Raw genomic sequence first — 72,089 nt, 5'->3', positions numbered from 1 at the left:
GGGACGCTGGGAAGAGGCTCCAGCACCCCCTTCCCCAGCCGCTCACCTGACACCGCCCGCCGCAGCCTCGAGGGGGCCTGTAGTCTAGGCGCAAGGGGCGTGGAGCTGGTTGCTCCCGCTGTCTCTCTGGCCAAAGTCCCTCTGGGAGAAACTGTGGGGTTCTACCCCCAAACTCTTCGACTTTTATTAGCCTGCCAATCCTGCGAGCGTGGCTGAGTGTGCGTTAGGATGCAAAAAGCAGAGGAGTCTAGGTAAAATACCTTCGCAGGCGACACGGAGCTCCGCCCTTCGTCTGGGTATCTTTGCCTGAGATCGACTGCGGGCACAGGTCTCTAAAAGTCATCCGAAAAGAGCCAGTTCGCGACCTTTCCTAAGATGCAAGAGCATGGGACGCTTTCTTAGACTTAAAAAAAAAAAAATTATCAATTTTGGTAAGCTGTGGAGGGAATTTAATACAGTCAGCCTCCATTTTATTAGACAGAAGTGAAAGAAAATTTACGAATGGTAAATTTGAGCTCCCTCCCCAACTCTTCAGTTTACTTGTGGATAGCAAATAGTTGCCTTCATGGAATTCAATCCTAAGGGCTGATTTGAACCCTTAGAGACCTAAGGAAGGGTTTGAGACATAAAAAGCCAAATGCTGAATTTGGGGGAGTGGGCTTAGTTTTGGATGATAAAATAGCGAGTAATGTTTAAGTGACCAACTATAAGGCTAAATTTGAATCTGTGCATTTAGTCCCGACAGGACTAATTCATATCATTAAAGGTGATGTGTGTGTGTGTGTGTGTTACTCTCTCAGTCGTGTCTGACCCTTTGCAACCCCATAGACTGTAGCCAGGCTCCTCCGTCCATGGAATTCTCCAGGCAAGAGTACTGGAATGGTTAGCCACTCCCTTATCCAGGAGATCTTCCTGACTCAGGGATCAAACCTGGGTCTCCCGCATTGCAGACATATTCTTCTCCCATCTGAGCCACCAGGGAAGCCCTGGTGATACGAAGGTTATAAAGCAAAGCCTTGGAAAATTATGACAATAACTTGAAGACAGTGGCCAGAGGCTGGGTGTCCAAGTGGTTATCTACAGATTTGGGCATGTATCCCAGCTCTTTTAATTCTGGGCTGTTGAGTTCAGCCAGAAACTCACATTCATAAAGGCTTTAGTTGCAACTACAGAAATGAAAACAGGTCTTTTTCTGGAGTAGCTCCCATTTATTAGCTAAAGCTGCCAGGTAAACCGGACAGCCCCTTGACACTGATATTTACATGAGCCCCAAAGTGCCCCTGTGTCTCTGTGTTGTAAATTGGAACACAACCCCAGCAATGACTATAAATGAGATTTTAGATAATCTTTGTAAAAGATAAGCAGAGAGAAGAGTAATACCTATAGGGGGATTTTTAAAAACAGTTTAAACTAGCCCCATTAGATACATTATGTTCAAAACCATTTAGTAGTGAATTCTTACTTTCCTTGATGCTGTGAAAGCCATTGATTATTATCACAGGAGCTCTCAGCAAAAAGAATCAGGAAGCAGCACCCCCCACCCCCCCTTTTTTAATGCACAAGAGTTTCTTCATGAATCCCATTTGCTGGATCTCATCTGCCAGCTGAAGATCCTGTCGTGATCTGGGTAGGGACCAGCCCTGACATGCAGCCGTCTGCTTCTGGGCGGAACTTGGATATAAAACTATGTTCTCAAGCCAAGAGGACAAAATGATTTTGCCTAGAATCAGGTTGTATTTTCAAGTTACCTTTCCTGTCTAATCATGAGGTGCTTAAAATACTGATAAACTCAGTGAAGTCACCTCACCACCAAACCAGTTTCAGATTGGGGGTTTTTCTTGAGTCCTCAAAAAGGATCCCAGATCTTCAAAAGGGGCAGGCCAGACATTGCTGGGGCTACTGGATGTCTAATTCAAACCTTCGTGGGCATTTTACTAGCAAGAAAGGAAATCTCTGAGGTGGTACATGGTGAAAAAGAAAAGGAGTGTAATTTATGAAGTTTGCTGTTTGAGATATAAAAAGGTTTTGCAAACTGATAAATCTTATTTAAACCCTAAGTTTCTTTTTTCCTCTTTTACTTAGATAAGCAATTACTTTCTTTCACATGAATTGTTCTGCACCTCAAAGCTGTACACCTTGTCGCGGCCCACCCCTTTTCCAGAGAACTCAATCTTGAGGTCTCATTAGAAGCAAACTCTGGCTAATAATTTCAGAGAAAGAGGCAAAATGGTATTTAATAACCAGAGCAGTTTAATTATTAAGCAATTGTTTAATAATAATAATAATTTAAAAAAAGAGTTCTAGCTCCACCATGCCATTAGTACTATAGCCTGGACCGTTCCCCTTCTACAAATACCCATTTCTAAACGGGTAGCGGTCCACGAAGATTGCACTGGTTCTCGGAAACCAAGCCCCAAACTGCGCGGGTGCGCAAGGGCCGAGATACCGTTGTGCGCCGAGTGCGCGCTCCTGGCCAGCGACCCGCGGGTGCAGGCTGGGAACGAGGCTCCATGTTACCTACTTCCCCTCCTATCGGCGCTCTCTGAAAGAATTTTTTAAACTGCATTTCGGATTGGTAAAATATGCTCCTTGTTTAATAGGCTGCACACCGGCTCGTTTTGATGATGGGAAATATTTTTTTTGCCTACAACTAACAATTTTTAAAGAACAGCTTCGTTTGTTTCATTTTCCAACACAAGTATGGTGGGCACAGCGTTTTATAATCCTTATTCTGGAAGAAGATGTGGCAGGTCAATGGTCTCTAAAACATGCCAAATGTCCCAATAAGTTAATGTTCAGCAATTTTTTTTAAAGGCCACAGGATGAGTCTATATAACTCTACAGCAATAATCATCCCCTAACCAAATATACAATGCATTGTTCACCAAACCATCCCAATGGTTTCGCTGAACTGGGAGAAGGAGGATGGTTACCGTGACATCATTTCTATTATTTAAATTAAACAGCGAGGGGAGACTATAATTGTTAATAAAAGCCATCTCCACGCCCCTCATGGTTTCCCCTCCCCCTCTAGCATTTTATGACGTGTCATCCACGATAAATGTAAGCAGAATTATGTCGATCCGAGTAGCCGACTCTATAACTCTAATGTTGCATCTACAGGTCAGCAAGGAAGTGCAGAGGAAAATTGCCATATTAAGGGATAGTTGTTTGAGAAAATATACGTATTTATGAGTTTAGGGTGCTGGTGTTGTTTTTCTCTTTATAAATGTGTGTGTGTGTGTGTGTGTGTACAAAGTTCTGCAAACGCTTGTGCGCACCCTCTGTAGTATACCCATGTTTGCACATTGAAAGCGGCCGGGTAATCGGTCCGTGGGGCTGGCTTAATGCAGTTAACAGAGAACTAACGTGTCATCTATGTCGGAAAGCATGCTCCTGTTTTTTAAATCCCGTCACGTAATGAACTGGTTTTGTACCAGTCTGAAGCTTCCACCTTTATCCATCATGGATGCTCTTGTAAAACACACACACACACACACACACACACACACACACACACAAAACATTTCAACCACTTGGTTCCTGACCATTGCTAAAACGACCCCCTTCTTTCTCTGCAACTATTCTTTATTTTTTTAAAGCCTATTTTCGTATTTAATAGTACTGATTATAAACAATCCCTGTTGTATGGAAACTCAGTTGAAATGATCCAGTGAGCTCCTGCCTTGGTCCTTCACGCAGACTGTCATCTCAAGTACTGGATGTGACCGGACTAGGTCGCCGGGCTCTAAGCTGCAGGAGACCGAAGCTACTTTTTCGTGCCCGGATGTCACCTTCTTTCTAGCCTGGAGCTTGCGCGCTGCGCACACACACGCGCGCGCACGCACACACACACACACAGACATACACCTCCTTCATAACTAGCTGAGGGGGTACCCCAAATGTGAGCAGAGCCGCGGGGCTGACTGAGGCTGAGCGAGCCTGGGCGGTGCGGCAGCCGCCGGGGTGAGCGCGCCCGGCCCAGGGGCTCTGGTTAAGGTGGGCGCCGGAGGCTAAGGACGCACGGGGGTCTCCGCGAGCTTTTAGTTCTGGTCTGAGACGCGGGCGAGGGTGGCCAGGAACCCAGGAAGGAAATCTAAGTTGCGTGGAGCGTTGGAGCCCTTAGACAGCCACCCTGGTCCGGGCGGAGGGCCGCTGGAGCGTGGAGCGGCCTCCGGCGCTCGCTCGGGCGGGGTGGAAGCCCGAGAAGGGGGTCCCGCGGCGCTTTTGTACTGCCCCGCCTAAAGCCGGCCGCGATCTGACGTACCGGCTCCCCCGGGACGCTGGGGGCGTCGCACTGCAGCTGGGTGGGGAGCAATTTATTCCTCGCCGTCCCATCCCAGCCCATCTTCGGTTACTCCACCCTACCCGTCCCCTCCCTCCTCCCCCTCTACCTACGCCTTCCCTACCTCCGATTCCCCACCCCCTCTCCATTCTCCATCCATCCCCCTTCGACTTCAGTCTCCCCCTCTCTCCCCTCCCTCCCTCCTCCCTTCCCTCTCCCCTCCCTCTCCTCTCTGAATAAGCAAGCTTTTGCCTCTAAAAGTCACAAGTAATCCTTGTGTGTGACAGAGGAGAGAGAGGAGAGAGGGAGAGGCGAGCTTTCGGAGAGGAGCAGCAGGCAGGAGGAGGATCTGGCATAGCGGCTGGGAGAGGAAACTTGACGCTTCGGGGCCAGCATTTGCCAGGGCCTTACTCGAGGTGAGTACTCGGGGGACGGCGGAGTTCGATTCCTGACGGGGTCCAGCCTCCGCCCATCGCCCAGGCCCGGGAGACGGGCTCCGTGACCTGGGGCTACTCGAAGGGGGATACAAATAGGGGTGGGGGCGAGCAGGCGAGCGGGGTGAGGTGCGGCGGGCAGGGATCCGAGCAGAAGGCCGGGGTCAAAAGGGTGCTGTGTGCCTGGGAAGGCTGGACTCCGGGCTCCAGCCCCTAGGCCCCCTGTGCGTCCGGCCAGGGTTCCAAGCGAGGGTGGCGGGGGATGTGGGGAGAGGTTGGGGGGGGGCGGTGTTCCCGCTACCCGAGTCCCCTCCCTATCTGAGCGTCCCCGCGGCTCCCCTCTCTCCCACACCCGCGTGCAAAGCAGCCCCCACTCAGTCATGAAGTGAACATTTGCGCCTCGCTCAAACCTGGAAAGGGAAAGTTTGGCGAGGCGGAGGCTGCGCAGCTCTGTGGTTGCCTGGAACCCAAGCTGGGACCCCAAGACTTAGGAAATCGAGAGATTTCCTTTTTTCTTTAAAAAAAAAATTACCTTTAAAGAAAAATTGTATGCATTCAAAAAGATTATTGGATTACTATGTCTGATCAGCTGCTGATGACCTACCAATAAGCGTTTTAAATACACACAGACATTTGCGCGCGCGCGCGAACACACACACACACACACACACACACACACACACACACACCACACCAGGGGCTATGTGCTGTAGGAAAGGCCGTCGTAAGTAACCAAGAATTCAGAGGAAGTCGCAGGGGCTTTAAAATGTATAAAGGCTGTGTTCATGTCCTCCACGGGTACAGAGAACAGAGGGAGGGGGCGGAGGGAGCGCACGTTGGCTCGGCGTTTTCTCTGTGCCTGTGTGTTTCGTGTGTTGTCAGCTGGCTCTGGTTTCTAAGCGCTGAACGCTGCCAGGGGCGGGGGCCGGCATCCACCATCCACCTCGGCACCCTAGTGGCGAAACAGGACTCATTTGTTTGGTGCAGAGCGGTGACGACCTAGAAGAGACTGAAGTGTGGTTAGGTCGGCCCCCTGCCATCCATTACACCTGCGGCAGATGGCTCAAGTGGTAGAATGGTTTGTTTTCGGGGATGGAGAACAGAGGAGGGGGAGGCTAGAGCCTCGCCCCACTCTAAGGAAGCACCATAAAGAACCAAAGACACGAAAGAAGCCATATTGTACCATCGAAAGAAATACTGTTCCGCAGTCTATGAGTGAACCTGGACGTGTTAGTGACCTGGGTGCCTGACTCCAATTGATGATATGGTAGAATTTTAGGATCAGTATTTTTTTCCAATGAATTTTTTTATGACGTCCCTACTCCTCCCTCCTACACACACACACACACAGACACACACACACTCCTGTCTCCAACCAGATGCACACAGGTGTCCTTGGAGATCTACTCCCTGAAGCCAAACGTCATTGAGCCCCTGCAGGTTTCACCGAAGCTGAAAGGGAGGCCATTCCGAGAGCTGGGAGCCTCTCCCCTCTCCCCAAGTGATTTATGCCACCAGCCTGCCTGCTACCACACACAAGTCCCCCACCCCAGATAACCATGTAGCAGGATTTCAAATATTTCCATCTCATTTTACATGTAATGATGTGCCTTTCTGATCAATAATCCCATCCTGGCATCCCTTCCTTCCTTCTTGCTTCTCAACAAGCAGGAAAAGAAGTACACACACACACACACACTCTCTCCAAAGTGAGCCCAGAGGGAGGGCATGTGTGACAAAGGAACACAGACACAGTCTAAAGACAATTTGGCCTGTCTTCATTCCTTAATTTACTTGCTAATTTAAGGAGAGATATATTAAGGAAGACCTGAACAGAATGAGAAGCCTTGTCTCCACCTTTACTTCACACACACACACTGTAACAATCCACTGTAATATTCATGGATATCCATGGCTTCTATATTTTTATATATACTCATCATATATGTAATACTATGGTAATGCCACATGTAATATCATAATATGCATACATCCATATTTCTTGTGAATAAGAAACAATTTCACTGGCCTAATTTTCTATTCAAAATAAACAGTCCTTTAAATAGGGTTTAACAAGCTTATGCTTCAGAGGTGATAAGGTGTATAGCGAATTCTACTACTTTGACACTTAAATTCTATTTTTCTATTTTCTTAAATCAACACTATTTAGAGCTAATGAAACCAAAGAATATCAGACAACAATAAGAAGCCATTCTAGATCCCATTTTCAAGTCATAAATAAAGCTACATTCTAGAAACAATGTTTCTTAGGAAAATTTTTCACCTTCTCCATTTTTCAAGGTGCTTTCAGTATCCAAAGATACCTCTGAAATGGGTTTGATTCACAGTTTCTTGTTGTGTGCCTAGTGTAATTTAATTTTTCTGTAATCATCTTCTGTTCTATGAAGATTTCCATTGTACCAGGAAAAAGTTGACTTTGATATGCAGTGGGGTAGAGGATTCATTGACAGAGATGCCATTAGAATATAGCTCTGTTTTGTTCATTATTAGTAATATGGGCTTGTTTGGACATCATACATACTGCTAAGGGCCTGCTGTGGGATGTGAATTCATACCTTATCAGAACACGTTCAGATACACTTCAAGAAAAATTTTTAAAAAAGAAAAATATTTGCAAAACTAAGTTGAAGAACAGCTCCCATGAACATTTTAGAGATTTTTTTTTTTTTAAGCAGAAATCTTGATCTAAAACTCTTGACCTTTAGGGGCCCTAAGGGATTCAAATTGTATTTAAACAAAAGAGAATGATCAAAACTTTTATAACTGTAGAGAATGCAGACAAAAATTTAGCCCTAAGACCCTCCTTCCCTTTTTCTCAAAACACTTCACACCCTATTTTCAACCAGCATCTAAAGCTAAGGAAAAGAACTTCCGAGATGAACTCAAACTTTAGATGAAAAGTCGTTTAAAAAAAAATTCTGGAATTTTAAATGACTAGTATGTTAAATGGAAAAAATCTCAAGGATTCAAATCAGTTCAAAAAGCCCAGTCTTTCTAGGAGAAAGAATATATTTTATTGTTTAAGGAAGTTAACACCTGAATCACACTCACGTTTCTCAGGCCCAGGTGAGCCGTAGAGCTCAAAGGGGAAACGGAGGTATCTGGGGAACAACAAGAGCCTGAGATAGCCCCCTCCTCCACACACTGTGGGACCACCTACATCTTTACAGAGGAAATAGCTATTACCTTGAGCAGAAAAAGACTAAGGAGAAAAAGGCAATCTGCAATACCCGGTCTGGTTTCTTTTCACCCCCGTCCTTGGCTAGGTTTTCCTCGGGCCTCGCCTTTCCTTGGCACCCTCTCCCACCTTTCCCTACCGAAGCTAACATTCGCTTGGAAGCATTCCCATTCCCATTTAGCAGGATGTACCTAACATCTGCCCGGAGGTCTTGAAAATATCCCTGCCACCCCCCAATTTGCCTTTACTTCCGGTGTAATTAAGATGATCATTCGTAAAGAAAAGCTACCAAATCTCCATCGCCGGCGGCTGTGAGGATGCGCCGGAGGGGGGCCCCCGAAGCTGGCGAGCAGGCAGGCGGGCTCGGCCCGGGCCGCCTGCCTGAAGCCCGCCGCTGCGTGTGTTCGTTTCCTTGACGCGTACGTTTCCCTTCTTAAAGGAGGCTAATGAACGCTCTCTGGTTCCTAATTGCAAAGATAACCATCTTGAGTCAGCACTGAAACGGGGGCGGTGGAGAAGAGGCCCCAGGTCATGAACCCCAGGAGAGGTCAGGGCTCCCAGCCTCGCCTGGATGTCTCCTGAAACCGGGAGACGGTGGCCAAATGTGTCTGCGGGTTCCCCCGGGTTCCCTAGAAGAAAGACCCTCCGCCTGAAGGGCTCATTTGCCCTCGCGAGGGTGCAGGCGCATCCTTCGCCCCCCACCCCTTAGGGTTCTCTAGAAGCGGAGGCTTTGCCTTCCCCGGGGGACAGGCGAGGCCTCGAGGGCGGGGCCGAGCCTGGGGCGCGGATGCCTTCGGCCTCCGGAGTCCAAGCCATCCGGTACCCGCCGCCCAGGGCCGCCCCGACGGCCCCGACGCGGTGCCCGTGCGGCCAGTAGGTGTCGCTGTCCCCCTGCTGGCCGGAGCCGGGAGCCCCGCGCTGGACCCCCGAGCCACTCCGCCTTCCGAGCCGGGCGGGTTCACAGACCCACCAGAGCTCCCGGGAGAGGGCCGCTGCGTCCCGCTCCCGGGGACCTTCCGCTCGCTCACCTGGCCATGACCGCAGAGACACCGGCCGGCCTCAGGGAGCGCCTTCGGGGGAGAGAAAGAAGAGAGGGCTCCGAAGGAGGCGAAACGCGAGGCCCCGACGGAAGCGGCTCGAAGCCACCAGCTCTCCCTCCTTTCTCTTCTTTCCACGTGCAATGGGACCGCGCTGGTGAAAATCCCAGGCCAGGCTTTCAGCTGGGGCTCCCCACTGGCTTTAAAATAAACAAGAGGCTTGAAATCCCAGCTTCGTGGGAGCTAGCCACAGAAAGAGTGGATTGGTTTCCATTTATCGCCTTAAAAAGAAAAAAGAAATAAACCTGGGCCTGGCCACATGCGTGAGCTCCCTACCTATACCCATATTTAACGCATGTCTGTACGCAGAAATGCGGGGTAATTGCGACAGCCCTCCCTCCCCGGCCCCAGGAAGGAGTCAGTATTTGGAGGTGCTCGTCTTCTCCGAAAGCACTGCTTGCCAAGTATTATTTCCCTTCGGAAACCTAGCGGTTAGCAGGTCTTTGGAATCTGTATTGAAATTCTAAGTGTTGAGAATTCTGCGCCCTTCCTCGGCATTCTGCGGCTCCTTGCCTTCGGCCTCCGTGTGCCGCGTGAGAGTTTATTAATCAGAAGCGTTTGTGTGTGTGTGTGTGTGTGTGTTAAAAGAAGGTGTGTGTGTGGGGGGTTGAATTCCGAATACCGAGAGGGACATTTACAATGGGTACATCCTCTAGGTGACTGGAGATTTTATTATGATTACGATTATTTTGTACTGGGAAATCACTGCTCTGATTTGAAGATAGGGAGGGGGGAAACCGTATTGAAAACGCTCTGTTCGGAATGTCAAGTTATTGAAAGAATTAGTAAGCAAAATAGAACTGGCTATGTCTTTAAACCAATGTTTAAAATCATATCCTCAGTTAAGATGTGGGGATATATTGCGGTAAAAAATTTAAAAGACCCACACTTTATCTACATTTTAAAATTTATTTTGGTAAACGCAATCGATTCGTGTAGAAGAAAAAACGTAACAATGAAATGCCAAAGAGAAAGAAAGAAAAATTCTCAAAGTCCAAAACATTTCGGAAAACATCTTGTTCCTGCCTCTGGGCCTCGTTCTCACCACCTCAGAAGACAAGGTTGGGCAAGTGTCTGAGTCTTCAAAGCAAGCCTTAAAATTTTAATGTGAGGTGGCCAACATCATCTTTAAATGGCATGCCTTGTGCTGTGTTTCACCAAATTGGCTCCTTTCGTTAAATCCTATATCTGTTATACAATTCTAAATAATTATTTCTGATTGAGATGGTAAATTAATCATTCGGTGACGTGGGAGGGGGAGACACGTGTCTAATTGGAGGTTGCGAAGTTCAGTGAGGTGGTATTTTTAGCTCGGAAAGTCCAAATTCGGATATTTGGGCCTCTCTCTCCCTCCCATCGTTTTCCCACTCCCTCCCCATTTTACTCCCTCTTTCACTCAACCCTTTGAGCTCTCCCCCCCTTTTCTCAGCTCCTGTCTCTCGCCCCTTCCCCCTAACGCCTCTCTTCTTTCCTCTCCCTTCTCCACTTCCCTTCCACAACCCCCCCCCCCCCCATTTTTCCGCGTGTATCTCTGTCTCCCCCCTCCCTTATTTATTGTCTGATCCTATCAGCCAAGTTAACAGGAAAGTAGCAAGTGGGAGGCCCAAGACCCTCCCTCCCGCGCGCCCGGGGCACTTTGCGGAGGTGTCAGCCGCTGACAGGTTACCGGCCGGAGTGTTGGCCCTCGGTGCTGGGCACGCTGCCCGCGGCAGAGTAGGGGTCTGTGCAGGTTGCGGGGCTTATTCAAATACCGCCCGCTGCTGCTGTGATTCGCAGGACTCTGCCTCCATATGGTAATACGGGGCGGGCGGGGGGGGGGGCGGGGAGGAGAGGAGGCGCAGAGGGGAGGGGAGGATGGGGGGTGAGGGCGGGGTGGGAGGGGGCTCCGGCACCGCGCGCTCCGCTGCCGGGCTGGGACAGAGCACCCGGACCCGCGGTGGCAGCGGCAGCGGCGTGACCCACCCTCCACCACGACATCCACCGAACCAGCGAGCCACCGAGCCGCCGGCCCCTGGGGTAAGCCACAGAGCGCTCACGGCAGTGACGGTGACGGTTCAGAGGCTTCAGGTTCCTACCATGCGCCAATAAGGGAGATTAGAAGCAGAAAAGGAGATTACGGAGAGATCAGAGATAAGAGGTGTACCTCTCTGTGTCCCTTGTCACACAGCGCGCGCGCGCGCGCGCGCGTGCACACACACACGCGCGCGTCTGTACACAGATGCATGCACAGACATCCCTACACGCACACATTCCTTGCTACCACCATCTAAATATATGCACCGCCACTGTATGCCCTGCGACGTGGCTGATACGTTTGTCCTGATCCCTGCATAAAGGCGGGCAGGTATGTGCCAGAGTCCAGGTAGGACCAAACCGCCGCGCACGATTGAATTGCAGCCAAACTCGAAGAGACACTTAACCTGCGGAATTGTTTCACTCAGCCTGGTGCCCCCCACCCCTCCCCCAAGAAACTGGCAATTCTGCAACCAGTTGTGGAATACCTGCAATTATTCATAAAATGTGTTGAAAATGTACTTTAGGAAACGGTAATCTTGCTAAAAATGGCAAAGCAAGGAGAAACCTAAAGGATTAATGCATCTCCGTTTTTAAATGTTTTACGTGTAGCCATCTGACCACTTTTTATTGGTTGACATATCATATGAGCACTTTGGTATAGGCTTGGAAAAACTACAGCCAGGGGTAAGGCTGGAAATACCTTAAGAATTAAGGGTGCTAAAATGGACGCTGGATAGTCTAACATGAAAGATGGCATAGAACTGTAGGTTTAAAATGGGTGGAAACACATATGAATATTTATACATGAAAGCCATTGGAGAGGGTAAGTCTTACCCTGAGTATCTGTGCAGGTAAGTCTTTCATAAGAAAACTAAATTACCTGTGCATGTACTCGGACTTGTTTAATTGAATAAGCTGCATGTGTGCCTTTTGCTATTCTTTGTGGCTATGCAATTATGGATTCAGTCTTCTTAAAATGATAGCTTTGGGGAAATTTTTTAAGTGGACTTTATACAGATATTATTTTTCAGAAGCCATTGTGCTGAATAGACATATTGCCAGAATGAAAAATCCAACCCTATAAATAAGATTTCCACTGCTTGAAATCTAACTCAAGGCCTGTATATTTTAGGAAAAATCAACTGGCTTAATATAGTAAACTGTTTTATTTGTTTTCATTCCAAAGTCAGGAACTAAGGATGCTTTTCGATCAAGGTAATATGCCTTGTTTCCAGTCATATTAAGATAAAAATGAAACAGTAAATTCTGAATGAAGCAGAAAAGGTACAACATACAACATGGTTGAAAATGTCTTCCTTGCAGAAGGCTGTCGGTTGCTGTTTCTACACATTTTAAGAGGTTTTTTTTTGGCAATAAATGCTAGAAAGCAATAGGGCGGTGAATGCTATACCTCTCAGTTAATCAGCACAAGAATTCTTTAGACATCTTTGGAGTTACTTTCTTTTATAGATACATTGTGTCAAATGCATTGGCCCAAACTGTTTTGCTAATATGAAGTTAATTAGACAATCCAACTTTGAGCCTTGAGCGATGGGCAGTACAGCCGATCAAGGGGATATGTCAGGGGTGGGAAAAAAGGTGTCTTTTCTTTTATGGCCAAACCAGGAGGTTATGCAGCTGGCATTACATACATGACAGGTGTGCATATACGGAGCCTTAAATAAACAGAAGCAGGAAGGCAACTGTACATATCATCTAGCAAGAGAATGCCGCAGACACTTGCCAAAAAATACAGACAGAAAGGGACAAGAGAGACAGAGAGACAGAAGATAACCAAAAAAGAAAAAAAAAAGAAAAGTGGGGGAGAGAATCAATAAAACGATAAACCTGAACTTTTCACGAATTTAAAAAATGCAAATATATCTTTACATATGCATCAGTATTAAAAATAATACACGCTGGAACCAACAGGAGTGGGAGGAGGAGGAGAGGTGGAGGAGAGGAGGAGGAGGAGGAGGAGGAGGAGGAGGAAAGAATGGAGGCGCCGCGGAGCCCTGATTATGCATGGGCTGGAGCTGCCTCCTCTAACCTGTTCTTCTCCGAGCCGGGCAGCCGGCGGTCCTCAGCCGCCCACAGAACAGGAGCCGAAACAACCGTTCCCGAAGGCTACAGCGTTTATTTTTCTCTTTTGGGGGTTTTGGCGGTTGTTTCAGGGGCTCGCCAACTGGCCCCTTTAATTAAAAGCTTCAATAAAAGGCGATCGCGCCAGGAATGCACGGGCTCCTCTTCGCGCAGGATTTGCATATTTTTTTAATGCCCTAATTTCCTTGATGTATGTAAATGTAGCCGGACGTAGAGGGAGACAGGGAGCTGACGTCAATGGACGTGACCTCGCAGCTAAACCTTGAACGTGAAGCCGGGATGGGGGAAAACACGGAGCGGCGGCCGGCGGAGCCCGCTAGCACGGGGCGGCGGCCACGGCGGTGGCAGATCCAAGACCCGAGGGGGCCCGGGGAGCCCGCGTGTCGATCCCGGGGGAGGACGAACGGCCGCCTTCTTTCTCCACAGCTCGGTTTCCAGCCTCGCCAGCCTTCAGGCCGCACCGCAGGCTCTGGTCCTACACCTCCAGCCCCACCAAACACACGTTCTCTTGCTTCCCCCAGAAAAACAGCACACCCCCAAAACAACAAACCCAAACCAACAGATAACAGACCAAATCAAATTCCCCAAGGCTTTTAAACCAATGTTCGGGTAGCTTATCACAAAGAAGATTCTGACAATGGAACATGATTTTTTTTTTTTTTTGGCTTCTTTCCACAAGAAGAGGAGGGGGAGACCTCAGACAAGAGCAAATCACTCCTAAAACACGATAAGCTACACGTGTTTCCACTAGGGAGAGGTAAATCGCCCAGCCGACTGGTGGGGGCTTCTCGTTTCGGTACCTGTTTACCTGTGCACTCATTAAGCGTGTTGGCTTCATTAACAGCCTTGCCTGGAGCTTGCGTTTTATAATGTGATGGGAGTGTCGTGTGTGTGTGTGTGTGTGTGTGTGTGTGTGTGTGTTTTGGGGAGGTGCTTGGGCTGGTGAGCACCGAGGCAGGCGCTGTGAGCCAGAAGAGCGAGAGACCAGCGTCTCTCCACGGCCGCCTCCAGGACTTATCTTCGGAGCCATCTAGGCCAGCGCTCCGGGGCTGGAGTTCGAGTGACGCCCATCTTAAGGGGGCGGGGTGTTGGTGCTGTGGATCAGAGAAGGCTGTCTCGGTACGGCCAGGCCCTTACATTGCCTGGGGAGGGGGAGCTTGAGGTGCGAGCGAGTCGGTGGCCGCAGGCCGGGGCGTAGTCTTGCGGGATTTAGCCTGGTGGACTTTTCACTTGGAGCTCGGCGGCCTCCGCGAGGAGGGAGCGGCTAGCGGCAACGCGGCAGGGAGGCCTTCAGACTCCAGACTACGGCCTCGCGCGCCCGCGGGTGCGTGCCCGCGCTCCCAGCGGGGGGCCGCCGGCACCTCCCGGCGCACATCCGCCCCCGCCTCCGCCCGCCGCCCTCTCCTAGGCCGCTAAGAAATGGTCCTCGGCCTCTGCGGGGGCTGGGGCCGTACGGAGCCGGGGACGGAGGGCCTGGGTTCCGGGCTGGCGAGGCCGGAGCGGCACCGGAGGCCGCGGCACCGGAGGCCGCGGAACCGGCTTCCTAGTCCGGCCCTGGGCCGCCGAGGCTGCCGTTTCTTCGTTCCACCTCTCGCAGCCCTAGCTTTGTTTTCTTGACATGCTCGTGGCCACCGGGCCCCACGCCGGCTCTGGGAGCGTGTGCGTGTGCGCGGGGGCGGGCACGCGCGGCGGGCGGGGGCCCTCCTGCCAAGGACACGCATGGCTGTCTGTCCTCCGGCTGCACTTGGCGGGAAAGCTGGGGGCCGCCGGCTGGGCTACGCGCCCGCGGTTCTCATTACCTCCTCCCCGCTCCCCCTTGGGCCACATTTACATACGGGCCACTCGTCTGAATTTTTACAGCCCCCCTCCCGCCCCCTTGTCGCACGCGCGCAGGCTCGGAACAGGCGCCCGCGCGCGCAGATCCCCGCGCTCAGGCTGCGGGCGGCCGGGGCGCGCGAACAGGCCCAGGGGTGCAAGCAGCCCTCCGTGAGACGGCTTCTTGCACCTCCCTCTCGCGCCTACACCCATGACAGCATCCCGGCTCGCGTCTCAGGAAGCCCACCTTCCCTTCCAGGCTCCCACCCTTCTCTCCCTGCACACTCCCACCCACACCCTCCCACATCTCTCAGCCTCTTTCCCTGGAACACACACACACACACACACACACACACACACACACACTTTCTTCCCCCTCAAATAGCTAACCCCTATGGAGCTTCCCTGGTACCTTTTGAATAGCTTTGAAGTTTAAAGAATAAACATCCTTATAATGTATTGCTGTCTGTAGCCAAACACATTTAAGGTCCACAACAAAAAGAGGGGGAGGAGGAAAGAAGGGGGACTTGAACCAAAAGACCTTTCTTTAAAAAAAAAAAGTCTGCAAGTCAAAAGGTCATTCTCCAAGTTTGTAAATAAAATTGCAAAGGAGTCCTTAGAAGAAGAGGAAAGAAAGAAGGAAGATAGAAAAGATCCACAAGTTACGTAAATGGTGCATTGGAAAAACAAAACAGGGTTATCCATTTTAGAAGCATCTAAAGAAATCAAGAGGGGGGAAAAACTGGAGGAAAAAAAAAAAAGAGAAGGAAATAAAAGGTAGGAAAGGCAAAAGAAGTTTCCAAAGAAATGTGTGCTTTGCTTCCTACAATAGGAAAATGTAGCCATTGCCTCCTTCAGACGAGACATTTCTAATTTGTTCCGTCTGTCAGGAGGGGACTATGAGAGGTTTGGGTGCAAATTCATTATCTCTGGCAACGCAGAACGTAGTGTGGGGACTGAAAAAGACCGTGGCAATGGATGAACAATAGGGCTTCAGTTCATCAGTAACAAAAGCAGTGGGGAAATTGGTTGAGTTTCAGAGCACGTCCTCCTCGGCAGAGGGGGCTGGACTAGACCTTGGACAGCCCCCCCAAAAACTTGCCGAGCCTCGCACACACCACTTCACTCTCCACTCCGAGGCTCAGGGAGCAAGTGCCTGGTGTGGGGGGGAAAAGTTGGCTTTTTTTTCCTTCTTCGTCTTTTGCGCCTTTCTCTCTCTCCCCCCCACGAGGGAAGATCCGTTTAAACTATTTTAGACGCAATCAAGCAAGAATGACCGTGTGGAATTGAGCGGCAGTTTTAAATGTGCTAAGGAGAGGGATGGTCTGAAAAAAAAATTTTTCTTTTTTCTTTTTTTTGGAGACGCCGAAAGGAGCCTGTTTGCGTACTGCGGCTGCCCTGTGACTCTGGATCTTGTCTCCTGGCCGGCGCCTCGATTCCTACCCAGCTGGATTGGGGGGCAACACTGCCTGGCGCAGCCAAGAGAGAGTGAGTATCGCGGCGGCCCGCAGGCGGCAACTCGGCCGGCGGCGCGGGGCCAGAGTGTCTGCCGCGGCCCGGCGCCCGCGCTCCTTGCCTCGCCCGCGAGTCGGGGCCCGCAGAACCCCGCTGCGGGCCGCTCCGAGGGCCAGTCCGGGGCTTTGCTTTAGCTAATTGATTGTGTGTCTCGGATGCGAAACCTGTTGATCTCGTGAGTTGTCTGAGCCGGGGCTGTTAATTATCCAGTGGCTTGACCACCCCCGCGCCCCCCTCCCAGCCCAATGAAGAATGCCAGGAAATTTTTCGCCGTGGAAAGGGGAATGTTGTATGTAGTTTTGTGTTGTCGATAGTGGGACTTTTCCCTCTTACGCCTAGAGCCAAGTGCAATTTTTTTTTTCGTTCCTGGGCTCAGGATTCACGTTTTGAATAATTCTTTTAACCACCTCAAAGTTGCAATTACCTGGCAATGAAGTGAGGGTCTGATTGGATTCTGGCGGAAACTTAGGCACAGTGGCTAACTAGAACCGGTGGATTTCCACTTCCCATTTCTCTCGGGCCTTTTGGATTTAGGGAAGCGAGAGGCCGCTTTGCAGGGTTATCCCAAGTTCAGAGTCATCAAAATGCAACCATCCCGGTTACTTTGGAACGTTTCAGCTTCTGACTTTTCTGGTGTCTGAGCGAAAGCTGGGTCTCTGCGGTTTGCTCCGAGCCCAGACCTCGCTGAGGAAGGCGAGACCTTCCTTCCTGGGCTTGGAATTGTCTGCGGGAACCCGGGGCGGTGGGAACCCAGGCAGTGTATTTGCATTAGCGTCTGAGACGTTTTCTCTTGCAAATGTACCCGCGGTATTTGAATGGGGAGCTTGTCTTGAGGGGTCAGGGCAGCAGTGGAATTGATCAGAAGTTAGTCCGGAGGCCCTGTCAAGTCACGGCCACGGCCGGGGTCACTTTGGACGCTGTGGCTGCCTTGGGCCTAGAACCGTGGCGTCGGATCCCCTTTCCTCCTATCAGTGGTGCCTACCTCTGCCAGCCACACTCCTTCCCCACCTTGGCACCAGTAATTAGGGCGCTGTCTAGAGAGATGAGCTCCCGTAGTCAGCATAATTGAACCAGCGCTGTACTTTCATTTTGCAAAACCAGTAGCCCCACCCCACCTCTCCAAAATAACAATAAGCATTTTAGAAAAATCATAAAAGAAAAGCACCTATATTGGGGAGTGTAAGACTTCTTGAATATTGAGTTGTGGGGGATGGGGGAAGGGAATTAAAAAATCCACCACTTTACAGCAATCAGGTTTTACATTATTCATTGATTTATTGGAAGAAATAGCCAATCAGGAGCCATAGATATGAATGCACATCTCACCGTGCTGTGGCCTTACAGTAAACTATTTGCATCTTTCTAATGGATTAGATATTTATCCAGGGATTCCCATTGTTTGAAAGGCCTGGAAATTCAATGCCTTAAACATTTAAAAAATATGACTTTGTTCCAATCTTTAAATTCTTACATGGAAGAACTCTCCCTCCTCCTTTGTATGGCGGGTTACAGTGTTCAAATCCCAAATGTTTCTTAAGAGTCCCTCTTTCTTCTAAGCTAAAAATAAAAGAAAGAAAAAAATTAATTTCCCAAACCCCTCCAGATTCTGCATATTTTGCATTGCCATTATCATGCATGTCTCCATTTAAATGCAAATTAGCATATTTAACCCTGTGGGTGCTGAAGCACAGGATATATTATACTGGGGTTTTCTGGAATCTCTAGGCATTTTAAGGAATTGTGGTAATTGCAATACTTTAAATGAAACTGTATCTAGGCATGATTATATATATATATGTGTATGTATATATAAAACTGTGATCATTTGTTTTCTTGACTGTTTTTCAGATGAGACTACAAAGAAGCATAAAATGAATAGACAATCCAACCAACCAAAGGTAATTTAAAATTTTACATTTGATAAAATTAAAGTGATGTACAAAATAGAAATAGGATATTATTTACTGGGTGGCAGACCTGTAGTGTATTGCATATCTCCCAATTCTTGTGATAGAAACAATTCCAGAAATATATGTTTCCATATGTGCAGTTTTCTCCTGATAGGTATTCCTGTCTATATTATATATTAAGGATAATGCAAATATAACCTTAACTGCTAATAAAAAAGAAACTCAGTGTACAGAAGAAATAATAGGACACTTTTATTAGAAAGTAAGCCAGTCAAGTACCTGGCCTGGACTGTACAGATCACTATAAATTAAATGGCTTGTATGTGGAAAATGGTAGTCTTGACTATATTAGTGGACTGTGGTTTACATTCATGAGAATCATACAAACTCAATATTAAAAAAGGATTTCAGTGATAGGCCAATTTCTTTATATACTCTGCAGAGGTCTGAATAGGATTCAGAGAGGTGTTCTACGTATTAGTGGCAAACCTGATGTATTTGCATTTATGGAATAACATAATTCTGATCTAAATATGTGGAAAATCATAACTTTCCACTTTTAACTTAAGCAGAGATTGTTTATTCCCAAGAAAACCAGGATGTTTCAATTCATGTTTCAGCCATCTGGAGACCTATAAAAAGATTAGAAAACAAGCATGACAATCACGTCCCAATCTACTGGTCATTAATGGGAATTTATTAGAGAATGAGTAGGCAAGCCATATGAATTCAGTATATCCTTCAATATGTAGATTTCAAAAAGGTATTCTGTAACTCAGCTAAATAGTTTTTGGAAAAGCATGTAGGTATTAATAGTTGCACATAACAATGTGTGGCAGAAATTGCTGGGAATCTTTAGAATAGCACAATTGTTTCAACTTCTCTCACATCCTAGATAGTAATACAGTTTTTGAAATGAATATGATAAACCTTGGCAATATTCAGAATAACCAGGTGCTCAGTGTTAAGTCTTGCTATGTATTTTTTATTTCTTCATACCTTGAAAGATGATGGAGAGGTAAAATATTTAATTAGCTAGTGAACAGACTGTCCATAATCATTATGTTGGATAAATTCACTTTGGGGTGCCCTCAAATGATCTACAATATATGTGACAGGCAAGGGGCCAGAATTGGAGTTAGTTGATATGACTATGTGGCATTGCCACAGAAGATGCTGTTTTAAGACAGTATATTCTGTAGCTTCTAATTGTAGAAGCATCTCAGATGTTCAGTGTCTTGGCTTTAATGCTAGTTACTTGGGTTCTAAAAATGCATTTAATTGTTAAATGTGGCAGCATAGTTATATTCATTTGCAAATCCACACAAATGTGGTGATACACACACAGACATACATGCATTTCATCTCTCTACTTTCACCAACCCCCACCCAGACATATAGAAAGCAAAGAGATATTCTAAAAATAACTGACATTTGGTGGGGTTTTGACTTAAGGAATTGAAGTAATCTGATAATATGCTTCCTTTATGTAGTCCATGCCAAATCACTAATGATTCTGCTTCTAGGTCTTGGAAATCAAGGCCAAAATACTCTCCATCCTCCAAGGAAGTAAAGTTCATTGGGGTTTTACATAATGTCAAAAATGTCATGTGCCTCAGTGATGTATTCAGTTTTTATCCAGTTTATGTTGTGCCTCATAGTTTAAGAAGGAATAGTAACTGTATGGGTATGTGTTTCTGATTTAGTTTGCAGGCATGTCTTGTATATAACCCAGTGCAGCCATTTCTGATTGTACTTCCTGTTCCAAAATTTGATAAAGAAAATAGATGAGCAATTTCCATAGCTTAGTCTTTTCTAAATAATCAGGACAAGAACGCTTACCAAAAAAAGGAACTTACTAAAAAATCTAGGGGAAAGTTGGCATCTGTGTTACTAACTTACGTATTTAATTGGTGTAATATTGTTGTCTGAACTCTTAATTGGCGGCTTTTCTTAGCAATTCTGGTTTTCTTGTCAGTCTTTTCTATAGGCTTTGCATATGTGCACTCTGTGTGTAACTTGATAGCCATATTCACACTCATGTCTTAAATGAATAAATTACTGAATTAATGAGAGTATATATTAATTATGAAGTGTTTTAGTGATGGGGAAAATAGTAAACCTATAAAAATGAGAGTATTGTGATAAACTAGTGATGTGTGAAATGAATATGAAGATTTATGACGTTTACATGTAGCATATATTTAAAGAATAGTAACACCACCAAGCATAACTCATAACAGTCCATAAAGTTCACCCATGGTGAATATGTATCTTATGTGGACAAATGTCTGGTGAGGGACATCTGACTATTAGAATTGTACATATCATAAATGCATTAGACATAGACCTCTCATTATGGAGAAGACAGAAGAAGAGGTCTTTAAGTGGCCATATTCACACTTGGAAAAGGCCTAAGGAAAAGAATGAGGCTAATTAATTAATTAAACAAAATTCCTCTGTAGATAGAAGGGTGGGGGTGGGGAAGGGGAAGGAGGTAGAGTTATGCTTTTAAGGTCCAGGTGTCTTATCTGTCTTTTTAATGAGGTTCCAATCCTTTTAAAAATAATTTCATAAGGAAGACTAGTATATTTTGCCCTTCTGTCTGAAAATTAATGTTTGAAACCACAGACAAAGCCTCAGCATTTTTATTACAGCAGAGTTGTGTACAACATTAGAAACTATTGCTACAGTCTTTACCTGTGCTACATTCTAAAGCACACCCTGTATACAGAGTTATTAAAAAAAAAAAAATCCAGGATGAAGTCGGCTTGCTTAGAGCATTCACTTTGAACTTACAGAACAAAATATGATGCCCTATCGCCACAGTACATAGATACAAAACATGTCTGAGCTGTGAAGCCATTAAAAACACAGCACCAGAGCAAATTGTCAATGTAATCACACATGGACTCACTGCGTAATACAGATCTGATTCCCAGCCCCAGAAAGCAAGGCCCTGCTTTAAGCAATCGCCAAGTGCCTTCCATCTGCCTGCCCATGCAATCTGCCAGAAGAGAAACGCAGGTAAAGACGTTCCCCAGATCTGAAATGCTTTTATCTGTCCTTAGAGAGAGATTTCTTCCACTCTTTGGATATTAGAGCGATCTACACTAGCACCGAGGAGGTAAAAGGCCGCGGGTTGCTTTTCCAGGAGCAGGCGGCAGTGCTAGCGGAAGAGCTGGTGATTGAGAAAACAGGGCTGTGGCAATGCCGCCGCCGCCGCCGCCGCCGCCGCTTTTGCTGCCGCTACCTCTGCTCGGGCAGCAGACGTGGGGCAGTTGGATGATCACTGATGCATATCAATAACCGTGTACTTGAGATTTCTCATGACATCATCATTACCTTGGTCTCCCGCGGTCTCGAACCTTTGACCTTGCCGGGCTGGTCCACATTTTGGCAGTGAAAGCCCCTCCAATGATGGCCCTTTTCTCCTTCTTTCAGACCCGGGGCAGCAGCACGCCAGCAAGACGGCATCTTCTCCCCAGCCTAGAAGCCCTGTGAAATCGAGGATCTTCCCCCTAAAACACACACGCACAAGATATGTGCAATCAAGCTGCCACCGCTTGGTAAAAAAGCTCATGGTGCCTACCCCAAAGGATCCGGAGCAGATCCTTGAATCAGCTGTCACTTCTTCTATAGAATGGGATTTTTTTTTTTCTTCCTTCTTAACCTGCGCTGGAAATTGCCGTTGGCTTTATACGTCTCTATAGAGGGAGGCTAAAGAGTCTTGCGTGAGAATGAAGCAATTTACAATGCAAATAGAGGCCTGTGAAGGGACTGATGCTGCTGCTCACTCGTAACCGCTTTCTGCACCGTAATAGCTGGTTTTATTTTCTGATATTGATAGATGAATTGTTGGCTAACGCTGCCGGAGATTACCTGCTGAAAGGAGAAAAAAAAAGTTTGGAATAAACTTTGAAAGCCACAGCTCTCGTTTGGATGTTTTAGCTGCACACACAGACAGAAACCAGGTCATATTTACATACAAGGAGGCATCTTTTGCGCGGCAAAGTGTCCTGGAGGACTACTCTTCTGTGCTGCCGGAAAGATCCGGACCTGGAGTATGGGCCGAAGAAGACAGAGGCTGTGAGGGAAGCGAGTTGTTATCTTTGGTTATCTAGCTGTATGAGTGTATTGGTCTTCATAAAGCTAGATAACCGAAAGTAAAAACTCCTTCAAGGTCGCCGGGGAGCGTGTGAGAATGAACGACAACCAAGAGACAGTAAAAACCGGAAAGGTCAGGAATACTTATTGAATCTAACTTTGTTTTTGTGTTCGTTTTTGCCTTATGATGAAAGGTGGGATGAGAGGAAATTAAGGGACACACGTATGCCAAAACATAAAGGTGGAGATATTTTGCTAGAGGTTGTTGGAGCTGCAGAGGAGACTTGTATAATGCTAATGAGTAAAGGGGCACATGTAGTGCGTCCTACTTTAAGGCAAAAGTTTACATGTGGAGGGTTTTTTTTTCTTTTTCTTGGAAAGCTGTTGTAGAGATGTCTGGTACCTAGTCTGCAAATGATTCCCTATATATGTAGACTTAGGCTGTTCCCTTCTGAGACCCCTCCCCTGAAAAATTTAAAGATTATGCTTGGAAACAGCATATATTGGGGTTGTATGTCAAATTATATGAAATTAGAGCTGGAAGGTTAATAATTTGTATCTACTGAGGATACTGAGTACAGAGAGCTAGGAGGAAAAATGCAAAAAAAAAAAAAAAAAAAGCAAAGGCTGATTTTTATTCTTCTATTCAAAATACAAGGACAGATGCTTCTCTGTTCCAAGAGGGTTTCCTTGAGGAAGCTACTGAAGCAGAAAGACATGATGGAGACGAGATCGCCTCCCCTCTTGTCAAAGTGTTAAAAAAATGTTCTGTCTTACTCTGTGCCTAGCATTGGAAATGAAAGTGACATTTACGCCACAACCCACGTGTGCGCCTCCTCTCTTTTTGTTTAAGGATGATCAGGTCTATCCAGGAAACAGCTCTGGCATCCCAAACTGAAATAATTAGGACGTATATAGACCTGACAAAAATGGGAAGGGGGTGGGGAATCTGAAGGTCTGTCTTGCCTAATTGATTCCACTAAACGGAATGCGGGAGATGTGAACGGCAGGACGCTACGATTCCCACGCTCGGGGGCAAGTGGTAAAGCGGGGCCCGGCAGCCTATGACAGACAGCCCTGTTGGGGGGTGGGGGTATGAAAAAAACATCAAGTGCACACACCATACTCATCTCCATCGCTTAAGAAAGTAGAGGCATTTCCCACCCACAGCCATCTGCAGCCTCCCAAATGCCAGCGCCAACTGGTCTGTAGCTGCTGCGTACTGTCTGTTTCTGTTAATTTTATCATCGCTGTTTAATCGGGCCATTATTAAGTCTGGCTGTTTTCTTCGGTTGAGATTTTTTAAATGTAAGGAAAGCTAGTAGAAAACAGTTCCCCCCCCAAAGTGCCATTACTTCTTGCCCCTCAAGTCAAATTCTCAGTCCCTCGTTTTGGCCTGGTGGACCACATTTTCTGGCTTTTGTTGGGTGGGTTATATTTAAAAATATGTATCTCTGTATAACAGACGTTATGATCACTTCATCAGGCTGTTTACCTCTGAACATTTATTTAGGAACTTGGCCTAATTATGGTAGTAGGCATGCACTGGAAGTGAAACTATAAAATCCTCAACCTCAAGAGTGTTAGTTAAAACACAATAAAAGTTTGTTCTGATATAGAACCAGTTAAATGTGTTCTAAACAGCCGTTTTCATTTAATCTAAAAAAGTGACTTTGCTCAGGAGAAACTTTGGCATTTTAGAGGTCCCCCCCTGTAATCTTTTAGAGAAATCCTTACATTTTTCCACGTGTCACCAAGCAAACATTTCTATAGGTATTTAAATATAAATACAAACCTTGCATTACAAAATGTTTGGAATGACCTGTTACCCTCCATGTGGCCTAGATTACCAGCAATCCCAAACATACAGTTTTTCTTCAAAAGCATTACATTTTCCTTTGTAGTTTCAAATCCTTATAAGACTGCAGACTGGTGAAGCCTGTAAAAGCACTATTAGTTTCAGTTAGAAACTCTGAGAGACTTTATTAATGTAAATTCTCAATTTGACTGCTGAACACGTGCCAAAGTTTTACTACTGTAGTGACCGTTGAGAAGACCCTTGTTTATTTACATTTGAAGCACTGTTTGTGCAAACAACCTTTCATTGTTAAGTGCCTGTATTCCTTTCATTTACTTCATGTCCAGGGGTGCTATTTACCTAGAACCATTGTCTACTACAATTAACATTTACATTACAAAGTGTGTGGTTTTCTTTCTCAAGGAGGTTCAATTAAGGCAATAAGATGTTTGCTGGGGAAACCTATTGTTTACTGAAAGCACTCAATGGAGTCAAATTACTGAAGCTTTTGCCTACATCTTGGTCTTTTATGTAAATGTGTTAAATATAACATCTAAGGAAAATAAACAATATTATAATTATGTGTTTACCATTGTCATATCAAACTTGCTTTGTATCATACTAATGTTACATGACTTATCGATCAATAAAAATACATTTCAATGTTATTATTTTCATTTTATTTTTTGCTGTTCCACTGCTCTTGCTGCAACATGTCCCAATTTTTCTTTTTTCTATTACACATCAAACTTCTGACATTTTGTTTTATTTGTGTGTGTTGAAGAGAGGTACTGTATCTGAGCATGGGTCTGAAGGGTGTCCGAGGTGATCTCTACAATGACCTTATAATAAGGTGATATTTCTTTGAAATCTGAAATATTCCAAAGGCATGTACATTTAAGTCAAAAGAAGTGTAAATATCAGTTAAGTAGTTCTTTGAAAGCTAGTTTTAACATTGGCAGAAACCGGATCAAGTTTATTTAGCATACCACTGCATTGTAAAACAGTTGGAGTGAAGTTGCAGGTTGCGTGAGCATGCATGTTAACTAGTGGGAACCAAGCGCAGTCTTTGTGAAAGGGGAGCAGCAGATTGCTGTGCAAGGCCAATGTTAAAAAGGCAGCTGAATTTAACACCATCTGGAAGAAAAGATCCCTTCACGACTTTCTCACACCGTCAGACAAAACTAGTGTCTCTTGTTCCGAGCCCTTGTCTATGCAACCATACAATACTGAGTCATTATACTTTTGCTGAGAGAAAATTTGAGAACACAATATGGGTAACCAGTGAATGACCAAGTTTCATTGTGCCCGCTTAAGTCGATTGAAATCTACGTCTAGAGCTATGAATGGTAGTATTGTTTTCCTCACCAGGGCTGTACTAAATGTCAGCACAGTGTAAAGAAAAACTTGAAGTCTGCAAATAACTTACCAGATCTCAATTATAATATTTTCCCACACTAGAACTAATATCATTGCGAGGGGCTACATTGCAGAAAATACAAAAAGAAACGAAAAGAAATAGAGAGTTCATTTAGAAGTTATTTAATCCAGACAAACATTTTAATTTTCTGGTGGGAACCTCAATTTAGGCTGTAGGCTGGATTCAGAAGTGGAATTCATTATTGGGAAGTTCAAGTTGCAAAAATGCTTCTGGTGCAATTAAAATAGAATGAAACAAACAACTAGTCCCACCTGAAACTCTGGTTTCTTAAATATAAAGACACTCTCCTTGGGTTTTATTGCTTTAGTTCTGCTGAGAATTATTGGTATGGATCTAGCTTAAATTGTGCTTTAAATTTTGGCAGACATTGCTCTTTCAAGTTTGCCACTATGATTGACATTGCAAAAGAACATCATAGATGTACACTTCCAAAAATATATGACATTCTGGCACCTCCCTAGTTAGAATCTGGTGCCCTCAGGAATACACCCTTTTTATACTACTTCCCCTCCCCATTTTCTAACTTTTCTTTTTCAAGATGTGTGTGAATCAGTTATTATACTTAGGTTTAAGGTTCACACAATCTATTTGACTGTAAACAGTCAGAAAAAGGAAACAAAACAATTCAAAAGGAGTTGGTTGTGTATGTTTTATTAGGATGTCTATTTTAAATATAATTGACTTTGCAATTTTGTTATTGTGTCACCAAGTGTCGCATAGTTCTTAACATGTAAGTGCAAAACAATGAGTAATTGCTGTTTTGCTGAATAATACATCTGAGTTGCCGACGTCAAAGGTATTATTTTGTGTATTTCTAAACAGGAACGTTAACTGCAGGTTTTGACATCTAGAATCTTTTCATGAAATACTTAGAAACAGGCTGGTAAAATGACACCTGTAAAAGTAAATATAAAGATATAACCAACTTATTTTCCTTGTCCTACTTTATACAAGAAAATTAACAATGAAAAGTCACTCAGTAATAGAATTATAGAGGATATAACATAAAACCAGTCATACAGAAAAATCCAAAACAACAACAAGAATGGAAATTAGAGATTAAAAAAAAGATATATGGGAAGACTTCTGCAATATCCTTGCAGGATATGAACGAATATACTTACCAGTATCAGCCCCCTAGTGCAGTTACCATTAATGTGCATAGTAATGAGATAAATGCATTATTTACAGTCAAAATGAATTATTTTCCCTAAGTGGCCTTTCTTTAAATCTTCTTAAACACTAAATTTCTTCTATTTGTGCTCTGTGTTTATTTTTTAAATTAAAATAATTTTCTTATTTGGAAAAATATGAAATGCTAATTTGATTTCGTGTAGCCTTTGATGAAAATTAAGAAACCACTTAAATAGTATGAGATAAGTACATTTCAAGTTCATAAACGTTCTTCCTATTCATAGACTACATATAAACAGTTCAAGACAGTTTAGAATTCAATGAAATTTGTCTTTTTTCAAACGGAGAGAGATGAAGCCAATGGTTTTATTTTCCAATGTGGCTAGAAAATGTATTAGAGTGTATAACTATATATCTGTTTTTTTCTATGGATCTGTATCTCTGGAAATGCCATTCTGATAAGAATATTGATAACCTTTCCTCACTCTGTCTTGCTAAGACTTGGTTTTTCCCTAATTAGTTACAGTAAAACACACCATAATATGATGGTGCACTTGGAAGGGTGCTGGGGGTGCAGGTGGTGAATTGGGCAACAGGAGGCAAGGTGTCCTTTAGAAGTTGCTGAGTAAAAAGACATCCATAATACTGGGTCAATTGTTTTTAACACTGGTACTTTGAGACAGTTAAACAGGTCCTACAGCGATGGGGCATGTAAGGTTGTTCTTCAGTGTCTCCAGATTTTAATGGATGGCCTTGTTATCCTGTTTTTGTGCTCACTGGTTTCTTAGCACAAGTTAACCTAGTACAGAAGTCAGCAGAAACCTCTGTTCTCATCTGCTTTGAGAATCCATTTCATCCCTCCTGGGAATTGTTCAATTTTATTGTGGAATTAATTCTAAAGATGGTGAATGAAAACGAAAAGTATATAGCTATGATTGCTAAGGAATATCTGCTCACCCTCAATCAGGGCCGCGACTTAGTGCACTTCCTTAGAAAGGTGATGACAGTCTTTGAGGTAGGAGCCTGTGACTTTCTGCTTTGCAGCCAACTGCCAGACCACAGGAGGGTAGGACTTTAAAAAGTGAAGATAATCGACTTTATTCAAGGAAATAATGTAGTGCTGAGGCATATCTGTTCAAAGACAAGCACATCACTGTGCTTGGTTGGTTGAACTGGGTTTTAAGCCGAGCTCTAGCCCTACGTATTCTTGAGATCTAAAAGTAGCCAGGCTTAGCCGTCGCCTCGCTAGGTGCTTGGCGTGGGCGGTGCACGCCAGGGGAGACAGCAGACTCCGTGACTGGCTGCAAAAGTGATCGGGCTAGGCAGTGGCAGCGACGAAGGCAGCCGGCCGGCCGCCGGGCAGCACGACGCCTCCCGGTGACCGCCAGCAGCCAGAGTCCTGCAGCTGCGGCTGCTCGCGGCCAGGGCCTGAAAGCGGGCGTCTGATTGGTGTTTCCCGGGAGACCGGCTGCCCGAGCTGCCTGAGCTGGTGCGCCGGCGCGCGCGCTCCCGGGGCTGGCGCGCGCTCAGGACTGCCGCGCAGCGGGGCGGCCGGGGGCGCGCTGTGGCCGGGGGCGCTGGCTTAGGAGGCTTCCAAAGTTGGCACGAGCTCAATTGCAGAGCCCGCCCTCCAAAGTTTGGAGACCGCCAGACGCCGGTCCCCACTGCCAGGGTGGGGGGCCAGCGTTCCAATGCCTGGCTCGTAGAGTTGCGTCCGCGAGGGCCCGTGTGTGTGTTTTGATTTGTCTGTCCTTCGGCCTCTCACCCACGACCTCGGCCCTGTCTGCGCCAGCTGGGAACCGCGGTTGCTTGGGAATCCGGGGAGTTGGACTTGCGGATGAGGGTGTCGTCGGGGTTTAGTCACGCCTGAAGGTCTGTTGTAGGCAGGCCTCCGCCTTCCCAGGCATCTTTCTGCAGCCTAGCAGGCAACTTGTGATTGTCTTTTGCTGACCCTCAGTTTCTCTAGTTCTGCCCAGGCCTCTTTCCTGGGTATGAGCAATATTAATGATGAAGATATTGTGTTTCCCATCCCCCACCCCCGCAATTTTTCGCCTAGTGAAAAGCTGCTAACGGAAAGATACCTACACCCGCACCCCAAGGGGGAAGATCTTGGGGGAAGAAGTTTTGTGTATCCAGAGAGGGGGTTGGTGAGCGCAAACTACTCTGGACCCTTCCGGAGATCAACTTGCAGCTCTACCCCCATGGCCCATTACGAACTCAGAGAGCATCTTCCCCTATCACATTTGCTGGAAATATTAATCTCCTTGTTGGGTGGATACAGTAGAACTTGTTCAGTGATTACTTTAAAAAGAGATCTGGGTCTTAAGCACTTACTAAAGCCAGTTAATAACATCATGCATGGACATTTAAACTTGTTGTAAGTTGCAGAGAGGATTAGTAGGAAGTCACGCTGTGCGCAGCTAATGATACCATCTTAACTCTAACGGGACTAAATCCACCTCGTCTGGCGCAGGTCTGGCTCTTCGGCCCTGGGGTGGGGCTGGGAAAGAGGAGGGGCCTTCCTGCCCTCCTTTCTGGTGACGGTCACTCGTGCTGGGACCCTGAGGACCGTCCTGGCCCTGTTGCTGGGTGAGCACGAGCACCCGGATGAGGGCCCAGGCTTCACAGGGTATTTGGACTCGCCACACTCACGGGCTGTGCTTAAGTGACACTGAAGGGCACTTGCCTATATATTGAAATAGATTTGATTGCACTAACCAATGGGTGCCCCAAGGTCTGTTGCAAGCTCAGGTGAGGGTGAGGGAGTCCAAAGGTGGTCCCTTTCTGCTGCCAGTGGGTGTGCATTACAGAGGCCGTTTACTTTCAGCTCTGCTTTTTCAAAAGTAGTCAAGCTCAGTATTTCACAGGTAAATTTCGAAGCATATTATTAACAGCTTTCTGTCATAGGCTTGAACAACTGGTTTCAAACGGATTACTGTTGTAAAGGCAGTTTGTGACCACTTTATGACAGGGCCAATTAGAAATAATCTTGGGAAAACGCTTCCAAAATGCTGCGTTATTAAAACACTCACAGAGCAATATTCATTTGGTTGTGTCACTAAGTAGCTGTCTGACGGATTTCTTATGTTCTCAGAGTTTCTTTTAATAGTAACTGACCCTGGGAAAACAAGCTATGGGAGAATTTCAACTGCAACCTGGCTCTTGGAGGTTTTTTTTGTTTCTTGTTTAGTTTTAAATTCAAACTTGACAAAGTTAAATGTTTATGCCTCATATTGTAATTGCTAGTGGGAGATATGGAAATAACTATAGATGCTAATCACTTTAATAATTGGTGAAAACCTGTAAAATAAGCTTCTTAGGAAAAGGGATGTGTGTAAATAATATTAATAAACATTTTTTCTCAATTAGTCCATGAAAAAATGACTTCCAGAATATTGTTCAGGATGTCTCTAAAATCTTTGCCTTTCAGAGAAAAAAAAAAAATCTATGTACATATATAATCCCCCCTTCATACACACACACACGCACACACACAGATATAGATATGAGTAAGATTTACTAGAATGGAACAGTTTCTAGCAAGTATGATTAAGAAATATTTTCATTGAATAAATATCTCAAATATAATTAATTTATGTATTTATCAAACCTGCTGTAATAAACTTCCTATAATTTCTTTGGAGGTAATGCTTTCCTGAAGACAATAATAGATTTAATATCATTGAAATTCAGAATCCATGGACTTACTTCCTGTCAGAGCTACATCTCTTGTATAATAATAATAGAAGTGTACTTAGTTCTTATTTTTAATTCAGTGAGAATTACGAAGGTATCTGAAACTGTTGCATGAATTTAATAGTCTTTGAGAAGAACTCAAATCATGGAATTTAGGCTTTATTTTTAGAAAGCACAGTTTGGAGACTTCCGTGATGGTCCTGTGGTTAAGACTTCTTCCTTCCAGTGCAGGGGGTGTTAGTTAGATCCCTGGTTTCTGCAGCCAGAAAAAAAAAAAAAAGAAAGCACATAGTAGCTGCTCAATATATACTATCCTAATGTACTGAATTATCCTTGAAGTATATAATCTATATACAAAGTTAAATTAGCAGGACTGACAGGAGTCTGAAGTTGAGGATGTTGTACAATCTGTGAAATAGCTTGAAAACTGTTTAGTAACTTTTAATACAAAGTTATTGCCATGACTCATTCATGACAAGTGGGTTTGAAAAGAAAGGAAGAAACATAATTTGATAGGTCTTGATCTTTAGAGTTTGTAGTATATGTCTCTTAAGTGCTTCTGGTAATGAAAATGCCTAGACAGCAAGGAAGAAGGAATTAATTGATAAATTTGTATTTGCATTGTCTTATAGAGTAGCTCATGACAATTTGTGGATACTTAGATTAATATAAAAAAATAAAAAGTTTAGCTGTCCGAAAATCAGGTTAGAAATTGCTGAGTAGCTTAGATTTTCACACTGAAGACTCATGCTCAATTATAGTCTAAAATCTGAGTTTGCAGATAGACATGGGCCTCCAATGATTCAAACGGCACAGTACAAATACTGCATATATTTCTGCTAAATTTGTCTCAGATGGACTGGCTGCTAAGGAAGAACTCAAAGCATGACTGAGTTAGCAGAAAGTTACTTTTCCAGTAGGTAATCCCTCCGTTTGCATGCTGCGCTCACTGACAAAGGAAAGAACTTGAATTTCTGTCATTTTTCTGGAGTTCAGCCTTAAGGTCTATATTGTCAATTCAAAATATATGATATGGACACTGTTTTTTGTTGACCAATAATTATGATTAATGCAAAATTATTTTCTTAGCCAATAGAAACAGAAATCTGGCACTATTTAAGTTAAATTTAGCTAGCTCCATTTTATTAGAGATTAATTCAATTTTGAGTTTTCCAATTGCATTTCATACCTTAAAGAGCCCTTTGATGTAAAGTGCAGTTTGCAAAGAGAAAAATATTTATGCTTTTATCATTTTAAGTGATCAAATGCTGCAGTGGTAGATATTAGAATATCATGTGCATCAATACATTATTAACTTAATCTAACGCTCAGAGTCATTACCACATTCATGGGTGTCTTTCTGATATCTCTCCAGTCCACTGGATTTTGAAGTGTGATTATGTAAATTTTCTACTGATAAATAAATGACTATAATTGTACTTGAAATACCACTCAAATTCTTAAGACCATGGCATCTAAATAATATATTATGCATTCCTTAATTATTTATCAAGACTAATTCAAAATAACTGTAGGGTAAAGCATACATTTATTTTTAAATAGCTATCCCCTTCCCCATTTTCTTCTGCACCAGGTTAAAAAATACTCCAGATGGTGAAAATATGGAGAGATGAGAAAAGGTTGATGAGCAGAGTATGCAGCAAGTTTATCCTTCAAGGAAATACCTGTGGTTTGCCCAATACTATCGACCTGATGCGATTTTTGTGGCAAGTGATCTTAATATCGGTTCAGGAGGGGTGTATTGTTGACAGAAGAAATCATGTTTCTGCATTAAATATTAGTGTAGAAAATTCCTCATCCTTCTTGGACAAGGAGAAAGGGAAAAGTTAGCAAACAAAAACATTTCACCCATCGGTATTTTTAAAAGTTCCTTTATAAACATAGTAGGGAAATTGTAATCTTGAGGCATAAAATTTGACTAAGGGTTACACAATCAAATGATACTAGATTTAATGTATGGCTTTCTTTCATTTAATTATAGCTATAGAAAATCACAATAACCGAGTGGTGCCTTTTCATTGTTTAGCATTGCAAGGCTGTATTCAGAACTCTTGTTGCACTGTGCCTTTAAAAGAAGCACGCACGTGTGTTTTACCTACATAAATTCTAATTGCAGAATCCACTCTAATCACCACGTAGAAATCATCTGAAGCCTCGTAAGTTCATGAGCTACACACTTTTCTTTTTTATTCTGCAGACCACACCTTATCTGGTTGCTAATGAAATACAGGAGATTGATTGCAGAAAATCTTCAAGGGAATATTTGCTGTACCACATATAGTAAGCTCCATTTGGTGCATTAGCATTTAGCCATTTTATGCAAATTTAGAGAAAATGACTCATGTATATGATTTAATATGCATCAGCGATAACTCATACCACCCTGATAAGAAAAAAGAAATTAAAAATTCATTAGAAAACTAGACTGGTGTCACTACATGGTTAAAACATTATTAAAGCATATTTCAATGTTTTGCTTACACTAGTGTTCTCATCATGGTGCCACCATTTCATGACAAAGGCCGTGGAGGAGAAAACATTCAACTTAAAATGTCTGCTGGCACACATCGCTGGATTTGTGTGTCACTAAACAATGAGCGAGCATAGCCTTGAATACCAACTATTTAATTAGCACTTTTGGAAGCCATGCATAGAAAATAGCTCATTTACATGCATCTGCTTAGCGATTAGTCCCGTAAAAAGCTACCATTTTTTTTGTTGTTGTTTAATATAGCGAACATTTTACCATTCTGCCATGAAAAAAAATCAAAATATATGTTATTATTTTCAAATCCTGAAATTCAGAGATTTAATTAAAATAGCAAAAGTCTTCATATTTCTTTTCAAGGTATATTTAAATTATTTAATTTAACCTTAAGTGTACCATAAAAGGCTGGATACAAGTAATAATTAAGAACTTCAAAGGGCAATGGAAACCCTCTAACAGTCCTTGGTTTAATTAAAGGCTATTATTAGAAAGCTCTCAAATTTACAGTTACTTTTAATGACAAATGATGACTAGTAAAAGCAGTATTTGAAAGTTATGACTATCTTATTTTAAATACAATTGATAGACTCTAGAAAGTATTGCTATAATTTCATTTTGAAAATAAATGACATGTATTTCTTGAAAAATCAAATTGATAACATTAAAAACCTGTTAGTTGAAGATGCTTTGCTTTTCATTAATTCTCTAGTCTACACATACCTGTCATGATCACAGATTAATTGTATGCTTTTAAAAAGCATTTCTGCCAATTTAAATGTCTTTAAGAGGGTGTATTTTTGAATACAGTGGCGTATTTATGAAATCATGTATACAAATATGTATAGATGCATTAACAATGAAAGTGGGCTTTACTCATGCATCTTGAAGTATAACATTCTTTTTTTGGAATATGAATTGATATTTAATATAATGGTAATAAATGATCTTTTAGAAGTTTATATATTCTACCACATTTTGTGAGAGACAATTGACCAAAAAAACCCAGGTGATTCTAAATGTATTTTAGAAGAGGTGTAAACCATATTGAAAATAGATCATATGTAAAATTTGTTGTTTATTATAAGTTATTATACTCATTGGACTATTTGCTTTATGTGTATTTATATAGAGAATTTAGTTAACAATTTGCATAGTTAAAATTCAGAGCAGATGATTATATACTGTATGTGTATATATATTGTCAACTGAAACTGATGAATATTTTAAAAGTTCATTTGGAATATTTTACTGATTCTGTTAATTATATTTAGTAATTGGCTTATAAAGCATGTACAATAAAAATGCCTATCTGTTAAGCATATAAAATTTTACTTTTATGAGTAATCTATTTTTTTGAAAATGAGACACTATTTCTTTTGTTCACTGTGGGCCAGCAAATACCATGGGGTGTTTGGTTTTAGACTATGCACATTAAATATGTAGATATGAATCTATGTCTGTATAGCTTATCTACCTATCTATTTATCTAGTTAAGTAATGCAGTGTATGTAAGTCCACTGTGTAAGAGAATGCTCCTGATGTGCATTTTGTGTATGTTCTCTAACTTGCAAAATGTTTATTGTAGTTTCTTATTTTATCCTCCTTGTAACTAGTATTATTGTTTATCTTGCCCACCCCTTTTCACCCTTGCATAGAAACTCAGAATATAAGGTTTGTAGAGTAGGGATCTTACCTGTCTGACTCTGCTGAATATCCTGCACCTAGAACAGTGTTGGACACCTAGTAGATAGATGCTCAATGATTATTTGTTGATAAAATGACAAGTGAATTTAAATAAGAGGTAGATCTGTGTGAGATAGCTATTGCCTTGTGAATCTAAGGGCTTCCCTGGTGGCTCAGATGGTAAAGAATCTGCCTGCAATGGTAAGGAATCTTCCCTGGGTCAGAAAGATCCCCTGGAGAAGGGAATGGTTACCCACTCCAGTATTCTTGCCTGGAGAATTTCATGGACAGAAGGGCCTGGTGGGCTACAGTCCATAGGGTTGCAAAGAGTCAGATATGACTGAGTGACTGTTACACTATGGATCTAAAAGATAGATTCAAATACATAGACTGGTTCCCCCAACACTGAAATTCTTTTGAAGCTGCCAAGCTGTGTTAAGGGATCACCCTTCTTAAAGTAAGACCATTCTTTTATTTGGGAATGAATGATGATGGCAAGCAACTTCTAGGCTAGATTTTAAAGTCCATTTGTAGGAGAATTTATATATATATATATATTATATATATATATATATATATATGAGACACTATCCTTGATATCAAGAATAGTCAGCAGTCCATGGAATAGGGTCAAGTTAACTGTACACATAGGAAGTGAATGCTGGAACACAGAATTAATAACAACTAGTCCTAACAAAAGTATGCTGCAGGTAATTTAAATATTTTTATTTAACAAATTAAAAAATATATTTCATAGAATCATTGCTTGCAAATGGTTCGAAATGTTTTTAATTTTAACTAACGAGGGAAGAAATAAAATGTCAGTCAGAGTCTTCCTGGGGTCCAACATTCTTGACTAAGTTAGGACCATTTTTGAAAGCGCCATTATTTTCCTTAGAAAACTAGGAAATTGTGAATAAAGATAGGTTTATGTTACTAAACTGTGCTCCTGTGACTTAAAAATTAACTTAAGTATCTAACATGCAATTCAAAAATTACATGGAGGATTTAAACTATTGATTATATTTTTGAGCAGACATTGGAATTTATGGTTTGATGTATACACTGAAAATTTGTAAAAGACATGTTTACACAACATGGATTTAAAATAACAAATGTAAGATGGGAAACTGAAATCAATGAGATATTTATTGACCTCTTATCATGTTTCTTCCAATGAGGCTCTAAAGTTCCTAGAAAATAACCAACTATAGATTGTCAAGTACATAACCAACAAGCAAATATATAATGGAGGTATAATAGGAAAGTGAGACATCAAAGAAGTGCAACCCTTTCTGTTTATTTACCATTGAGAAAGAATGTTCTTGATTTGGGAGTTGGAGTAAGCACTGATTAACCCTATTAATTCTTTGAGATTGTTAAGATACTATTTTCATCTATAAACAGAGATTTTGGAAGCTACAGTGGACTCTGTGTTGGTGCAAAAAGGAGATGTAATAGGCTTCTCAAGTCATCTGCCTTGAACATCGTGACGGACTCTGGTGAAATCAGATCTGTCAACAGATGTTTTCATAAAGCAAAGCAGAGAATACTGATTATATATTTTATCTGGACTACATTGTCATGCTTTTTGCTTTTAACTAGGAAAGAAATTTCTACTATGTAAGTGACCATACTGTTTACTGCATTAAAGATAGAGCTGTTGTTGTTGTTGTTTTAGTCACTAAGTCATGTCTGACTCTTTTTGTGACCCCATGGACTGTAGCCCACCAGGCTCCTCTGTCCATGGGATTTTCTGGGCAAGAATACTGGAGTGGGTTACCATTTCCTTCTCCAGGGGATCTTCCTGACCCAGGGATCAAACCTGTGTCTCCTGCATTGCAGGCAGATTCTTTACCACTGAGCCATCAGTGAAACCCCAAGGACAGAGCTGAATATGAGGAAATTAGTTAAGAATTTCTAGACCAATAGAAAAATCTATTAACCAGAAAGTATTGGTTGAGTACCTTGTAAGAGTATACAGGGCTCAGGGCTATTTATATTTTGGGGAGTATAGGCTTGGAAGATGTAGAAATGGAAAACTTTGGAAGAGCACTTATAAAAAGTAAAAGAGATGGTGCTAAAGTAAAAATATAAGAAATGATGCTGTGTTAACTTTAAGAAACACAAGATTTGGTTGAGAAGACTGGATTAATAAACATTAAAACAGTGAATAGTTTAAGATAACATTGAATTGTGGAATCCTAGTAACACTATTATAGAAATATACAGTGAAGATAAATAAGTATGAATAGCCAAGCAAGGATTAGTAGAGAGAGTAATATTTGCAACTTTGAATTGGAGCATGGAAAGAGTTGTAGAATTAAGACAGATAGAGGGCAGAGCTTTCTGGGCAAGAAAAACAAAATGATTGATGATGACCTGGATGCATGAGTGAACAGAGCATGTTTTTGAGAGTGAGAAGGGAGAAGAGCTTCATATTCGGTAATAGTGATTAATATTTGTGGATAGGTGGCATAAGGCCAGATTATTTATGTTCTTGAAACTTGGTCATTAGAGATAGACATGATGATGAAAATTATGGACAGTTACTCTGACTTTCTTCTTTGTAATAGTCAACAAATATTTATTGAGCACCTGCTATGTGCCAAGCACAGGTAGAACAATGGTGAACCTAATCTAATTATTGCCAAACCTCATGAAATTGTATTCTAGCAGAGAATCTAGACTTTAAATAACTAATTATACAATTGATTCTTCACTTATGGCTTTGGTTAGCTCTACAAAGGGAAAGTACAGGGCATCATGAGTGAGTGGAACTAGTCTGAGATAGAAGGCAGACTAGTGCCTTAAGAAGTAGTGTTTGGGTTGAACCTAAGGAAGAGTGAGATGATCGAACAAATGGGAGGCAGTGGAGGGGTGGAATTTTATAGTCAGAGGACACAATACACGTCAGGACACATCGGCAGGATGAAGCCTGCCATGACTGAGGAACTTCAAGATCAGTGTGACCAGAGTTCAGAAATACACAGGAAATAGGATAAGATGGTCTAAAATGCAATTTGCGAGGGAGGCAGATCAGATGGTGCAGACTCTCTAAGGTTTTGGTCTTTGACCTACATATGGTAAAAAGCCACTGAATGATTTGAAGCAATTGGGTGGCATGTTTATGTTCTAAAAAAATGATTCCAATAGCCATATGAATTGAAGAAAGGCAAGAGTACCAGAAACCACTTTGAAGCTGAGGTAGTAGTTGAATTAAGAGATGAAGATGGTTTTGGACTAAGGTGGTTGTAGTAAAAATGGAGAGAGGTGTTCATGAGGCAAAACTGATCACATAAACACAATGCGGAAAGCAGTATTTATTTAAAGACTGGCTCACTGTCATCAATATTCAAGTGGGTCAATGTGGGCTTTGTATGGATATGGAGAAACCACTCGCAGACTGTGACAATAATCTGAGGAGGTCATGGAACTTGAAATTGGGAATGGAAGTTGGAAGATGTGTTTGAGACATTAAAATTCTCTCTCTCTATATATAGATTTTTTTGACCCCAAAGTTTTAAGTCTTAGTGAATTCAGTTGGTCTAAGTGGCTAGAGGAAGAAAGTAGTATGGGGATGAAAAATGACTGAGTCATTTCATAAGTGTTGCTTGTAGTGCTAAATAGCTGTAAAGATAGACATAAATGTGATTCTATTTGGGAGGACATTAGTACAAATTTGAGATTGAATTAAAGTGATAAGATGTGTAGAGTTTGTCAAGGAAAGGGGATAGAGAGTGAAGAATAGCAAACTAAGGCACTGATTCTGAAGTTGGTGGAAGGAATAAATAGGTGTCACCCATGACTTGGCGTACATCTGGGAACATAGTCCCTCTCAGTAAATCCCTTTTTAAGGCCTCTTAAATTTTAGCTATTTACGTTTATGTTCAACTATTGAAATAAGCAGAATCCTCTCCCAAATGTCCGTAGTTTGCCACGTTTAAGAATGTTACATTGTTGTCATAAGTAGACTTACAATCATTTTGAAATGCATAGAAATATTGAATCACTAAGTTGTATAAGAGGAATGAACATAGTGTTGTAGGATAATTGTACTTCAAAACAAACAAGCGAGTAAACTCATAAAAAAAGATCAATTTGTGGTTACCAGAGGTGGGGTAATTGGATGAAGGCAGTTGAAAGGTACAAACTCCCAGTTATAACATACATAAGTCAATAAGTGATATGATGTACAACATGATGAATATAATTAATGCTTCTGTATGTTATGTATAAAAGTTGTTAGAGTAAATCCTGAGTTATCATCACAAGGAAAAAATTTTTATTTCTTTAATTCTATATCTATATGAGATTATGGATGTTCACTAAACATTGTGATAATTATTTCTTAATGTATGTAAGTCACTAGGCTGCACACCTTTAAGTTATCTAGTGTTCTATGTCAATTATATCTCAATAAAAACTGGTAAAAAGAGAATACGTTACATTGAGATAAGAAATAAAGGGAGGAGAGACTAGCTGGAGAGTGTTCATATAATTCTAGAAATAGAGAGTTTAAATAACGCCTTCTAAATATTTAATTAGAACTGATGAGCAAGTTATCCAATATATGCTTAAGTTCATAGAAATTTTTAAAATAAAAATATGAGCTTATTCTTTCAGTAAATATTTCTGTTTAAAAACTATTTATTTGTTTTTGGCTGTATTGGGCTTTGTAGCTGTGTGGGCTTTCTCTGCTTGCGAGGGCCACTTTCTAGTGGTGTTCTGGCTTCCCATTGTGGTGGCTTTGGCTTGTTGCAGAACACAGGCTCTAAGGCACACGGGCTTCAGTAGCTGTGGGGCGTGGGCTCAGTAGCTGCAGCTCCCAGGCCCCAGCGCACGGGCTCAATAGTTGTGGTACACGGGCTTAGTTGCTCCACTGCATCGTGGGATCTTTCCAAATCAGGAGTGGAACCCATGTCTCCTGCTGTGGCAGGCGGATTCTTCACCCCTGAGCCAGCAGGGAAGCCCCAGTAAATATTTCTTGAGAGCTTACATGCTTGACACTGTTCTTGGTTCTATTGATTTTAGTTTTGGTTATGGAATCTACATTTTAAAGGAGTGAGATAAGCAATAAACAGGTAGATAAAAGAAAATATCAGAGAGCTATTGGATATTTATAAATCATGCCAGGAAATGGAGCTCACTTTAGATTGGGTGGTTAGGCAAGGACTTACTTGAGGAAGCAATGTCTAAAATGACACCTTAAAACATAAAAGCATAGTCATTACACTATTTAAGTCTATAAAGAAGGATATATACTTCACTATCGGTTTACATAAGATTAATGAGTCTATCTGTGTTCAGTAGCAGTAAAAACCTTGATTTGATTTATTTTGATTCTTTATTCAGGTCCATAAAAGACAGAAAAGAAGGGCAGAGAGCAAAACACTGAACATGGATGTGGCTCTTTGTGTGCTTTACTTCCATAATTCTGCATTCAACTTCAAAGAAAAAGCTACAGGCATAGTTTTTTCTCTGTTTCTTATTTTGCCTATAAACTTCAGAGTTCATTTTTAAAAGCATTTAAAAAAATCAACCTGATATAATATATTCATGGAGACTTTTAAGCTACGTCGTGATAAAATGTTTTGTAAAGCAATACTACCAATAACATCAGGCAAATGTATCACAAGTGTTGACTGGGTAATGGGGTTTTTCAAAAGTAGTCATTGGGGGACTTCTCTGGTGGTCCAATGGTTAAGACTTTGCCTTCCAATGAAGAGGGTGTGGGTTCCATTCCTGGTTGAGAAGCTAGGACCCCACATGCCTTATGTCCAAAAAAACCAAAACAAAAAACAGAAGCAATATTGTAGCAAAGTTAATACTAAAAAAAAAAAGTGATTGGAACTGGGGCTAAGAAATATTTGTATAGTTAACAGAAAAGAGAGGACTTGAGCCAATTCATTGCTAATCAGTTCCGTATCAGTAACTATATAATTTATGTGGCAACCCACTCCAGTGTTCGTGCTTGGAGAATCCCAGAGGCGGCAGAGCCTGGTGGGCTGCTGTCTATGGGATCGCACAGAGTTGGACACGACTGAAACGACTTAGCAGTAGCAGCAGCATAGAGATTAAGGACATTTTTCCCATGTCTAATGATATTTATATTTCAATACATTACAAAATTTTTAACTTGTTGAAGTTATCAAGTAACATTTTTCTTTTCAAGACATTTCTTAATTGCCTACATCACAATTTTGAGAAATATTGGCATTTTCTAATCATATGTGCTTAATGTAGTTTTGGGAATCCATGTTCAGACTTGATCTATTGTTTAACAGTTTTAATTAATCAATTTTCAAAAATAGGCACATGTGCACAGACTTTTAAAAAATTAAAAGCTGCGTAGAGCTATATGGTTAAAAGTAGGCCCCAGTTATTTGAGTTTTACTCTTTAGAAGTAACTAGCAGTTTCTTGAGATTTGGAAACTGTTTTAAAATTTAAATTGAAATTCCTTTGTGTGAAAGTTCCTCAAATTATAATTATGTTGGACTTGGGAACATTTTTCTGCTTTTTTACAACTTTCTCTAAACTACAATGTCAAGATTGGATTTAAAGATAAATCATTAAATATCTCAGAACTGTTGAGGTTATCTTTGATGAATGCTGGGCTTCAGTGAAATCATATTGTTTATTCTTTTTGAAATTCACATTTCAGAGCCTTAAAGGAAAGTTATGGGCAGTGTCCCTCAGAAAGGTATTCGTGTATGCCTCCAGGGATTTTGTGAACTTTGTTGTGACTACAGGGAGTTCACAATTAGGTTTAGTTTGTAAACTATTTTCCTTACAGCCCCAAATACATGACAAACTTTCAAAATGCCAAGATAATTAGTGGTTCTCCATTCATGTCAAATTAACTAATCTCTAAGCTTTGACCTGAGCCCTCATCAGTATCCTTCTCTTCAATTTCTGAACTCTTGTGAATCAGTTAAAAAATTTCAGAACAGAGCATCCTCACGGAATAAAAAGAAGATGCTTCTCAGTTCCTAATCTCTGTCCTAACAGTGGCCTAATGTCCAGTCCCCCTTTCCCTTAGTAGGCAAATTAGTAATTCATGTGTCTATTGTGCAAAATCCCCTTAATTCTTGCTGTTTATCCTTCTGTCAGGGTTGAAGTTTAATCAGACATTCTGTGAAGCTGTTACATTCTTCTCTCTAGTTTCAAAGCTAACCTTTCAGTTCAGATTGTCCACCTTGGAGCAACAGTGACTGACAAAGGAGAAGTTGCAGTAGCATTGCCTGGTAGTATGAAGAAGGAGCATTATGCAGTTAGGTAAGTGAATAAATAATGACTTAAATTTTCTCAATAGCATATTATAAAGAAAACTTTGGACATCGAGTATATTGTTAACTAGTGCCTAAATTGGGGAACAAACCAAGGATGTGAGCAAACATTACTTTCTCATCAGTCACAATTACTCTGACTGTTCTAGAACAGACCAAGAAAAGTGAGGTGAGAGGAAAAGAAACCTTATTAGACACTATGCTAGGTGCTTTACATATATGTTTTCATTTAATCCTCCTGAAAACTTTATGTAAGCCTCAGCCTCATGTTTCAGAGCCAAAACTGAGCCTTGAAGAGATTACTTAAAGAAAGAAGAGTCAAAAGGAGGAATGTATAGATATCACAGAATCAGGTCAGGATATTCTTATATTTAAACAAACAAAAACTCAATAGAGAATATTATGATTTATTTCTCTATCGCAATAGTTAAGAAAAGCCTCAAGTTAATAAAATCTCAACACTTTGAATTTATAAATGGTCAAAATATCAGGTCATTTAACAGAAAATAAAAACCAGAGACCATTTGATGGGGAAAAATATAATAACTGTAAAGTGAATTGAATATTTCATTTTGAGTTCAGTTGCTGTGGTATCATGGAGATATAATTTATAAATGCATACTTGCTTCACATTTTACATATTTAGAAATTATGTCTACATTCTTAAGTATATCAGTATTTGAATTTCTTGACCAAAAAATATTCATTTTTATGTTTGAAAAATTTCCAGCTTTATTGAGATACAATTCTCAAATAAAAATTATATATATTTCAGGTGTACAATGTGATAGATTTTAAAAATTTGTTTATTTTTTAATTGAAGAATAATTGCTTTACAAAATTTTGTTGTTTTCTATCAAACCTCAACATGAATCAGCCATCAGTTCAGTTTAGTTGAGTCGCTCAGTTGTGTCCGACTCTTTGCAACATGAATTGCAGCATGCCAGGCCTCTCTGTCCATCACCAACTCCTGGAGTTCACTCAGACTCACGTCTGTCAAGTCAGTGATGCCATCCAGCCATCTCATCCTCGGTCGTCCCCTTCTCCTGCCCCCAATCCCTCCCAGCATCAGAGTCTTTTCCAGTGAGTCAACTCTTCCCATGAGGTGGCCAAAATACTGGAGTTTCAGCTTCAGCATCATTCCCTCCAAAGAAATCCCAGGGCTGATCTCCTTCAGAATGGACTGGTTGGATCTCCTTGCAGTCCAAGGGACGCTCAAGTCTTCTCCAATACCACAGTTCAAAAGCATCAATTCTTAGGTGCTCAGCTTTCTTCACAGTCCAACTCTCACATCCATACATGACCACTGGAAAAACCATAGCCTTGACTAGATGGACCTTTGTTTGCAAAGTAATGTCTCTGCTTTTCAATATGCTGTCTAGGTTGGTCATAACTTTTCTTCCAAGGAGTAAGCGTCTTTTAATTTCACAGCTGCAATCACCATCTGCAGTGATTTTGGAGCCGAAAAAAATAAAGTCTGACAGTGTTTCCACTGTTTCCCCATCTATTTCCCATGAAGTGATGGGACCGGATGCCATGATCTTCATTTTCTGAATGTTGAGCTTTAAGCCAACTTTTTCACTCTCCACTTAGGTATACTGTGTATCTCCTCCTTCCTGAATTTCCCTCCCATCCCACCCCTCTAGATTGATACAGAGCCCCTGTTTGAGTTTCCTGAGCCATACAGCAAATTCCTGTTGGCTATCTATTTTACATATGGTAATGTAAGTTTCCATGTTACTCTCTCCATTCATCTCTCTCCTCTCCTCTCCCCATGTCCATAAGTGTGCTCTCTATGTCTGTTTCTCCATTGCTGCCCTGCAAATAAATTCTTCAGTACCACTTTTCTAGAGTCCATATATATGCATTAGTATACGATATTTATCTTTCTCTTTCTGACTTACTTCACTCTGTATAATAGGCTCTAGGTTCATCCACCTCATTAGAACTAACTCAAATGCATTCCTTTTAATGGCTGAGTAATATTCCATTGTGTATATGTACCACAACTTCTTTATCCATTCATCTGTTGATGGATATCTAGGTTGCTTCCATGTTCTCACTATGGTAAATAGTGCTGCAATGAACAATGAGATGCATGTGTCTTTTTCAATTTTGGTTTCCTCAGGGTATATGCCTAGGAGTGGGATTGCTGTTCTTGCCTGGAGAATCCCATGGACGGAGGAGCCTGGAGGGCTACAGTCCATGGGGTTGCAAAGAGCAGGACACGACTGAGCGACTTCACTTTCACTTTCACTTTAGTGGGATTCCTAGCTTTTTAAGGAATCTCCATACCATCTTCCATAGTGGCTATATCAATTTACATTCCCACCAGCAGTGCAAGATTGTTCCCTTTTCCCCACACCCTCTCTAGCATTTGTTGTTTGTAGACTTTTTGATAGCGACCTCACTTTCACTTTTCACTCTCATGCATTGGAGAGGGAAATGGCAACCCACTCTGGTGTTCTTGCCTGGAGAATGCCAGGGACACAGGAGACTGGTGGGCTGCCGTCTCTGGGGTCGCACAGAGTCGGACACGACTGAAGCGACTTAGCAGCAGCAGCAGCAGACTTTTTGATGATGGCCGTTCTGACCTGTGTAAGGTGATATCTCATAGTTTTGATTTGGCAGGAATCTAAAGCTGAAGCTCCAGTACTTTGGCCACCTCATGCGAAGAGTTGACTCATTGTAAAAGACTCTGATGCTGGGAGGGATTGGGGGCAGGAGGAGAAGGGGACGACCGAGGATGAGATGGCTGGATGCCATCATGGACCTGATGGATGTGAGTCTGAGTGAACTCCGGGAGATGGTGATGGACAGGGAGGCCTGGCGTGCTGCGATTCATGGGGTTGCAAAGAGGCGGACACGACTGAGCGACTGAACTGAACTGAACTGAACAAGGCACTTCATTAATAATAATAATAATAACAATAATAATATTTTACCTATTTAGAAATTACATCTGCATTCATAATATGCTAGTATTTGAAATTCTTAACAAAATGTTATTCACTTTTATGTTTGAAAGTTTTCCAGCTTTATTTAGATACAATTATCAAATTAAAATTATATCTACTTCAGGTGTACAATGTGATAGTTATATATATATATACACACACACACACAGACTGAAAAAATTACCACAATCAACTTAATTAACATACTATAACCTCACATAGTTACTGCTTTTTTGTGTGTGTGGTGAGACCACAAAGACATATTTCTCTGTTTTTAAAAAAAAATTATTTCTTTAGGTGCATTGGGTCTTGGTTGCCGTATGCAGGCTCTTACTTGTGGCGTGGTAATTTTTCTTTAGTTGTGGTGCAAAAGCTCCAGAGCAAGCCGGCTCAGTAGTTTGCGGCAGGCGGGCTTAGGCACCAGGTTAGTTGTTCCTCAGCATGGGGGGATGTTAGTTTTCTGACCAGGGATGGAACCGGCGTCCCCTGCATTGGAAGCCAGATTCTTAACCATGGGACCACTGGGGAAGTCCCTTAAGCATAGTCTCTTACATTTACCGTGTAGTTTTTGTTGTTTTTGCTGTAAAAATTGTTATTGTTTCCGTTTGGTTCAAGGGTTCAGAGAGGGCTCCAGGGTTGTTGGAAAACAAAACAAAACAAAACTGCATAGAGGCTGCAGAGAGAAGCTTCAGGCAGAAAGCCTGACACCAGAGGGTCTTTCAAAGGTCGCTGGGCTCCAGAGGCTCCTAGTCGTTGCTTGAGGGTGAGCCTTTCAAAGCGATACTCGCCCAGGCCTGCCTGGGGACCAGCCAGCCTGTGGAGGTTGTTCAGGTGGTCGCCATCTTGATGCGCTTCCCCTGCTCAGGTAGGACGGGCTTTCCAGGAAGTCTCCGCGGTGGGGGCCTGGCGGGCGGAAGTCAGGCCGTGAAGATCCAAAACGGCCTGGTTCAGGGTCTTCTGCATGAGAACGGCCGCTTCCAGAGCGTCCTGGGTTTTTCCGCACTCGAGCCCGCTTCTGCTTGTCCTGGAAGAGGGCCGGTTTTGCATTTTCACAAGGCTCTGGGCGCCCTGGCACTTTCCCTCAGCCGATTGGCGGGAAAAGTGCCCCCACATCCTCCAGAGCCACGCCGTGACTGTCGAAATAGAAGCCCAGAGACAGGTAAGTGTAGAGGCCCTCGCAGCCGCAAGCTGACCAGGTGGTGGACGGCAGCCTCCATCTGGGTAGAATAATTTTGAGGAATATGGGAGTTCACAGTTGATCAACGGTAAGGAGCTAAGCTCAAAAGCTGGTGTTAGCTTGTCCCGGAGGCCCAGGATAGCTGAGAAAAAGGGGAGGAAAAAGGGGTTTTTTTGGCTGCAATGAAAGCCATGTGAGACCTTACCTCCCTGACCAGAAATGGAACCCATGTCCAGTTGCGGTATAAGGGCAGATTCTTAACCACTGAACCATCAGGGAAGATCCATAAGACAGCATCAGTAACTAACTGTTGTTCACATGCTGTACGTTAGATTCCCAGAGCTTATTCATCTTATAACTAAAAATTTGTATCCTTTGACCAACAGCCCCTGATTCCCCTCACCCCCAGCCCCTGTCATCTACTCATTCTACTCTCTGGTTTCATGAGTATGACTTTTTTTAGATTCCACATATACAAGAGAAATCATACAGTATTTGTCTTTCTGTAGCTGCCTTATTTCACTTAGCATAAGGCTTCAAGTTTCATCCATGTTATAATTGGCAGGATTTTCTATTTATGCTGAATAATATTCCTTTGTATATATATAAATATTATACACAAAGGAATATTATATATGTGTATATCTGTCTATCTGTCTATCTGTAGCACTCTTTTTTATTATCCCTTCATCCACTGGTAGATACTTAATTTGTTTCCATGTCGTGGCTATTGTGAATACTACTGCATTAAACATGTTAAGTGCATATATCTTTTTGAGTTAGTGTTACTATTTACTTTGGATATATAACTAGAAGTAGAATTGCTGGATCATATGGTAGTTTTATTTTTGATTTTTTGACGAACCTATATACTATTTTCCATAGTGGCTGGATCAATTTACATTTCCACTAACGTTGCATGAGTGTTTGTTTTTTTCTCCATGTCCTGGCCATAACTTATTTCTTGTTTTTTTTGGTAACAGGGATCCTAACAAATGTCAGGTGATATCTCTTTGTGGTTTTGATTTGCATTTTTCTGATGATTAATAATATGGAGCAGTTTTAAAGGTATAGTTGTTTCTTGGTATTCTTGGGGAATTGTCCAGGATGCCCATGGATACCAAAATCCAAGGATGCTCAAGTCCTTTATATGAAAATGGTGTGGTACATCCAGACCTCTGTATGTGTAGGTTCCTCATCCTCAATTTAACCAACTTCAGATAGAGTTAGAAGTTAAATGTAAACCTTGTGGATACAGAGGGCTGACTGTACCTGTTCGTCATTTGTATGTCTTTGGAAATAAGTCTGTTTGAGTTCTTTGCCATTTTTTTTTTATTAGGTTATTAGTTTTTTTTGTGTGTGTGTGAGTTCTTTATATAGTTTGAATATTAACCCCCTTAACAGACATATGGTTTGCAACTTTTTTTTCTCCCATTCTGTAGGTTGCCTTTCATTTTGTTGATTCTGTACAGAAGCTTCTTAGTTTCATGTGGTCTCATTTGTTTATTTTTGCTCTTTTGCCTGTGGATAGTGTGAAATATTGTCTTTAATTTCATGAAAAGAAATTTCATGTTCATTGGAACTATGTTTACTATAGATGATGATATGGCTGTACAAACATATTAACCCTAACTTTAAGTAGTGACAGTTTGCACTGCCTTGTGTCTGAATATGTGAAAAGTGTCTTTGATGATCAAAAGAAAGTTGATATTAACATAACCCACATTTGGTACTCAAGAATAATCAAATATATAACAACACTTTTTCCTTTAAACCTTTGAATTTAAACACACTTGAATTTGTGGTTCTGCACGGAGAAGGCAGTGGCAACCCACTCTAGTACTCTTGCCTGGAAAATCCCATGGACGGAGGAGCCTGGAAGGCTGCAGTCCATGGGGTCGCTAAGAGTCGGACACGACTGAGTGACTTCACTTTGACTTTTCACTTTCATGCATTGGAGAAGGAAATGGCAACCCACTCCAGTGTTCTTGCCTGGAGAATCCCAGGTTCAGGGGAGCCTGGTGGGCTGCCGTCTGTGGGGTCGCACACAGTTGAAGGGACTTAGCAGCAGCAGCAGCAGCAGCACTCTCTCCTAACTGCATGGAAAGCAAGTTTACACTGGGCAAAACTGTAACATAAGGAATGTTCATAACTCCTAATTTAGTAACGGATTGTTCTGCTCCTTTTGCCTTCATAGTTGTTTCCTATTCCTACACCCTTATTCCTCCTTGAAGACAGCCAGTTCTTTCTTGTCTTTTCTGATTTTACCCTGGTAATTTTTGCTGTAGGGATGGGATTGGAAGGAACTAACTCCTGAGGTGAAAATTGCTTATATGGTTTAATGCCTTATTTCTTAAAACACAGTGTAGGTCAATGGAGTGAAAATTGTTTTATTTAACAAGCACTCACTCACCATTCTATGTGAATGTTTTATAAATGTTAATCATTTAATTTTCACAATAACCTATTAGGTAGATTTTTCACTGTGGAATTTCTCAAATAATCAGTAGAGGAAAGGTTGGGAAGCAGTTGATCCCTTTATGTTTGAAATCATTTCGTGAAATGAAATTCTGTTTCAGTGGCCAGCCCCATTTTTACTCCCATGATGATAATCATGAACCAAGACAAATCAAGCACAGGATCTTGTGGTCAGTCTGGTTTTCTGTGTGGTAGTGACGATAAGACTCAGTTAGACCCTTACAACAGGAGTTTTACTGACTCATGTTACAAGAAATGTTCACATCTAATTTTAGAAAGTTTTACAGAGATTTGCTAATTCTTGAATGTTTACTATATGTATAATTGAAGTGTAAGTTAATTTTTTATGTTATACACCTTTTATATGTAGTATTTTAGTAGGTTAAAAAGTTTATTTTTGACTTTTGGAGTATCTAGTATGATTTCAATTTTAAAATTTAAGTTTAAATTTTTAAATTCAATTTTAAGTTTATAAAAACATGCATATTCTTAGAGAAGGCTTTCTTCATAAGAGTGAAAATGAATTGTATATTTATTCTCAGTAATAGTGCTATATGTGTGTGCTGCGCTGTGCTGTGGTTAGTTGCTCAGTTGTGTCCGACTCTTTGTGACCCCATGGACTGTAGCCTTCCAAGCTCCTCTGTCCATGGGATTCTCCAGGCAAGAATACTGGGGTGGGTTTCATGCCCTCCTCCAAGGGATTTTCCAGACCCAGGGATTGAACCCCTGTCTCTTATGTCTCCTGCACTGCCAGATGGGTTCTTTTTTAAAAATTAATTAATTAATTTTAATAGGAGGATAATTATTTTACAATGTTGTGATGGTTTTGCCATACATCGACATGAATCAACCACGGGTGCACGTGTCCCCCCCATCCTGAACTCCACTCCCACCTCCCTCCCAACCCCATCCCTCTGAGTTGTCCTAGAGCACCGGCTTTGAGTGCCCTGCTTCATGGATCAAACTTGCACTAGTCATCTCTTTTACATATGGTAATATACATGTTTCAATGCTAATCTCTCAAATCATCCCACCCCTCACCTTCTCCCACATAGTCCAAAAGTCTGTTCTTTACATCTGTGTTTCTTTTGCTACCTTGCATATAGGATCGTCATTCCTGTCTTTCTAAATTCCATATATATGCGTTAATATACTGTATTGGTGTTTCTCTTTCTGACTTACTTCAGTCTGTATAATAGGCTCCAGTTTCATCCACCTTATTAGAACTGACTCAAATGTGTTTTTTATAGCTGAGTAATATCCCATTGTGTATATGTACCACAACTTCCTTATCCATTCGTCTGCTGATGGATACCTGGGTTGCTTCCATGTCCTAGCTTTTGTAAAGAGTGCTGCAATGAATGTTGGGGTACATGTGTCTCTTTCAATTTGCCAGATCGGTTCTTTACCACTAGCACTGGCTGGGAAGCCCAATAGTGCTACACAGAGGTATTAATATATTTTAAGAGTATCATAAATTCTTCTTTAAAATTTTAGTTATTTAACCCTGTTTAATGGGTGACAATATTTAAATGTGAAATCAGTTCAGTTCAGTTGCTCAGTCGTGTCTGACTCTTTGCAACCCCATGGACTGCAGCACGCCAGGCCTCCCTGTCCATCGCCAACTCCTGGAGTTTACTCAAATTTATGTCCATTGAGTCAGTGATGCTATCCAACCATCTCATCCTCTGTTGTCCCCTTCCCCTCCCGCCTTCAATCTTTTTCAGCATCATGTCACTTTAACTGTTGAATAATAATTCTCTATCCAAAGACTTCAAAACCCCTTTCTAAGTATATGAAAGAATGAAAGGATTAAAATTCACACAATAACTATTTTAACTGGATTATTACCTAACTTTTTAGAGTATGTGGAAGAATCACTAAGAAAAATTATGTAAACAGTGAATGCAACAGAAAAGAAAAAGTGCTAAGAAGAGTAGACTGATTTTAATTAAGAAATATGAAGTTATAACTTTAATTGCAAATCTCATATGAAAAATTGATAGGAAATTTGTCTACTCTGAAGCTTATTATTATATGGTACTTCTATAGTATTTGTCATTTGACTTCTCAACTGATAATTTCTCAAAAAAAATCTTTGAAGAAATAGTACAACTTTGTGGTTAAGGTCAATACAGACAGGTGATAACAGTAATTCTTAAACTGTATTGTAGTTAAGGTGGATTAAGTCAGACAAAAAAAATGTGCAGCTCAGTTTAACATTATTCATTTAAATTACTGAGTCATATTCTATGAAACATTTTGTTGATACTATGACATTTATAACAGCTGATTGGACCTACCCAATATATAGGACAGAGGACAAATTCTACACATTGATAAAAATTCAGCCTTCCTTATGAACATCGTTTAAATTCAGAAAAGCATTCATCTGTATTGCAGCTTCACTTTGTGCTTAAGAGATGTACTTCTAGAACTAGTTTTTGCAATACTGATGCTTTGCAAACTTACTATTTAATAAAAATTGAATTCTGGATAATTCCCTTTTGTCTTCCCATCTACCACAAGGAATTAAGGAGGAGGAAAATAAAAATAAAAGCTTGTTGTAATGAAATACCTAGGGAAAAGATTATAGAGCCTCTTATTTTTTTCCCAATAGCTATAAATTTAGGGCATTCAAAAGAATTTATGCAAAATCAAAGCTGAAATGAAAACTTTCTCTTTTTCCTAGGGACTTTAGTTCAGTGACTATAATATGCTCATACTACATCTAAAGTCAGAAATGAGTTGATCTGTAGCTTCACTACATACAGATTCTTTGAGAAGCATCATATGATTGTTGATCTGAAATGTGCATTACATGTATTATCTAAATGTTGTCAACCACTGTAGTAAACTTATGACAAAGCAAGAAAGATACTTTTTCAGTGATTCACATGAGAGTTTATCATATTTCAAAATGTTTGCAATTTATTATTAGTCATTGTTTCCTGCACAGTTATTGGTGCCAATCACATTTTACAGATTAGGAAATAATTTGGACATATACTAAATAAAGTCTAAATAAGGTAGAATCATTATCAAGATGTTTTACAAAGATGGGATTTGGGGACGTGTTTACAAACATGGGGTTTGGGGCATGTCCTTGGACTTGAATGAAATGCTAAGTTCTGTGCCAATAGAACATGAAATATTCAAAACCGATGGCATGTGGTGGCATCATAGTTAATAAATCACTGCCTATAATTGGTTGTGATGAAGTACCTTCTGAAAAAAGTACCTTTGGAGTCTAAGTGGTTACCATACTTGACCGTTGTGGCTGAATTAATAACTGAAAGAACCTTAGTGTGGGATGGACTCTTCCGAATGAACTGGAACATTTACAGAAAGAAAATTCAGAAACACCAATTTTTAACTCTTAGTTTAAAGCATGGTCAGAGAACCTGTGAACTTCTATGGTAGCCTTAAATTAATCTCTTATTTCTTATACCCAAAGTACCAGTATTACTGGAAATTAAACACAAAATTTAATAGTAAAGATTACAAAGTTTTTTTTTTAAGTAGATTTTTTCCTATTCTTTTTCAAATTTGTTTCCCATTTAGGTTAGTAAAGATATCAAAGTTATAAGTTGAATTCACAGGCTCACCATATACTGAAAGTCTGGACATCCATTGGAAGATGTGGGACTCTGAAACTTGGAATGGAGGCATTGCCAATGAAAATAGCTTGCCTACGGAAGGAAGACTAAGGAAGACTAATCTTCCCTGGCTTGCAAATCCTATACTGACTCTACCCAAGGCACTACTATGAAAGAGCATGCCCATTCTCCTCAAGACTCACCCCAACTATTCTGTGTAGATGCATTACTGGATCATAACTCAGTATGCTCCAAAGTACAAAGTCTCATCTAAGAAGAAATGTTTTATAACCAAGGAGATTATAAAATTCTGCTAATTTATATTGACAGAAATCCAGGGAATATAAGAAGGAATGAAATCTAAGGGTGTTGGAACATGGATGGTGGAGTAGAACATTGGGTTTGGTCACTTTTATGGATGTGGGTGCTCTTAACTAAAGATTCTGAGTTTAATGCCCTTAATGCCTGTATGAGCCCCTGCTGGCTCAGAGAGCCCCTGGTGGCTCAGACAGTAAAAAAGTCTGCCTGCAGTGCAGGAGACCTGGGTTCAATCCCTGTGTTGGGAAGATCCTCTGGAGAAGGAAATGGCAACCCACTCCAGTATTCTTCCCTGGAGAATCCCATGGACATGGAATCACGAAGAGTCAGACATGACTGAGTGACTTCACTTTCACTTTTAATGCCTGTATAGCTGGTAGACTCTAACAGTTTATTTGCTTGGTTGACTGAAATTTAGATTCAATGGTGAGGAAGGGATGCCATAATTTCTTTGGAATAGTAGAAGTCAAAAGCTTATGGATATAGGAATGTTGGAGTAGGTTTACCATACATGTCATACATAGCCAGCCATTCCTAACCACATCCCCTGAGCCATCCCAGAGGACACTTTACAAAGGCTTGGGGAAGTAAATTAGGGAGGGAAGCACCTGAATCTTTGAATAGCTCTGTGGTGAATTCTTCTGTAGTCCAAATAGCAACACTTAATTTCCAAAAACACATCGGGTATATTTACTATAATGAGTAGCAGAGACATGGTGGTCCAAATTAGAATGTTTGGGCCTGCAGGAATGTTTAATGAAAGGCAGTCCTCTCAGTGGGGAGGATTTCAAGCTGTCCGTTTGCCTGATTTGAGATATGGGTGGAAGTACATTGTATTAGTTTGCTAAAGCTGTCATACAAAGTACCACACACTGAGTGAGATACACAACAGAAATTAATTTCCTTACAGTTCCAGAGGCTAGAGTTCAAGATCAAGGAGTCAGAGGGGTGGTTTCTTCTGAGGTTTATCCTTAAATTGTAAAAAGTCCTCTTTCCCCTATGCCTTCACAATCTTTTCTCTTTGCATGTCTGTGTTCTAATATCTTTTATGAACACTAGCTATTGCTGCTTTCCACGAACGGATAATGTTTCTACCTGGGGATCCACATGGTTCCATTGAATTCGGATGTCAGCTGGATATTTTGGGCTTCTCATTCCACTAGACCAAGAGGCTAGAGTGATTAATCCCAAATTACCAATTACCCTTTGGAGGTGTGTGTGTGTATGTTGTGTCTCTGTGTGTGTGCATACAGGTAGAAAAAGCAAGAAAGAAAATGTGCAGAATTGATACTGTCTTAATTTTTATAGCTGGTCATGAAACCATGGTTGATATTTTAAAAACTCCTTCTTCCATTACCGATTCCCTGTTTCCTTTGCCTTCCCTAATCCAGGACTTCAGTTGGTCAGTCCTTTACCTGGCAAGGTCACCCACCCAAACTTTAATATGTGATGGATCTGAATCCTGCTCTTTTTTCGTTAGTTGTAGTTTTTCATTAATTTTTACTGTTGGACATGGAAGTTACTAAGAAGTGCCCAGAGAATTCCAGATAGTGGTCTCCTTGCCCTGTTGCGTAGGTCAAAGGAGTCACAATCAAGACAATGAACACATCTAAAACCCCAGTTGGTTCCATTTTATTGCTTTGTAATTTCTCTCCCCCAACCCCAGCCCTCCATTTCTCCCCGACCCTCACATACCCAGGTATTCTCTAAATTTTATATACATTTGATCACACAGTGCATATTCTTTTTTTTTTGTCCTGGCCTTTTCTTCACTCAGTGTAATCATCTTTCAAATCATCCATGTTATTGATTGCATCAGTAGTTCAGCCCTCTTTATTCCTAAGTAGTATTATAGTATTATTTTCTGTTGTTTTAATCGCTAAGTCATGTCTGATACTTTTTCAACCCCATGGACTGTAGCCCACCAGGTTTCTCTGTCCATGGGATTTCTCAGGCAAGAATACTGGAGTGGGTTGCCATTCCTTTCTCCAGGGGATCTTCCTGACTCAGGGACCGAACCTATGTCTCCTGCATTGGTTGGTGGATTCTTAACTACTGAATTACCTACCAGGGGCTTCCCTGATGGCTCAGTGTTAAATAATCCACCTGCACTGTAGGAGAAGCAGGAGATTAGGGTTCGATCCCTAGGAAGATCCACTGGAGTAGGAAATGACAACCCACTCCAGTATTTTTGCCTGGAAAAAAATCCCTTGGTCAGAGAAGGCTGCCAGGTTCCAGTCTATGAGGTCACAAAGAGTTGGACACGATTGAGTGACTAAGCATGCAACACAGCGCAGTATTATAGTTTATGGATGTATCACCGTTTGTTTGACAAATATTTATTGACAGATATTTGAATCATTTCCAGTTTTTGACAATTCAAATAAAGCCTCTGTGAACCTTTGTATCAACTCTCTGTATGGATATTACTTTGATTTCCCTTGAGCAAATACCTAAGACTGGACTAACTGAATTATATGATAGTTGTTGGTTAACTTTTTAAGAAACTACCAAACCGTAAAAAAGTTATTATTTAAAACCAGCACAAGGGTTCTAGGCCCATATCCTCAGGAATTCTTCACATGGTCAGTCTTTGTAATATTAGACATTGAAATAGTGTAGTAGTATCACTGTGTTAATTTGCATTTCCATGATGATTAGTGAAACCATTATTACAATCAAGATATATTCATCACCTTAGAGAATTTCCTTGGTGTTTATTTACCATTCATGTATTTTGTTTGGTAAAGGTGATTATTCAAATCTTTAACCTATTTTTCAAAGTGGATTTTTAGAAATATTAGTGAGTTTTGGTTTTCTGACTTATTTTGGGTACAAGTTCTTTATAAGATATATAATTTGCAAATATTTTCTCCTAGTTTGTGGTATTTATTTTCATTCTTTTAACAATGTCTTTTGACGAGTAAAGTCTTTAATTTTGATGAGGTCTAGCTTATCAGTTTGTTCTTTTATGGATTATGTTTTTGTAGTTACAAAATCTTTGACTAACCCAGTGTCACAAATATTTTCTCCTAGAATTTGGGTAATTTTGGTTTTATATTTAGGTCTATGATCCACTTTATTTTTAATATTTGTGTGCGGTATGAGGCATGAAAGTTTATTTTTTTTCTATGGCTATTCAGTAGTTCCAGGACCATTTGCTGATAGTTAACAATTCATATTAAATTTTCTCTTTTGGAATAACTAGTGTGGTTTCTATTTCCTGACTGCACTCTGACTGATACAACCTGGCTGTCTCGTGAATTGTGATCTAGATTTCTAAATTTTTTAACTAATATTGTTTTCTGGATTGTCACAGCATAATGCATAAAGAGTGTCAAAATGGAGTCCTCATGATAAACATGTAGTTAGTAATATTCATTTTGTTGTAAATAAGTTTAAGAAGTTCTGATTACCCAATACAAGGTGATGAAATATTTTAAGAGGAAATGAATGGTTTCCCAGTCAATGCTCCTACGTTTTAAACTTTGGATTCTGAGCACATCTAAGGTTTTGGATTGGAATGGTTATTGTTGAGTGTTAATGCAATACCTAAGCTAAAGTATTAAAAATAAATGACTATCAATTTGTTTTTCCTACATATTTCTTGGATATAATGGATGAATGGAGGGATAATTTACATTGGATGAAATCAACCTGCCAATCAGCCAGTTAATTAACCAACCAACAAGTAAACAAATTGATGCCTAGATCCAAAATCAAAACAATGGAGTTAGTGAAGTAATAGATGTCAAAAAGGAAGTGTTTTGAACCTTTTTTGGTGACTTAATCACTCATTCTTTTCAACTATTTTTAGGTCATAATACAGATAGAATAGTGATAAAAATGAAGGCCCAACAACTTGGAATCCCTCAAGGGTCTGAAGTTCCTTGTCATTAGAAACTTGATCCTTGAATCAGATTTTGTTTTTTGGATCTTGGTAGGAAGCAGAACGTGGAGATCATAAAGCATATATTTTGTGCTTTTGAACCAACTGCTGCTTGTGCTTTCTCTTTCATAACAATCCCAGGTTTAGAGCATGTTGTGAATTAATGAGTATATAGGTATGACCTATATACTCAAATAGACCAAGCCTATTATTTAATGAAAAAGACTATTCCTTTTAAGTTAATGATTTGAATATATACATACCCTAAAAGTAATTCTTAAATTTCAAACGTTTATAAAATAACCAATTGTGCTGTTTCTTTTGCAGCTTGACCAAGCATTCATTTTCTTTTGTACAGTGAAGAGGAAAAAAAAAAAAAGTTTGTAATTTTAAGAGACTTTCTAATGAGGCTGCAAAGAGCCAGGACACATTTGAAATACCGAGAAAGAATTTAAAACCAGTTTTTAGACCAAAGAATAAAGGAGAGATTGGTTGATAAACTACTCAGAAATAGAAACCATGTTAAAGGTGATGTTTTGGCTGTTAGGCTTTCTTCAGGCCTTAATATATAAAAATAACATTTTTATATTTCTTACTCTGCCCAAGGAAGGCCTCAAAGACAGAATGCTGCCTTTAACCTTATTCTACATTCCATGGAGTATTTTAAAGACTATAAGAATATTGCTGGGGCAAAAATGATTGGGGCTCTGAAAGATCAGAAGAAATCTATCATTATTTTTTTTTAAATAAGCAGACACAGAGAACTTCATCCAAAAAGTTATTCTGAATTCAGTGTTCTAGCCAGAGACTTTTGTAGTAAATAAATAAGACTGACCTAGAGTTCACTGTATTTCTGGATCTGAGTGTTACTTTCTTTTAGGTTGGTTTACTTGAAACTTTACCTACTTTTCTACAATAGATTACTTATATTTTAGTTTTACGTCAAATAGTGGATTAAAAAGTGATTTCAATTGATAACCAAATTGCTCAATACATTTTACTTATGTTTGCTTTCGTAACAGCTTGAAAATATTATTCAGTTATATGAAGATATTTTCTAGAGATTATTAAAATCATACTATTTTATTTTTTTCTCATTTAATTTTGTATATAGAATTTTTTAAATAAATGAATTAACAGTCTAGGAGACGTAAAAATCACAGAAATCAAGGCATTAATTCAAAAAACTATTGGCAAGTTGGTCTCTATATATTTTTTGAAAGGAAAAATTTGAATATGCATTATATCTTAGGTATTACTATGTCAACACTGAATTTCTTTATTTTTGATATTGAAGTATAGTTGAATGACAATATTATAATATATTCATGTATATAACGTAATGATTTGATATTTTCATACATTATGCTTCATACAAAGTTATTGGTTTGGCCAGAAAGTTCATTCTTGTTTTTCCACAACAACTAATAGGAAAAACCCAGAAAGAACTTTTGGGTAACCCACTGTTACAATGTTATTGACTGTATTCCCTGTGCTGTATATTACATCCCTGTGACTTACTTATTTTGCAACTGGTAGTTTATGCCTCTTAATTCCCTTCATCTGTTTTGCCCATCCTCTAACCCCTCTCCCCTCTGGCAACCACCAGTTCTCTCTGTAAATCTGTTTCTGTTTTGTTGTATTTGTCCATTTGTTTTGCTTTTTAGATTCCATATGTACAGTACTTGAATTTCTCTGTCTGACTTATTTCGCTTCGCGTAATACTCTCTAGGCCCATTCATGTTGTTGATCTTTTTGTTTGTCTACTGAGCAAATATATATGCTCTGAAAAAATGTTCATCTTGACAGGTATGGCCAGGTGCATGCATGGATTGTGACATTCACTGAGGAGTGCAAGACTGTATTCTAAATATCTAGGTAGCTGACAAACTCACTAACTATTTGGGTCACTTGTGAATAAAATATGGAAGAAATATCTGCATAGAATATGGAAAGAGAGTTGCAGAAAGGAGGGCACTATTGATTAATGAAAGTTAACTCTGAACCAAATGCTTTTGCATATCTTATCTTGTTTAATTCTCATAGTAACCTCATTAGAGATAAAGCAAATTCCCGTTACTATATAGCTAGAGAATGTCATATCCAGCACTGATGTGTTTGCTCTCCAAGCTTGCTTCTCTATGACACCAAGTTACCTCTTAAATATATACCAGGTAATATTCATTCATTAATTTGGTAGGAAGCAACAGCTAAATAGTATTCCATCTAATACTATGAAATATATTAAATACTCATGAAAAGTTACATCTTTAGTATTAACTTTTATGTATTCTATAAAAACATGTAGATTTCATATGCTGCTTTTAATTCAAAGTTTATTTTTAGCTTCATTTTCATAATTTTCAGTGCTGATATTTTATAATATTGATGAAAATGTATCATAAGTTTTTTCTGGGATAAAATGGATTAATGTAACCAAAATGACTAAGTAAAATAAAACAGGCATACCTCTTTTTGTTGCACTTCACTTTATTGTGCTTCACAAATACTGAGTTTTTGACAGATTGAAAGTCTGTGGCAACCCTTTGTCGAGCAAGTCCATAAGTTCCACTTTCCAATAGCATTTGTTCACTTCATGTCTCTGAGTCACATTCTGGTAATTCTTGTCATAGTTCAAATTTTCATTATTATATAGTTACAGTGATCTATGATCAGTGATCTTAGATGTTACTGTTATAACTGTTTTGGGGCACCGTGCGGCAACCATGTAAGATGTTGAACCCAATCCGTATACGTTGTATGTGTTCTGACTGCTCCATCGAAGGGCCATTCCCCTGTCTCTCTCCCTCTCCTCAGGCCTCTCTATTTCCTCAGGTAAGGTACCAATTAATAACCTTATGATGGTCTCTTAAGTGTTCAAATGAAAGGTTTAGAAGTCTCTCACTTTACATCAAAAGCTAGAAATGATTATATGCTTAGTGAGGAAGGCCCATCAAAAGCAGAGATAGGTCCAAAGCTAGGCCTCTTGCATCACTTACCTAAGTTTTAAAGGCAAAAAAAAAGTTCTTGAAAGAAATTAAAAGTGCTAGTCCAGTGAACATTTGAACGATAAGAAAGTGAACATCCTTATTGCTGATATAAAGAAAGTTTTAGTGGTCTGGATAGAAAATGAAACCATCCACAACATTCCAAAAGCCATCCAGAGCAAGGCGCTAACTCTGTTCAATTCTCTGAAAGCTGGGAGAGGTGTAGAAGCTACAGAAGAAAAGTCTGAAGTTAGCAGAAGCTGCTGGTTCATGAAGCTGAAGGAACGAACCCATCTTTACAACATAAAAGTACAAGATGAAGCAGCAATTACTGGTGGAGAAGCCGCTGCAAATTATCCAGAGGATCTAGCTAAGATAATGAATGACCCTGACTACACTGAACAACAAACTTTCAGTGTAGATGGAACAACCTTATATTGGAAGAAAATGCAGTCTAGAACTTCCATAGCTAGCGAGGAGACATCACTGTCTGGCTTCAGAGCTTTCAAAGATTGAATGACTCTCTTGTTAGGGGCTAATGCAGCCGATAACTTTAAGTTGAAGCTAATATTATTTATCATTACAAAAATCTACTTTTTGCTTGTGTTCTCTGAATGGAACAACAAAGCCTGGATAACAGCACATCAGTAGACAACATGGTTTATTGAATATTTTAAGTCTACTGTTGAGACCTACTGCTCAGACAGAAAGATTTCTTTCAAAATATTATTGCCTATTGACAATGCATCTACTCACCCAAGAGCTATGATGGAGAGGCACAAAATTAATGCTGTTTTCACACCTATTAACACAACTTGCATTTTATAACTCATGGACCAAGGAGTAATTTCAACTTTCAAGTCTTGTTATTTAAGAAATACATTTTATAAGACTATAGGTATCAGAGAGATGATTCCTCTGATTGGTAGGGGCAAAGTAAATCAAATGTCATTGAGAACATTCATTGGAGAAGGGAATGGCAACCCACTCCAGTGTTCCTGCTTTGAGAATCCCATGGACAGAGGAACCTGGTGGGCTCCAGTCCATGGGGTGGCAAAGAGTCAGAACCAACTTAGCAACTAAACCACCACCATCTTCAAGGTATTAGTCATTATTACATTCACCTATTCATTGTAAAATCCTCTAGTAGATAACAAAGTTCATCTTCAATGACTTATAGGGATTCTACAGTGATTAACAAGATTTGGATTAAACAAATCAGTGGTGGGAAAAATTGAATAAAATGGAATTGCTTATTTTGCTTTCTGAAGGACTGAGTGTCTGTTATACAAGAAAATATCATGACGGTGATAATGACCTTTAATAAGACTTTTAGAGATGTCATTTGTAAGGAGTCTAATGCTCAGAATGTCACTACTGAACTGGAAGCTCATAGAGAATGTAAAAACAAAGCAAATAGGTCTAGGAATATTCCTGCATAAATTATTTTTATTTAACAAGGAATGTAAACCTTTAGTGCATCTCTCAGACACCCTAACTCTGCTCACAGAAGGTGCTGGCACTTAGTTTGATGTGCTGTCCCTCTGGTTCTGAATGTCTATTGTTAAAACTGGGAAATAAGATGGAAAAATGTATCTGGGTGGAAATGTCACTCTGTTGATTTGTGAGCTATAAATGTTCACCTTTTAAAAATCATTTAAATGTATAAACGATTAATATTTAAGTTGATATAGCAGCAAAAAAAAAGAACCATGTGAGCCATCCTATACTTTGGTTGTTGCTTTAATATAGGATTTGCACAGGTGAAAAAAAAAAAACATTCATGATTCATACCAAGAGGTCAAAATTTCAACATTAACCGGGGTTTGGAAGAGGTTGATTTCGACCTTTATGGATGGCTTTGAGGGGTTCAAGGCTTCAGTGGAGGAAGAACTGCAGAGGTGGTGGAAATAGCAAGAGAACTAGAATTAGAAATGGAGCTTGAAAATGTGCGTGAGTTGCTGCAATCTTGTGATAAAACTAACAGGTTGAGGGGGTTGCTTCTTATGGATGAACAAAGAAACTAGAGGAAATCTATTCCTGTTGATGATGCTGTGAATATTATTGAAATACAGTGAAGGAACTTAGAATATTGCATAAACTTACTTGATAAAGCAGTGAGAGGATTTGAGGAAATTGACTCCAATTTTAAAAGAAATTCTACTGTGAGCAAAATGCTATCAAAAATATTTAATGCTACAGAGAAATCATTTGTGAAAGGGAGAATAAAAAAGGCAAACTTCATCATTGTTTTACTTTAAGAAATTGCTACAGCCATCCCAACACTCTGCAACCACAACTCTGATCATTTAGCAGCCATCAACATTGAGGCAAGATTCTCTGCCCACAAAAAGGTTGTGTATAACTTGCTGAAGGCTCGGATGATGGTTAGCATGTTTTAGCAATAAAGTATTTTTTTCTTAAGGTATGTACATTGTATTTTTAGGCATAATGCCATTAAATATTTGATAAACTACAGTATGGTGTAAACATAACTTTTATAGGTACTGGGAAACAAAATAATGTGACTTGCTTTATTGTGTTATTTGCTTTATCACATTGTTCTTACTCAATAAAGAAATCATCCAGAAACTGGATATCCTATAAAACTTGTATATTTTATATTTTGATGGTAACTCTGGGCTCTTTTTCAAATTTTATTTTTAATTGGAGGATAATTGCTTTACAGTGTTGTGTTGGTTTCTGCCATACAGCAGAGTGAATCATTCATAAGTATTCAAGTATACTCTTGAATCAGTCAAGAGTATGTTTCCTCTTTCTTGAACCTCCCTCCCACCCAGTTATAGGCTCTTATTAGTTAACTTTTATACTATTTAGTATTTAGTAAAATTCTTTTTGAATGCACCAAGTCATATTTTATGTTTCATTCACTAATAATAATAAACTAAATCATAGTGGATGAACTCAAAAGTTAAGTAAGATTTTCAAATGAATTGTAATTATTTTTAAGATGGGAAATCTTGTGCTAATTTTCACTATCATAGTTTCTAAAGAGTGGTACAAAGTTGATGTTGGGGTATGTGTCTTTGCAGTTCACTCTTTGTATCATCTGTAAGTGATCTACTGATCAAACCTACCAGGGGATAGCAAACAGTTTCTTACTATTTATGTTAAAAGCATTTGCTGAGATTCTCTGTTTTAGCCCAGCTGCAGGACACTCTACTGAGAATTTGTGGCCTATAACAAATATTTTTTGAAAAATCTCTCTGAGAATGTTCTTACAATGGGTATCTGGAGGGTAGATTAGTCTGCTTTAACTGTGTCTTCATGATGAGATCAAGGTAGAGAGGCTTTTTCAATTGTGTTCAAGTATATGAACTAATTACTAGATGTATTTTCAACTTTGAGTCAGAGTCAAATGACCAACACAAAGGACTGACATTCAGAAATCAGTATTTGTTTGGTTTGACATAATGCAAACAATACGTGGAGTAGTTGTCCTCAAACTCTTTAGAGTTATAGCATTCTACCTTTGTGGTCATTGACCGTGGATAAATGTGCTATATTAAAAAAAAAATTGACTTAAACTAAAATTTTGTTTGTAAAGGGTAAGAAATTATCATAATAACACCTTATTTTGAAATATTTTAAAGAATTCAAAAACAAGGGATCAAAATAAGTGGTTTAGAGCTATACTGACAGCAAAAATTATAATGAATTGTTTCTTAGTGATAAGTTCTGAGAATGGCCATCTGTTTCTGTTTGTGCCTCAGTAGATCATAAAATCATAAATTATTACTAAAAGATAATTTCAAAACTAACTTTGTAAGCACATTTAAATTTTTTTCATAACTAACACTAGAGCAAGTGTAGTAGTAAATGCAGAAAATAAAAATGTATTTGTTAGAATGCTCAAATTTTTTTTTATTCAGGAGAAAATTTTTCTTAAATTGATAACAATTTTACAATACTTATTTACTGAATTTGTACAAGATAGTATTGCTTCTATGAAATTAGTTTTCTGACAAATGATTGTCTTCAATCAACCCTTTGACTCTTGATGGTTTTATAACTTGGTAAAAGAAAAGAAATGACATGTTGCATGTATTAAACAACCCTCTCAGATATATTTCCAAAGTAGTTTTTTCCCCTAGGAAGGACTTCAGGTCATGATTATTAACCAGATACTGAAGAATTAACTAATAAATGTGGACTGTGAGGGTCAAATTAGATTATTACCTGAATTGACTCATGGTTTAGTTCAAATTGAGTTAACTGTTTTTTCAACCTATACTTCAGTTTTGTTTTTTTTTTTTTTTTCTGCAGAGGTAGTCTTAGCTTTTTACAGTCCCATCTTGATATTTTTATTGTGTTCTTTTTTAATAGTGCATTCCCATTTATCTTTATGTCATTAAGCAAAATAAGATTCACAATTAAAATGAAAGCCAAACATGGCTTGGCTAAAACAGGACTTATTTTCCAAAAACAAAGCAGAAACAAACAAGCAAAACCCCCTATGGTTTGATAACTAACTACAATAGTGAGACATTGTGACAAATATCTGTTCCTCAAGATACGCTCCCAGTCCTTCAACCCAATCTTCAGTGACCGCATGAACCTGTGGAGGCCAAGTAGAAGTGAGACTAGGATAACTTATTTGAAGAGCAAATTAAAAAGGTCCTAACAGTGGAGCAGTGCTCAGAGGAATTGGCAGAGGCTTTTGCATGAAGAAGCAGCAAGGAAGAAAATAGGAAATGCATAAAAACTCTGCACAGCAGTTTTTAGAGCTTTGATAAAATATAAAATGTCTTTAACCCCTTTGCTGTTCTTGCAAACGCCTGCAATTCAAGAATTTTATTATTCTGGGGCTAACGTATTTTAAACCTCAATAACTGAATGTTTCCTTTGGGATACCTTCAGGCAAACTATATATTGATTTTCTCAGAATGCACTGTATTTTTCATTAGTACCAAGGTTTGGTGGATATCTAGTCATTTGTTCACCAAATTCCTCTGAAAATTAAAATGGACTACTACATTTTGGCTGTGGGAGTCTTCAGAGCACGAATATTAATTTTTTCTATTAGACACTATCAGGACACACTCTTTTGACATTCATCTTGTGTCAGGACATATGACACCAAATCCTGTCTTTGACTCGATATGTCATTTTCCTCTAAATACCATCCCTTGTATGCCATTTGAGTTTGATGACATAGTTGACGTTGCTGAGATCAAAATGTTTTTCTGATTTATATTTTTTTAAGTTCTAAAGTTACATGTTTTCCTACATAATGCAGATAAAATAAGATCATATCAGATTATACTTTCATTTGAATTATCCAGTTAGTTTAGTTATTTTAAAAGGCAGATCACACTGGCTTTGCTCAACATCCCTTGTTTCATTTGTTGGTAGAAACCTAGTCTGTGCCATAGGTGTTGAGATATTCCCAGTTGGAAGTAGAATTACTCAAGTAATTTTGGTGTACCTTTCAGTCTCATCCTTTATGACCCCCTTCTCATTTCCCGCTTGATCTTTTCTTCAAACCTACACTGCCCACCAAGCGAGATATTTATACCAGAGGTCATGTATTAAAGAAAGCTTCCTTCTTATTTTGTCTTATACTTCTTGATGCCTGGCACAGTTTTGACTCTGCCAGCCACCCCTAAAGATATGTAGTTGGTACCTTTTTTGTTATGTATTTAAATCATCCAGTTTGGCAGTGAGTGAGGAAATTGAGTCCCCTGAATCCACACATCACCGTGGATTCACGGTTCTTATTTAACTCTCTTAACAATTTTCTAAAGTAGGTGTATATTAGCATACTAGTTTTACAAATCGGGAAACTGAAGAAATTGTATGTATGGTTGGGTTGTTAATTCAGTGATTCTAGAGGAACTGAGATGTATCCTTTGGGAATGTAAAGCATCTACTATAACAGAATAATTCGAAGAACCAAGGAAGGGCTCAATACAGGCGTGTACTTGCTGCCTCTAAACTACTCTATGCATCCTCAGTGTTGAGTTTTTGAATTCAAAATTTTTAAATCTCAAATTCCTTCTATGAGTAGAGCACTATTCTTGGCATGGTTCCAGGGTGAACCATACAGCAAAGGTCCCTGTATGAATTTACATCCATTTAGGAAGAAGGTGAGAGAGTCCATATGAAATAAAACAAATAAAGAACAGAGTAATTTCATGTAAGGGAAAAAGACTTTAAAGATGGTAAGACAGGGTAATGTCAAAAGAGAAATTGGAAAGTGCAGGCTTGGGAGTAATGAGAACTACTTTAAATTGATTGACAATTCTCTGAGGAAGTGAACTTTGTGCTCAGGACTGAATGATGTGAAGAAGCTAGCCATGTGGAGATCTGGGGATAGAGAGAAGTGAAATGGCTCTAGTGTGATAATGAGCTTGGTGTATTCAAGGGACAAGAAGAAAGTGAGTGTGGACAGAGAATAGTACACAAGATGGCAGCAGCATTAGTATATGAACAGGCCCTTCCTCCTGGATTAACCAAATTTGCAATTTGGCCTCAATGATGTAATTTCAGGATTCAGAATTTAGCACTTTTAGATCAAGATCAGTGTTTACTTACAATGATATAAGATTTTAATTCAAACGTCCTTTTAAAAGAATTCATGTGATGGGAATTCCCTGGCAGTCCAGTGGTTGGGCTGGTGTTCCTCCATTGCAGGGGCCCAGGTTCAATCCTGGTCGGGGAACTAAGATCCTGGTGTGGCCAAATCAAACAAACAAAACCTCAAAACAGACAAAGGAAAAAGCAGACTCAAAAATAAAAGTTCACGTGAGAAGGAATGTAAAATTCAACTTAAAGTAGCAGGGGGGAAAATTCATTTAATGAACTATTGAGTACTTTGGGCTTCCTTGGTGGCTCAGCTGGTAAAGAATCCGCTTGCAGTGCTAGAGACCTGGGTTCGATCTCTGGGTTGGGAAGATCCCTTGGAGAAGGGAAAGGCTACCCACTTCAGTATTCTTGCCTGGAGAATCCCCATGGATAGAGGAGCCTGCCGTGCTGCAGTTCATGGGGTTGCAAAGAGTCGGATACAACTGAGCAACTTTCACTACCATGAGTACTTCTATGTAGCATACTCTGAGTTAAGTGAAGGTAGGTGTAGGATTAAGGCCGAATCTTGCCATTAAGGAGGTCTCTGAGAGGTAAAATGCAGGCTAAAACCATTACTTATCAGGGAGATGACTCATAGGGACTTATCATACATCTCCCTGAAACACCCTCTTCCAACAACACAAGAGAAGACTCTAACATGGACATCACCAGATGGTCAGTACCGAAATCAGATTGATTATATTATTTGCAGCCAAAGATGGAGAAGCTCTATACAGTCAGCCAAAACAAGACTGGGAGCTGACTGTGGCTCAGATCATGAACTCCTTAGTACCAATTCAGACTTAAATTGAAGAAGACCACTAGACCATTCAGAGATGACCTAAATCAAATCCTTTACAATTATACAGTGGAAGTGACAGATTAGGCAAAGGGATTAGATCTGATAGAGTACCTGAAGAACTATGAACACAGTTTCATGACATTGTACAAAAGGCAGTGATCAAGACCATCCCCAAGAAAAAGAAATGCAAAAAGGCAAAATGGTTGTCTGAGGAGGTCTTAAAAATAGCTGAGAAAAGAAGAGAAGCTAAAGGCAAAGGAGAAAAGGAAAGATATACCTATTTGAATGCAGAGTTCCAAAGAATAGCAAGGATAGATAAGAAAGCTTTCCTTAGTGATCAATGCAAAGAAATAGAGGAAAATAATAGAATGGTAAAGACTAGAGATCTCATCAAGAAAATTAGAGATACCAAGGGAGCATTTCATGCAAAGATGGGGACAATAAAGGACAGAAATGGTATGGACCTAACAGAAGCAGAAGATATTAAGAAGAGGTGGCAAGAATACACAGAAGAACTATACAAAAAAGATCTTCATGACCCAGATATTCACAATGGTGTGATCACTCACCTAGCCAGATATCCTGGAATGTGAAGTCAAGTGGGCCTTAGAAAGCATCACTACAAACAAAGCTAGTGGAGGTGATGGAATTCCAGTTGAGCTATTTCAAATCCTGAAAGATGATGCTGTGAAAGTGCTGCACTCAATATGCCAGCAAATTTGGAAAACTCAGCAGTGGCCACAGGACTAGAAAAGGTCAGTTTTCATTCCAATCCCAAAGAAGGGCAATGCCAAAGAATGCTCAAACTACCGCACAATCGCTATCATCTCACATGCTAGCAAAGTAATGCTGAAAATTCTCCAAGTTAGGCTACAACACTTTGTGAACCCTGAACTTTCAGATGTTCAAGCTGGATTTAGAAACAGCAGAGGAACCAAAGATCAAATTGCCAACATACATTGGATCATCAAAGAAATGAGAGTTCCCGAAAAGCATCTATTCCTGCTTTATTGACTATGCCAAAGCCTTTGTGGATCACAACAAATTGTGGAAAATTCTTCAAGAGATGAGAATACCAGACCACCTGAACTGCCTCCTGAGAAATCTGTATGCAGGTCAAGAAGCAACAGTTAGAACTGGACATGGAACAGCAGACTGGTTTCAAATCAGGAAGGGAGTAAGTCAAGGCTATATATTGTCACCCTGCTTATTTAACTTATATGCAGAGTACATCATGCAAAATGCTGGGCTAGATGAAGCACAAGCTGGAATCAAGACTGCTGGGAGAAATATCAATAACCTCAGATATGCAGATGACACCACCCTTATGGCAGAAAGTGAAGAAAAACCAAAGAGCCTCTTGATGAAAGAGGAGAGTGAAAAAGTTGGCTTAAAACTCAACATTCAGAAAACTAAGATCATGGCATCCAGTCCCATCACTTCATGGGAAATAGATGGGGAAACAATGGAAACAGTGAGAAATTTATTTTCTTGGGCTCCAGGATCACTGCAGATGGTGACTGCAGCCATGAAATTAAGACACTTGCTCCTTGGAAGAAAAGTTTTGACCAACCTAGACAGTATGTTAAAAAGCAGACACATTAGTTTGCCAACAAAGGTCTGTCTAGTCAAAGCTATGGCTTTTCCAATAGTCATGTATGGATGTGAGAGTTGGACTATAAAGAAAGCTGAGCACCAAAAAAATTGATGGTTTTGAACTGTGGTGCTGGAGAAGACTCTTGGACTGTGGAGAGATCCAACCAGTCCATCAAAAGGAAATCAGTCCTGAATATTCATTGAAGGACTGATGTTGAAGCTGAAACTCCAATACTTTGTCCACCTGATGTAAACAACTGACTCATTGGAAAAGACCCTGAAAGACTGAATGAGAGAGGAAAAGATGGTTGGATTGTGTCACCTACTCAATGGACATGAGTTTGAGTAAGCTCTGGGAGTTGGTGGTGGACAGGGAAGCCTGGCATACTGTGGTTCATGGGGTCATAAAGAGTCGGACACGACTGAGCAACTGAACTGACTGATTGACCCCGATAAGTAATGGTTTCAGCCTGAATTTTACCTTTCAGGGACCGCGTTAATGGCAGGATTAGGTCTTCATACATACATGTTTTCTTACATCCAGCCAACTTCAAAAGTTATCCTCATATATGAAAGTGCACTTATGTACCTTCTCAATGACAACTGGACTTCTTGTCTGGTACCCATTTGTATGGTTGAACAACCAAATCAACTTTAAATCAATCTTAACGTTAACTCATTGTTAAATAACTTTAAGTCAAGCTTAACATTATTAATGATTATTTGTTAGTAGTATTAACAACACCTGAAAGATTCAATGTATGCGGTCTATGTCAACAATTATTATAGGCTGTAATCATAACTAATAATTCAGTATTTTAAATCCATGTTTTCAAACTATTTCCATATAGTGTATCAGTTGCAATATATATATTATATTTTATAAATCTGACTGCAATTATTTATTCTGATTTTTCATCTGAATTTCTAAAACTAGCTAGTTTTAGGACAAATGTGGGTTGACAAATTACCAGTGCCCCTTGTCTTTCCTCCTTATATGTTATTTGAAAACAAAACAAAAGTGATACTTTCTCATTGTAAGTAAAAAATAAATGTTCCAGAATTTCATAGAATAAAAAGTCAAAACGCTGATGCCCCTGCCCACTCCAGTGCCATGTTGGAGAGACTGTCACCATTAATAGTGTGGTGTATATCTTGCAGTTCTTTTTCTGCACCCACTTGTCTTCTCTCCACACACAAGGTTTGCTTAATTTTCCATTTATATGAATAAATTATACTATAGATGTTCTGTGGCTTGCTTAGCAACTTATCACTAATATATTTTAAAGTTCATACACATAGATTTACATCATTCTCTTATGATATCATGGAATTCCATAGAATCAATACATCATGAAGTATTATTGGTTGCTTTTTAAGATTGTAGTACCAGATATTCAGCATCCAGACAAGAGGACAGACTAAAATAATACAAATAATAAACACTTGTGTCCGTAGCATATTGCTCCATCATATATTTAATAAGGTCTCTATTGATGGGAATATATGTTCTCACTAGATCTTTGGTGTTCAAATAAATTAATAACTTCTTTGTACACTTATCATTATGGACATGTACAAGCTAGTTATGAAAGATCAGTGCCTCGAAGTGGAATAGTTAGAATATGCCTACAAAATGGTTGTGCTTACACTCCCGTCAGCAACAGATACACATAAGATCCCTTATTTGAAATAGTAACTTACATAATGAAGGATGAAAAACAATAGGATTTTAACATGGAAGAACAATTTTTAGGAAAATCAAATTAAACTTCTAAAATTATTTTATCAAACTCAGAACTAGTAAATTGTTGTGCTTTTATGAACTTCATTGTGTGTCAGTGCCTCAGGCTAGTATTTGCTTGTTCATATATTCAGATAGTTTTATAAAGATAAAAGTATTTCTGCAAATACTTGATTGATTTCTGCAAATAAACTTGATTCCAAAGGTTTGCTGCATATTCCTTGTATTGCATACTCCATTGCACTTACTGTTGTATTTCCACTGTCTGAAGTACTTGTATATGGTATTACCATTCATTGTAAGAGGTATTGGAGGCTTTCCTGATGGCTCAGAGGTAAAGAATCCTCCTGCAGTGCAGGAGACGCAGGTTCCATCCCTAGGTTGGGAAGATTTCCTGGAGGAGGAAATGGCAACCCAACTCCAGTATTCTTGCCTGGAAAATTCCATGGACAGAGAAACCTGGTGGGATCCAGTCCATGGCGTTGCAGAGTTAGACATGACTGAGTGGCTGAGCACACATGCATAAGAGATATCAATCAGGATCTTTTCTTGAATTATTGTAATTGGGATAATTCCAGTATTGCCTTTTAAACTCCGGAAACCAAGTGAAAAAAATCTTTTCCTTGGTCACAGTTCCTTTTTCTAGACATTCCAGCTTCAATTTAATTTACCTGGTCACTTAGCAGTGTTGAATTTAATCAAAGTTATAAATCTATACTTCAAACTCAGCAAATTAGAATCAAATTTCACCTACCTTTAGAATAAATTTTGCTTACTAAGGAATGTTCTGAATAAGTTTGTATCACTTTTGTGTCAACTTAAGAAAATAGATAAAGCAAAAATAACTATTTAAAACTTTTATTTAAGAACCCTAGGACCTTTGAAAATTAAGTGGACCTGTTTGTAGAGAACTTAGACTCTTGAATTATATTCAAGAAAAATAGAAAGGATACTGCTGCTGCTGCTGCTACTGCTAAGTCGCTTCAGTCGTGTCCGACTCTGTGCGACCCCATAGACAGCAGTCCACCAGGCTCCCCCATCCCTGGGATTCTCCAGGCAAGAACACTGGAGTGGGTTGCCATTTCCTTATCCAAGAAAGGATAAGAACTTACTAAATGAATTATGACCGCAGATCAATACATATTTATTGAGCTCTGCTGTATGCCTGATACTATGTTAGGTACTGTTGAATTCAACAATAAATGAGACATGTCCCTCACAATTCAAGGAGCTTATACTTCAGTCAAAAGATAGACTTGGATCTCTATTCTAGGTGAATAATATTTATAGATTCTGCATACTTTTCTAATGAAGATAAAAAGTTAAAGAGTTGATTGACTCAATGCTTAATTATGCTAGACGAAAATAAACTGCTTATGGCTCCTGTCTCATACTTTCTTTTCAGGGAAGCCTTCTCTTGAGCAGGACACTTTACTTTCAGGTTAGCCAGAGGGCCAGACTAAAACAAGTTACTCACTAAATAACCCCTTCATGGATTTTAGTCCTTCTGACTATGAGGAGAGTGTGTTCAATGCTGCGAAAAAACATGGGAAAGCAGATTATGCATATTCTGGTGAATTATCAGAAGTATGATTGAATTAATCTCTTTAGAATTTGGGTTTATGGTTTATAATCTTTCTTGGCTAGAACAGATGTATTCATCTTTACCTACTTACAAAAATAATGTTGGTTTTGAAATAAAAACAGAACCAAAAATAGGTCTCTAAAATTGGTGCTCTTTAGATATGCTGAGGTCCTTTAGCCACTCCAGTTGAAGTAGATTCAATGATTTCAGTGTCAGAGAATGAGCTTTCATGAATTAAATGTATTCTAAATCATTTTAAATGTCCCACGTATTGCTCATGGTACTATCATTACTTGCTAAAAGCATAGAAAAAGTATTAGGTAGAACAAAGTCCCAA

At 40.2% G+C, this 72,089-nt stretch overlaps 1 pseudogene; it reads left to right on the top strand.

The window, feature by feature from the left end:
• The first annotated feature begins 28,845 nt into the window (after positions 1-28,845).
• Positions 28,846-61,810, top strand: LOC128051067 (tigger transposable element-derived protein 1-like; annotated as a pseudogene).
• Positions 61,811-72,089: the final 10,279 nt, after the last annotated feature.

This window comes from Budorcas taxicolor, chromosome 7 (assembly GCF_023091745.1).
Source record: "Budorcas taxicolor isolate Tak-1 chromosome 7, Takin1.1, whole genome shotgun sequence".
Classification (NCBI taxonomy): Eukaryota; Metazoa; Chordata; class Mammalia; order Artiodactyla; family Bovidae; genus Budorcas; species Budorcas taxicolor.
The sequence above is the reverse complement of the archived record's forward strand: the minus strand, read 5'-3'. Positions and strand labels throughout refer to the sequence as shown.